Source organism: Miscanthus floridulus, chromosome 11, assembly GCF_019320115.1.
Source record: "Miscanthus floridulus cultivar M001 chromosome 11, ASM1932011v1, whole genome shotgun sequence".
NCBI classification, from domain to species: domain Eukaryota; kingdom Viridiplantae; phylum Streptophyta; class Magnoliopsida; order Poales; family Poaceae; genus Miscanthus; species Miscanthus floridulus.
The window spans coordinates 93247439-93312303 of NC_089590.1; the positions used below are offsets into that span (position 1 = coordinate 93247439).

The 64865-nt window shown below is 45.6% G+C and overlaps 3 protein-coding genes across 4 annotated transcripts in view; 2 read left to right on the top strand and 1 right to left on the bottom strand.

Moving 5' to 3' along the window:
• Positions 1-45815: 45815 nt before the first annotated feature.
• Positions 45816-51175, bottom strand: LOC136493967 (uncharacterized). Its single transcript, XM_066490091.1, has 6 exons — positions 50921-51175; positions 50563-50742; positions 49115-50435; positions 48487-48756; positions 47413-47568; positions 45816-47059 (listed from the first exon to the last, which is right to left on the bottom strand). Exons 2-6 carry the CDS (start codon positions 50571-50573, stop codon positions 46940-46942), a joined length of 1878 nt encoding a protein of 625 aa, XP_066346188.1. The 5' UTR covers positions 50574-50742; positions 50921-51175; the 3' UTR covers positions 45816-46939.
• A 1108-nt stretch (positions 51176-52283) lies between these two features.
• On the top strand, positions 52284-56617 carry LOC136492640 (probable inactive UDP-arabinopyranose mutase 2). 2 transcript variants are annotated; one of them, XM_066488630.1, is made up of 3 exons: positions 52284-52654; positions 55079-55212; positions 55366-56617. In XM_066488630.1, exons 1-3 carry the CDS (start codon positions 52544-52546, stop codon positions 56399-56401), a joined length of 1281 nt encoding a protein of 426 aa, XP_066344727.1. In that variant the 5' UTR covers positions 52284-52543; the 3' UTR covers positions 56402-56617. The 2 variants fall into 2 exon arrangements, with proteins under 2 accessions (XP_066344727.1, XP_066344726.1); XM_066488629.1 differs by having other exon boundaries at positions 52288-52658; positions 55079-55208; positions 55297-56617.
• A 6834-nt stretch (positions 56618-63451) lies between these two features.
• Positions 63452-64865, top strand: part of LOC136492466 (uncharacterized) — a 2287-nt gene continuing 873 nt past the window's right edge. The window contains exon 1 of the mRNA XM_066488474.1: positions 63452-63530. Within this exon, the coding sequence (XP_066344571.1) occupies positions 63452-63530 (79 nt within the window). The remainder of the gene's footprint in view (positions 63531-64865) is intronic.

The window sequence follows — 64865 nt, forward strand, 5'->3', positions numbered from 1 at the left end:
CCTGCCGCGCCTCCTTTCTTGGCTGTCGCCTCTTTGCCATCTCCTTCTTTTGGCCCACCGACCTATCATAGGAAACGTTTGAGGAGCTCGTAGTCCTTATAGAGGTTTTTGATGGGGGTAGGCATGGTTGGTGCATGGGCTATCCATGAGCTTATTGCAGTGGTCAGGCAGGCCCTGCTAGGGCTGCTTGCCCACGCAATCAGTTGTGGTGACCAACGCGGTGTTGTCCGGTCGGCACCGATCCTTTCTGTTCTTCTTACCCCTCTATGTGGAGGGGCCCTCGTCCTGGTTCATGCGCTTGGCATTGCCTTTGTCCTAGCCTCCATTGAAGACCGCTTCGACCGCCTCCTCACTGGAGGCATGGTTAGTGGCGACGTCGAGCAGGTCATGGGTGGTACGGGGCTTCAGGCAGCCAAGCTTGTTGATCAAGGACTCGTAGGTCGTCCTAGAGAGGAATGCGCTGATGATGTTTGTGTCAACGACATCAGGGAGGGAGTTGCATTGTTGGGATAACCTATGGATGTAATCCCATAAGGACTCGCTGGGTTCCTGCTAGCAGCTCTTGAGGTCCTAGGAGTTTCCAGGGCAGACATACGTCCTCTAAAAATTTCTGATGAAGACTCTCTTGAGATCCACCTAGTCACGGATGCTGTCGTGCGAGAGGAATTCAAGCCACGCCCGAACATGTTACCCCACGCAGATGGGGAGATATTAAATGATGAAAAGGTCATCATCCACCCCTTCGGCTCGGTAGGCGAGCCAGAAATCTTCAAGCCAAATACCAGGGTTCATCTCCCCGGTGTACTTGGCGATGTTGGTGGGTGGTCGAAAGCACTATAGGAACATCGCTCTCTAGATACGTCGGCCAAAGGCCTGTGGTCCTAGGCCCTTAGGGCTAGGACTCCAGTCGTTTGGCTGACAATCATGCCTAGGGCGTGTTTCACCGCTCCCCTCGATGGTTCGGCTAGGACCCATGTCGCCTACCCCCATCGCCGCTCGGTGGACGTCATCATCATCCTAGTCCTGATGCCGGTTGTTGATGACGCTGCGAGTGTCTTGGTGCGGACCGAGCCGTTCACGTGCTGGTAGTCGGTGTGGGGCAGGCACCAGGTCAGACCGCAGTGCAGCCACGGCCTCCCAAGCCATGCTTGGCGGCTGTAGCGGTGAGCGGATGGAGCGATCCATCTAGTGTGTCCTCACTCCCCCATTGAGAAGAGAGGGCAGGAGTCAGAGTCGTGATGTGGAGCTTTCCGCCTGTTGACCGATGGTGGCTTCTACCAGTGCCTGGAGGTTCCAGTAGACCGCCTGCTCCTAGGGGTCGATGGGCTCAGGAACACTGCGTAGAAGTATTACCATAGCGATGATGTTCTGGCTAGCCCGAGTGAACTATGGGGGTTCGTTCCCCTCGTTCATGATGTCACGCTGGACCTAGCGAGCACGACCCTGAGCGCCTCTCGCCGGGTCATGTGCATGGGGCACAACGTGCTGCACCGAGCATGCCGGCGTAGGCGGCGGCTGGTTCTACTGTCGTTTTTGTAGCTCCTCGCGTGCCCTTGGGCAAGCGCGAGGGCCCCCGCACATGGGTCCAGAGGCGTGTGAGTCTGCACAGACTCCGCAACCACCAGTAGCTATCCCAGAGCGTCCGCCATAGCACACTCTTAGGACAGACGGTGGCTAGGTGCCATGTCGTCGATGCTAGAGCCATCGCTCTCAATCTCGTCATCTAGGAGTTCGTGGAAAGTGGTGGGAGCGTAGCTCGCTATTTCCACAAACTCGGATGTGAGAGGGGGCGGCGCTAGCATCCTTCGGAGCCCCCGAGCGTACGCGTCCATGGGGGACGCGAGGCCATTAGGGAACTGATTATATAGTGTTTGCGGTGCGAACAATACGGTCCCTCCGGATAATCAGCGGGAGATAGTAAATAGAGAGTAAATAACAGTATGCACATTACTCACAGCGGGGTTTGAGTAGAGAATTTGCTCAGAATAAAGCGCAGGCACCTCATTGTTGAAGTCATCATGCGTCCTGAAGCTGAGAGAGGGCGCTCCTCCGATGGGTGCCAAAACAAGTGCCTCCTCATGGAGGTGTAGTACGTAGAGCCGGTCGGCGATGAAGTCTAGGCTTCCGAAGAGGAAGGCTTGGGATGGCTTGAAGACGGGTGGAACCCACATCCTAACAGGTGGGAGTACAGGAAACTCCAATGAGCCAAAGCAAGTCGTATCGCTTGAGCCCGCCATGGCGAAGGTGGCAGAAAAGTGGGCCATCCACTGACCAAAAAGTGTGAACGTACAACGTCTTCCCTACGGACGGCGCCAACTATTGGTGTAGAAAGTGACCAACACGTAAATATTTGTAGTTTTATTGTATGTTGTGATCGGAGATGGCCTAGCACTCAATGACATAGGGGTTATACTGGTTCAGACAACATGCCCAACGTCCAGTTTGAGTCGGTCGGTGACTTTATTCCTGAGCCCAGGTGCTCGAAGTTTGCTGTGGGGTTATAAACGGAAGGGAGAAAGATGAGGGGTACAAGAGGTCTGGTCAGACTCTGGTCTGAAGGACCGAGAGTGACGGGGCCCCGCTATGTGCTAAGTGTTCGAGCGTATGCTCGGTATAACTTTAGAGTGTCTAAAGTTATAGAGGGTGAATCAATGTAAGTGAACTGATGGATCTATTTGTGGGAAGAGAGCGCATCCCCTTTTATAGATGAAGGGGATGACCTTATAAGTGAGAGGAAGAGAGTACGTATGCTGAGTCTTGTTGCCCACGCGCGGCGGGTACAAGATGATGGTAGGCGGCCATAATACTGTTTAATGTCAGATGCACGTTGGAGGTTGCATCGTCTTCTTCTGGTATGGCAGATGTCGGTGCCTGCCACACTATTGATACCTAGAGGCATGCAAGGAGTTTTACCATGTTCATCTAGTATGGTAAATGCCAGCGCCCACAACACTGTTAATGCCTCAGAGGCATGTGGGGGGAGCCTTACTGTGTTTGTCTGGTATGGGAGTTGATGGCGCCCACAACACTGTAGGGTAAATGTTGGTGGCTACAACACTGCTTGGGTTCTGTCACGCCAGGGAGGTCATAGGGTACTGTCCTGTAGGTGTACAGGATACGGTCCTTGGTATTGTGGTTGACTTGAGTACCCTGCCTTACTTTCTCCATCCATTTCTTGGTCCTTACCGAGCAGGCGTCCCCGGTCGGTTGGTCCTAGTCGGCTCTGATTGCGCTAGTCGAGAGGAGTTATGAGTAGGGGTTCGACGCGTTCCCGGTCGGAGAAGCGGGTTGGAGTCAGAAGTGGTGTTTGGCCAGGCCTTCTAGTCAGAGAGGCCGTCTGGAGGTGGGCCTGTGTCAGAAGCGAGCGCTGTTGCTCCTTTGTGAGGCCTTCCGGTCAGAGAGACAGGCCGGAGTCGGAAGCGGGCGCCGTTCCTCCTCGGACAGGCCTTTCGGTCGGAGATTGGTTTGTCCTTTTGGCCTATCGTTTAGGTGTTTGGGTCGGCCCAAGAGTTGCGTGTTGTTCGCAACGTTGTCTGCTTGACCAGCCTTTGCCGAGAAGCCGGTCCATGAGGGACCCTGGGTTTATGAACCCGACACTAGGTATATCCCAAGCTTTCAAATCTCTTTTTATTGCCTCCCCATGTCAATTTCAATCTTACTCTACCTCTCCTCGTATTATTAGCTTGGCTTAGGACTCCACAATGCACTGGTGCCTCTGGAGGTCTCCTTTGGATATGGCCAAACCACCTCAACCGATGTTGGACATACTTTTCTTCAATTGATGCTACCCCTAGACGATCACGTATATCATCGATGTTGTTCCCAACTCGGTCCATTCTTGTGTGACCACAAATCCATCGCAAACATATGTATTTCTATAACACTCAATTGTTGAACATGTCGAATCTTTGTAGGCCAACATTCTGCTCCATACAACATAGCCGGTCTAATCGTCATTCTATAAAACTTGCCTTTTAGCTTTTGTGGTACCCTCTTATCACAGAGAATGTCAGAAGCTTGTCGTCACTTGATCCACCCTACTTTGATTCTATGGCTAACGTTCGCATCAATTTCTCCATCCATTTGTAGTATCGATCCCAGATACCGAAAGGTATCCTTCTTAGGCACTACTTCTGTGCAGCTCCCTCCTATGCAGCTCCGCTAAAGTCGCATCTCATGTATTTGGTTTTAGTTCCGTTCAATCTAAAACATTTAGACTCAAGGGTCTACTGCCATAACTCTAGTTTCCTATTTACTCCCGTCTGGCTTTCATCTACTAACACTACATCATCAGCAAACAACATACACCAAGGGATATCCCCTTGTATGTTCCTGGTAACCTCATCCATTACTAAGGCAAAGAGATACGAGCTTAAGGTTGACCCTTGATGAAGTCCAATTTTAATCAGGAAGTAATATGTGTTACCATCATTTGTTCGAACAGTAGTTACAATATTATTGTACATGTCCTTGATGAGGGTCACGTACTTTGATGGGACTTTATGTTTGTCCAAAGCCCACCATATAAAATTTCTTGGTATCTTGTCATAAGCCTTCTCTAAGTCGATGAAAACCATGTGGAGGTCCTTCTGCTCTCTAAACCGTTCCATAACTTGTCTTATTAAGAAGATTGCTTCTGTGATTGACCTTCCGGGCATGAAACCAAATTGGTTTGTTGATATTTGCGTCGTTCCACGCAGGCGCTACTCGATGACTCTCCCATAGCTTCATAGTGTGGCTCATCAACTGAATTTCCCGATAATTAGTACAACTTTGGATAGCTCCCTTGTTCTTGTAGATCGGTACCAATATGCTTCTTCTCCACTCCTCAGGTATCTTGTTTGATCAAAAGATATTGTTGAACATCTTGGTTAGCCATACTACAGCTATATGCCTGAGACATCTCCACACCTTGATTAGGATATCATTAGGGTCCATCGCTTTGCCCCCTTTCATTCTTTTCAAGCTTCTCTGATATCCGATTCTTGAATCCTCCGCACAATGCGCCTATTAGTGTCATCAAACGAGTCGTCTAGCTGAACGGTGGTGTTCTCGTCCTCACCATTGAATAATTTATCAAAATACTCTTGCCATCTATGTCTGATCTCGTCCTCCTTCACCAAGAGCTGCTCCCTCTCATCCTTTATGCACTTGACTTGGTTGAAGTCCCTTGTATTCCTATCGCGAGCCCTAGCCATCCTATAAATGTCCTTCTCTCCTTCCTTCGTACTTAAACGTTGGTAAAGGTCCTCATAGCCCCGTCCCTTTGCCTCACTCATCGCTTGTTTTGCAGTCTTCTTTGTCACCTTGTACTTCTCTATGTTGTCTACACACCTGTCATGATACATGCACTTATAGCACTCCTTCTTATCCTTAATAGCCTTTTGCACATCTTCATTCCACCACCAAGTGTCTTTCGAGTAGCATCCGCTCCCTTTGGTCACTCTAAGCACCTCTGAAGCAACATTCCGAACGCATATTGCCATCTTCTCTCACATGCTGTTTGCATCGCCTTCATTCTTCCAAGGGCCTTCTTCAATGATCTTTTTCTTAAAGACCTTTGATGCATCACCTTCTAATTTCCATCACTTCGTTCTAGCAATCCTAGCTTGTTTGTTCCCACGAGCTTGCACCAGAAAGCGGAAACTTAATTCATATAAAAAATATTTATAATATCGAATAGTATAGTTAGAATGGCCATAAATTTACTTTTACAAAAAAAAACTTATTAAATATATAAACATCATACTCCTACAATTTTTTATAAACTTAGTCAAGAAAATTTGACTTGTTATAAACGTAGAACTGCATTGTTTTTGGACTGGAAGGAGAACTCCCTTAACTAATTAAATTCCTACGTGTAATTGCACGTAATAGATGATAGATGATCATACATTCATATTCATATATACCGATAATAATAATAATATGCTAGCAATAATCCTGGTGGTGATCGAAGGCGCAGCGCCGCTCGTAATCATGAACCCCGGCCGCTCCTTTTCCAGTGGCGACGGCAAGCCGGCCGGCGAGCAGAAAAGGATGGATGGATATGATCCGTGTAGTGCAGTAGTGTCTGTTAGCTCCGGTCGATTTGACGCCGACCCGTGATATATTCTTAAAAGTCATATGCGCGATGCGCGCACCTGGCCCGGCCCCTGCCTGCCGTCTATCCCATATATTATTCCACCGTATTAGCTAGTAGTATGTGGACGTACACCATTATTATTAAGCCGCTAACTAGCTAGCTAAGCTTGTTTTTCCATCCATATATATATATATATATATATATATATAGGGTACCTTCTAACGAGAAGCGAACTCAGAACTCAAAATTTGAATTTTAAAATTCTCGAGTTACTATTCACAGCACTATTCAAATTCAGATTTACTATTCAAATTCGCGTTCACTATTTAAATTCGGGATATATATATATATATATATATATATATATATATATATATATATATATATATATAACTACTATCCTGTAGCTGGCTACAGAATAACTTATTCTGTAGCCACTTTGAGTTATGATAATTACTATGTTAATTTACGAGATTATAGTAACTCCTTACTAAGTGGTTTAATATAACGTTATGGTAAATATCCCCATGTGTTATAGTAACCCAACTATCGTAAATATGTATTGACATTATGGTAAATTAGTATATAAAATTATAGTAAATGGAGGTGGCTACAGAATAACTTATTTTGTAGCCGGCTACTGAATAGCCTCTCCCTATATAGGGAGTTACTATAACACATGGGGATATTTACCATAACGTTATATTATATATATATATATATATATATATATATATATATATATATATATATATATATATATATATATATATATATATATATATATATATATATATATATATAGATTAGTTATTGGCTAGGGTGGTTACTTCACTCGCTAGATGGGAGTAAGTATATATATTTACGTACGTACACTGATCGATGCTAGTTATAGCTAGCCTAAATATAACGATGCATTATATTATTAATTATTGCTTGGCCCAACGTCTAAAGCAGTGCCGTACGTCGGCCTCACACGGGAGAGAGTTGAAGGCGATGATGAAGAAGAATCCGATCCTGTGTGACGGTTAGGACATGCTAATCACTGCCGTGCACATCACACACGAACACGGGTTAGACGGAGGCACGGAGCGGAGAAAAAGTCGGATGGGTTAACGTGTGGAAGGACGGGGTCGGTGGTGCACTGTCCCCGCGCCGGCCGCCCGGCTGCCGTGCATGCATGCCGAGCGATAGATCGTGGCCGCTCGCTTGCCCCTAGGTCCTCTCTCCTGATTGTTCACCTGTTCACATCAATGGCTTAAGCTGCTACAGTACAGTACAGTACAGTGTTGTATTGCTTTTGCCTTGTTCGCTGGGCTTATAAGTCGTACTTTTTCAACTAATAAACAGTATTTCTCTCCCACAATAAATCAATTAACTATACTTTTAGCCATGTTTTATCAGCCAAGCGAACATGACATTTACTAGTAGGCCCATGTTGCTCTTCACTTGCACCCATCAGTAGTTGCATGCATGCAAGCAAGGAGAGTACTGTTACTGTGTGTGTTAGCTAGCAGATAATAAACTAGCTAGCCCTGATCCGTTGCTGTTTATTATTGCATCGATAGATGATCATGTGTGTAGCTAGGTGCATGCATATGTGTTAGGCCCGTGCGAAAATTTTTGGCTTTCGGCTACTGTAGCATTTTCGTTTGTATTTGGCAAAAATTATCCAATTATGGACTATTTAGGCTTAAAAGATTCGTCTCGTCAATTACGGATAAACTGTGCAATTAGTTATTTTTTTACCTACATTTAATGCTCCATGCATATACCATAAGATTTGATATGACGGAAAATCTTGAAAAATTTTGGATTTTAGGTAGAATCTAGACAGGGCCTTATTATCTACCATGTAGCGGGGCTACTAGCTAGTAGTAGTATCTAGATGCTATAAACCGCGGCCCGCATCGTATTCGATCTCAAGCCAAAAAGCCACACAAATCATGATACTTTATTAGCTAGCTAGGCCCACTATTTTTCCCTGTCACGGACGCTACACAGAAGAATTCATGGCACTGAAAACTTAGGCCCCGTTTAGATACAAGCCAAAAACCAAAAATTTTCAAGATTCCTCGTCACATCAAATCTTGCGGCATATGCATAGAGTACTAAATATAGATAAAAAAAACTAATTACACAGTTAGCCGAGAAATCGTGAGACGAATCTTTTAAGCCTAAATAGTCCATAATTAGACAATTTTTGCTAAATAAAAGCGAAAATGCTACAGTAGCCCAAAGCCAAAAATTTTCGGAACTAAACGGGGCCTTACTACTATAAGGCCCTGTTTAGATCCAATCCAAAATCCAAAATTTTTCAAGATTTTCCGTCACATCAAATTTTACGGCACATACATGTAGCATTAAATGTAGGTAAAAAGAATAACTAATTGCACAGTTTGCTCATAATTGACGAGACGAATCTTTTAAGCCTAAATAGTCCATAATTAGACAATTTTTACTAAATACAAACAAAAATACTACAGTAGCCAAAAGACAAAAATTTCCGCATGTAAACGGGGCCTAAATCGGCGCCAACATCAGCTGCATCTGCATAAACTATAATCTAGCTGAGGAAGTTGCACTGTATGCATGAATTTAACGACTGTGATGACCACACATATATGAATAATTAATTAATGTTTATTCTTATCTCTCCAAATGTTTTTTTACCCATGTATTTGACACACCTGAATTGATCGAGGCTGAAGCTTGGAGCCAGAACTACTTGTTACATAGTTCCTCGGTCCACAAAATAACGTAATTCTCTCACTTTTTAAGGAATCAAACAGTTTGATTTTTTTACTAAAATTATATAAAAATACCAACATTTTTAATATAAAATTAATATAGTTAGATTAATTATAAAGTATATTTTTATAGTAATTTTTTTTGAAGTCATAAATGTTAATATTATTTATTAAAAACTTAATCAAACTTAAATTAGTTTGACCAGTATAAACACTACAGTTATATTTTTTTGTGGAGAGTTGGAGTATATATAGTATCTCTATCTCTTATAAAGATAAATTCCACTAACAATTTATCTTGCCATGTAAAGTGTTCACATCAGCATCCACTAGAACATCCCACTAACACATTCAACTATCTCGCCATGTAAAGTGTCCATATCAGTATCCACTAACACATCCAACTAACACATGTCATGGTGTCTTCATTCAAACTATTCACATTAGCAAACCACATAATTTACTAACATATATTCAGTTGTCCACCTCAGAATGCTAAAAATCATCCACTAACATGTATTATGATTTTTATTCAATCATATTAGTAAATATAAGTAGTATAATTTTATCAGCGATCCCCACAGCCACGCGCAGGGAGATACTAGTACTGTACTAGCTACCGCCTACCTGTAGGCCATAAACTGAAAAAAAAAACAGGAGCACACCGAACAGAGCAAAATGGCATGGAAAAAAGGCCTTATCCAACAATCATGAGGACCGGACGCTGCCGCGGCGTCCTGCTAGCTTAGCTCTCCTGCCCACCACCTCCTAATTATAAAAGCAAAATTTCGTGTGCATTCGTCCTTCTTCCTCTTAGCTAGCTTGCTAATAAATCCGAGAAGTGGTTATGTGATAATGCATTGGCAACCAAATGTACACACGATTTGTCTGGTACCGATAATCGGTCTATTCGCTGGTTGGTTTCTGGACTGATAAGTCCGGCTGGTGCTGGTTTGTTGTGAGAGAAAATCATTATTGGCTGGCTGATAAGTCATGGCTGAAACCAAGAAGCGAACAGACTTAATGATGCTTAACAGATGACATAAACTAGTGCCCAACCGCTAATGATCCGTGCCGTGCCTCCGGCGTCCATATGGGCCGCCATGCCTGCATGGATCATGTTCTTGGAGCTGTCCTCGGGCATGCAAACCGCAATTATATTCTAGCGCTTGTTTCTGTCCAAATTAAACGTTTGTCGAGATCACACAGCCATGTACGTACTATATGTATCTATCTAAATTCTCGACATATATTCCTTTTCTCGTGAAGGGTAAGTATATATGTGCTCTCATATCAGTATATCTCTATATCTATATATTCAAATACCTTGATACTAAAAATAGAAGTGATTCTTTCAATCATCTTTTTTACTTCCTAAAATACCCTCGCATCCTTATTGTCTCGAATGAGATTTTGGAATCACGACCCGTGCTCATTACAAGTTAAAACAACCCATGTGGTCATTTCTAGTAAAAATAATATGTAGTCCGATTCCAACATTTATTGGGTTTAGTTGCATATATCGCATATGCACATTTGTTAGTATAATTAATTAATACTAAAGACAAAAAGGATTCTTCCGTCCGTCTCTTTTGTTATTTGTCACAATAGCCTCACATCCCTCCCTTCTCGAATATGACGACACGGACTCACTACCTATGCTCATACACGTTAGAACCGTGTGTATACGTGTTTCCAACGTCGGCACTACATAGTCCGATTTCAAAACATATTAATTGAAAAAAATGATGCTATCACTAAATAAATCTTTGAGCTGTAAATCGTCGTTGCAACGCACGGGCATATTTGCTATTATTAGAGCCCGTTGGTGAGGCTCCTCCACACGCAATCCGCAGCTAGAGCCGGAGCACTTCACGTAGAGCTAGTTTTCACAGCTCCGTATCCAACTGTCCGTACGCGAAGACAGCTCCGGCCGCTCTGCCCGCAGAGTTCGAGGAGAAACCGGTGTGGGAGCAGCACCAAATGGGGCGTTAATAGAAGACAAAATCAAAATGAGCTATTATCCAATATTAAGGGAAACACATGACAACAGTCATAAGATCTTTTTTTCATCTATGACATGGTTCTGAAGAAAACTTTCATTGTTCATTCTACGCGAGCATTACTGCACGGTTCTAACAAAAAGTATAATCCTTATGTTTTAAAATAAGGTGTTTTAGTTTTGTTCTTAAGTCAGAACTTCTCTTTCACCAAGTTTCTACAAAAAATACCAACATGTACAACAAACTTGCCACCAAAAAAATGTCGTGTTAGTGCTTTGTATCACTGTTGTAGATTTTAATATACTTTTCTATTTCCTTTGTTAAAGTTAAAAAGTTTGACTTACAGAAAACTAATAAAGCTAGCACCTGCATTTTAGAGTGGAGTGACTAGTCCAGACTTTAATAATTGGAATTATAAGTACACACGATGCATCTTCAAGTCTAGTGATACAATGATTACTTTTGTCTAATTATAAAACATTTCAATTGCAGAAATGTTTAAAAAATCAGATTTACATAAAAAATGTGTCCGGTGATGTATATTTTGCCATCGATTTCATTTGATATATATAATAATGCACATCTAAATGTATTTTTCAGGATGAATTAATGGCAAATGCAAACAGGTCAACTATAAAAAAAGTATTCACTAATGGTTTTTCTGGACAAAATTCTGGAAAATAAAAAGAATCAGGAAATTGCAAATAATTTTGAATTAAGATATATCCAAGAACATCGGTCTCTAGTTTGAAAAGATGGATCTGTGGAGAAATGTAATTGTCAGATGCATACCCCTTACCTTCTAATGTCATTCTCATGCTTAATGTCCAGTCTGTCTTCTTATGTAGTACACGGAAGGGAAAAAATTAAGTTATATATTGTCGGGTTCATAAACCCGGGACCCTCGGGGACCGGCTTCCGCGTCAAAGCTTGGTCCAAGAGTCTAAATACAACAGGGCGGAAGGATGGCCCAGTCGCCGACCTGAAGGTCTGGACCGAAAGGAGCAGCGCCCGCTCGTCGACTCCTTGGGCCCACCACTCCGATCGGAGTACTCGCTTTGGCCTCCAGCCACCTCCGGACGCTCTCTCCGATCGGAAGGCCTGGCCCAAAGCGCTACTTCCGACTCCGACCCCGCGTCCCTCCGCCCGGAGCTCGTAGGAACCCTGCTCACCGCTCTTCTCCGACCGACGCACTCAGAGCCGACTGGAGCCATCCGACCGGGGACGCCCGCTCGGTAGGAACCAGAAGACGTGCGGAAAAAGGCAAGGCAAGGCTCACAAGTCAAAACCACTGTACCAGGGACCATACCCTACACAGAACAGTACTCTACAGCCACCTCACACAAACAGTATTGTAGGCGTCGACATCTCCCTCTACAGTATTGTAGGGCCCGCTAAAACTCCCAAACGGTAAGGCCCTCCACGTGCCTCTGGGCATCGATAGCGGTATGTGCGCCATGATTTATCGTACCGGGTGAACATAGCGAGACTCCTCACATGCCTCTAGGCATCAAACAGTATGTGCAGGTACCGACGTCCACCATCCCTAAAAAAGGCAGCACGACCTCCCGTGTGCATCTGACATTCTACAGCGACAGCAATAGTATTGTAGGTGCCTACCACTATCTTGTACCCGTCGGTGTGGGCAACAAGGCTCGGTAGGTGTGGGCAACAAGGCTTGGCAGCATACGTACCTTCATCCTCTCACTTGTAAAGCCGTCCCCTTCATCTATAAAAGGGGTGCGCTTCCTCCAACAAAGGACACCGATCTAAGCTCAGTTCCTTTAGATTCATTAGTCCAATATCTCACAACCACAGAACCGCCAAGTTCAGACCGCAAGCACACGTTTAAACACTTAGCTCATAGCGGAGTCCCCATCGCTTTCGGCCCTTCCGACCGGAGCCAACCGGGCCTCTTGTACACCACATCTTTCTCCTTCTCGTTTGTAACCTCACTACAAACTTTGAGCACCTAGGCTCAGGAATAAAGTCACCGACCGACCCCGACTGGACGTAGGGCACGTTGCCCGAACCAGTATAAATCCTGTGTCATTGAGTGCTAGGCCACCTCCGATCACAACGTACGACAAAACTACAAATATTCACTAGTTGGTCACTTTCTGCACCGACAGTTGGCGTCGTCCGTGGGGAAGACACTGTGCGTTCAACACTTTTTGGTCATCGGCGGGCTCGAGCGATACAATTCGCTTCGGCTCGCTGGAGTTTCTCGCACTCTCACCCGCTAGGATGCAGGTTCCACCCGTCTTTGAGCCATCCCAGGCCTTCCTCTTCAAAAGCCTGGACTTCGTCGCTGATCGACTCGGTATACTACACCTCCATGAGGAGGCTCGCGACCTGGCACCCATTGGAGGGACGTCCTCCATCGACTCCGGGACGCACAACTTCGATGATGCGGCATCTACGCTTCTTTCCGAGCAAACTCTCTGCTCAAACCCCACTGTGAGTAATATACACACTGTTATTTACTTACTATTCTTTATCTTCCGCCGATTACCCGGCGGAACCCTGTTGTCCCCAACGCAACCGTCGTACGGTCGGTTCCCCTATGGCCTCGTGTCTTCCGTGGATGCATACGCCCGGGGGCTCCAAAGGATACCTGCGTCGCCCCCTCTCGCATCCAAATTTGTGGGAATGGCGAGCTATGCTCCCACCTGTTTCCTCGACCTCATGGATGATGATGGCGATAGTGACGGCTCCAGCATCGGTGACATGGCACCTAGCCACCGTCCGTCCTAGGAGTGCGCCATGGTGGACCCTCCAGGACACCCACCGGTAAAAGCAGAGTCCTCATGGACTCACACCTCTCTGGGCCCTCACACGAAGACCCCCGAGCTCACACTTGAGCATGGGGATGAACTACGACAATGGTGGCTGCATCAGCCACCAACTGCGCCGGCATGCCCGACGCACCACACTGCGCCCCGCGCACATAGACCGACGAGCGGCGCCCGGGGGCGCACCCATCAGGTCCAGCACAACACCATGGACAGGGCCACAGGGGGAACGATCCCTCGCACTTCGCTCGGACGAACTAGAATATCGCCGCCGCGACAATGCTTCTGCGCGCCCTGTCCGAACCGAACGACCCTTGTGAACAGGCGATCCATCGGAACCTTCGAGCACTAGTAGAGACCGCCGCCGTTCAACAAGCGAAGTGCTCCATATCACGACGCCGACTCGCGACCTCGCTCCCCGTCTGGGGAACAGGGACGCAACAGATGGGGCACTACACCCTATCACCACAACAACCATAGAGTGCGGCCCAAGAAGCAACAATAGCACCTCACCTCGACTTGACAACCGCTCCATGCCGACCGCCTATCCACGTGCGGCTTGGGGCGAACCGAGATACTCGCAGCGTCGACCGGAGTCCCAGCCCTGATAGCCTGAGACCATGGACCTTTGTCCAACACCCCCAGCAAGTGTCGTTCCCACCGTGCTTCAATGGAGGCCATGGCAAATGTAAGGCCAAGCGCTAGGATCAAGACGAGGGCCCCTCCATGTAGAGGGGAAAAAAGAACAGAAAGGATCACCATCGACCGGCCAACTTTGTGTTGGTCGCCGTGGCAGATCACGCGGGCACTCAGCCCTAGCAAGACCCTTCGGACCACTTTCACGAGCTCATGAAGAGCCCGTGCACCAACCACGACTATCCCGTCAATCATCTCTACAAGGACTGCTAGCTCCTCAAGCGCCTGCTAAGGTAGACTGGCATGCCAAGGAAAGAAAAAGGCGGAGAGGCAGCAACCGAAGAAGGGGACGCAGCGGGCAAGGATCCAAACGACTGAAGGATGAAGTGATCCGACTAGACGCCTACCAACTGAAGGACAACAACGATGATGCTCTCTCCGAGCACCTTGGAACAACTATGTCATTTTTTTTCTTTTCCTAAGTTTCAGTCTTACCTTTGCTTACTTAGCGAAAGCTCCTGTAAAAGCACCCCAACCCGAACACTTTTTGGCTCAGGGCGCTCGGGGGCTCCACTAAGGGGCTCTACTACCTCTTTGTTTTGTTTTTGCTTTGAGTATTCTTTTACTTTCATATGGAGAAACTCCTCCCTACCCGAACAAAAGGGCAGTTCATTCCTTTGATTTACCTTACGTAACTTTGCTTTAAAACATTCCGACTGATCGCACCTTGCCTTTTCCTACGGTTGCGAGCGGCTGAGCCTCGCGGGCCACGCCCTAGGCTCACAAGGTTGCAGCCTATAGGACAAATGGGCAGGTATGAGAAAGAAAGAAATAAAAAATAAAATTATGCTAAGGAAAAACTAAGGAACGAAAGGGAACAAGCTCCCCCGAACGAAAGGGAACCAATGCCAAATTAGAGAGCGCAATTACTTAGCTACACAAACTAAGTAATGTGACTAACAAGGTTACACAAACCAAATTAGCCACGTAAGGGAGCTACTTCTATGCTACACAAGCAAGAAGATAACTAGCAAGCTACACAAGCTAACTAATTATAAAATTAACAACACAAGCTCAATATATATGAAAGTAATTGCAAGCTTGTATAACGGGGATGCAAACCAACGGGAAGAACAATGTTGACATGATAATTTTTCTCTCAAGGTTCACGTGTTTGCCAACACACTAGTCCCCGTTGTGTCGACCACTCACTTGGTGGTTCGGCGGCTAATTAGCATCACCCGCTAAGCCCGCATGTTGGGCGCCGCAAGAACCTACCCCTTGAGTGAGGGTAGCTCAATGACACGCTTTACTAAAGTTGCTCTTCACGACTCCCGTGGGGCGAGTACAAGTGCCCCTCACAAGCACTTCTCTGGAGCGCCGCACAAGCTTCTTGTGGGCTTCGACGGAGACCACCACCAAGCTATCTAGGAGGTGGCAACCTTCAAGAGTAACAAGCACCACCAGCTTGCAACTCGATCACCTAGTGCCACTTGATGCAACCTCATGATGCAATCGCACTAGAATCGCTCACTCACACATTCGGATGATTGCTATCAAGTATGTGTGAGATGGAGGGCTCCCAAGCACTACTACACAAGCCACTAAGGCTCTAGTGTGCTCAGCTACCGGCCCAAGGCCAACCATGGCTTCTATTTATAATCCCACGAACAAATAGAGCCGTTACCCCTTCACTGGGCGTTTTTCGGGCCGACCGGACGCAACACCGAACGCTGCACCGGACGCACCGATCGTGCATACCAGACGTGTCCGGTCGCTATACCGGACGTGTCTGGTAGCTGCCTGACTGCCATGTGTCCGACCGTTGCCTCCAACGGCTCTCTGACACGACGACCGGACGCTCAGCACAAAATGACCGGACGCTACACCGCTGCGTCCGGTCGAGTCCAGTAAGCCACAAAGGGCTGACCGGACGCGATAGTTAGAAACCGACCGGACGCTGAGCCTCAGTGTCTGGTCGAGTACAGTAAGCACCCACCGACGACCGGACGCGTCCGGTTACACCGGATCGGATGCTGCCAGCGTTCGATCGACTGCACTGCCAAACACCGCCTTTTCTGATTCACACCGAACGCGTCCGATGTGGCGACCAGACGCATCCGATCACACTGTGCAGTTCAGTCCTGAGCCACATACCGGACGTGTCCGGTCTCTATACCGGACGCGTCCGATCACACTATGACTAGCGCAACTAACTCCACTTCGACTCTAACTTCTTCACCCTTGCTCAAATATGCCAACCACCAAGTGTATCACCTTATGCACATGTGTTAGCATATTTTCACAAACATTTTCAAGGGTGTTAGCTACTCAACTTGCCACGCCACTCGATCCTAGCGACGATGCAAAGTTAGATCACTCGAGTGGCACTAGATGACCAATATGTAAATAAGTTTGCCCCTCTTGATAGTATGGCTATCTATCCTAAACCCGGTCATAAACTCCTCTACACACCTATAACCAGTGAAATGAAATGCCCTAGGTTATACCTTTGCCTTGCGCATTCTATTCCATCTCCTTCAATGTCGATGCAACACATGCACCAACATGATCAACAATGATATGATACACTTCATATCATCACATGATCATATTGGTTCATCGATCTTGACTTCACTTGCTCTTCACCGTTGCCATCGTCCATCGGCGTCAAGTCTTGCTCTAGCTTCACCGCCACATGGTCCATCACTCCAAAGCCTCCGACTTGCTCTTCATGCTTGCAACCGGTCCATCAAGCCAAGTCTTGTCTTGATCTTCTCCACCTTGATCACATGACTCAATGTCATATCTCATGTGCATTTAAGCTCCTTCATCATCACATGTGTGAGCTTTGTAACATCTCCAAGCCATTTTCACCTTCATGGCATATGTTGCTCACACACATGTACCTATGGACTAATTACCTGTGTATCTCACATAAACACAATTAATCCACCTAGGTTGTCACTCAATTACCAAAACCACACAAGGACCTTTTAATCTCCCCCTTTTTGGTAATTGATGACAACTCTACAAAGATATGGAAATTAAGCTCTTTTGGATTCATGTTGCTTGCCCAAGCAATTTTACCATGTGAAAATGATTCTGGAGAAGTACCACAAACCCAAAATGGTAGTATTAACTCCCCCTACATATGTGCTAGAGTATTTAATTTGAAGCTTGCACATATGCATAGATTAAAATTGTGGGAGAGTAATTACTACAAAATGATGCTAAGGTGTATAGAATAAACCTTTGAAGCATATACCAATCGGAGTTGCACCTTTAAGTTCATCCTTAGCACTATGGTTAGCTAGATATCACTTGGCAATAAAAACACTAGATACCTTGTGAGATCAACATTAAAAGCAAGGTACTAGCATTACTTTGAAAAGCATACCAAGTGTCTAGCTATTATCCTATGCATGCTAGTTATCAAATCATTATTCAAGTTCTACAACTAGCATACACCACACAAGCATGCATATTGAATTTAAAAATTTATGCAATGCAAGCAAGCACATGAATATGCATATATCAAATGCAATCAATCAAAGTTCATGAGCTTGCTCCCCCTACTTGTGTGCTTCTTTTGTCCAAGAATTTTGATCCATCTTTTTTCTTCAATGTTGCTCCCTCTTTGTCCATGTTCATGTCCAACCTCTATTTCTTTTATATCTCATCTCTCCCCTTGTACAATCTTGATCTCTCCCCCATTCAATCAAGCTTTCATATCTTTGTACAATCTCTCCTCCTTTGTCATCAATTTCCATAAAAGGTAAGCTTCTTATTGATGCAAAGGTATATGTTTGGGGTAGATGGTTGAGGCTTGAGTCTTGTATTTTTGATGGACATCACTTGATTGTTGGAATGACATCATTTGTAGATACCACTTGTAACTTGTGTAGGGCTTCTTGAGATACCACACTTAGATTCTTTGATCTTGTTATCAATTTGTGTGACAACTCCCATTTGTGATAGCATGGGTCATCCAATTGATACACTTGAGCTATTGTAGTTAAGGGATGCATTCTTCATTTGATGATCACTTAAAGTTGAGGATCACTTGTGGAACCATCGTCTTGCATGATTGATACTATGTATAGATACCACTTGTAGGAAGTGAATACCATTTGAAAGAATCTTCTAGTATGGAACCACTTGTTGGATTTTTTCAATAAAAACCATTTCTTGAACATTTGCTATCTTCATGAGTACCATTTATAGGATATCACTTATGAGTTGATCTAGTCATTATTTGTAGATTCTTGATGAAATACTTGAGTCTATATACCATTTGAAACATACAAACTAGATATCCATTTGCATTATTGTCTTGTGCTTGTACTCTTATCACTATCATGAGCTTCTATGATTGACTTGAACTAAATTGATTTGCCTAAGCTTCCAAGTCCGGTTGAACCAATGACAAGCTTCTTCACACCTCTTGCAAGGGTTATCTTGCTAATGTTGTACTTGTCACTTGTTAGCGATCCAAATTAGGTCAAGTACTTGGGATCACTAGGTCATGAACAAATTCATGTACTAACCACTAGATCAAGTAATCATTCAAACAATAGTGGTAGGCTATGAATTTAAACATTTCATTTGTTATGCATGATCCTATGAAGCATGTACTATATGCACTAACCGCATACTAGTAAGGGATGAAATGATCATGCACATTACAATGATACCTTTGCTATGTTGGAGTAGAGGATAGTTACATAGATTCCAATTTATTACTCCAATAGCAATGTGAAGTCCAATTATAAGCTTGGTGAAGACTAATAGATATCATGTTGAATTTCATTCTTCACCCATATGAAATGAAAACCACTTATGATCAAGTGCACTTTCTTGTTGTGGTTGACTTGCTTTATTTTTATATCTTTGCTTGCATGAGAGTATCAATTTGAGAATACCACTTGAAATATCATGATTAGCTCTCTTTTTGGGTGTTGCTTGCTTTTCTTGATCAACCCTTTTGATTGCTTCAACTAAGCATCTCAAATGTTCCTCGGATTACCACTTCCATGTTAGCCTTCCAAGTACCACACTTGGTTTACCTATACATAGGCGGCAAGCCCCTACACTAGGGAGAAGTAACCTCTCTCCAAGAACCATTCTTGACACTCACTTGAAATAACTTGATTGATTGTTCCAAGTGATGAACTTAACTTGATGAGTAACCTTGATTCCTTATTTAAGTCATTTTCTTTCTTCTTGTTTAAGTTCTTTTCTTTCTACCAAATGATTTTCAATAGTCACTAGAACTTAACCTTCAACTTTATCTTGAGTTTGATCTTGATATTACACTTTGAGTACCAAATGTATGCAAAGTACACTCCACAATCAAATAGCCTTGTACTCTTTGCTTGTCATGCTTCTAGATCATCTCAAAAACAAACTTAGGTACCTCAAACACTTGTAAATATGTTTCCAACTTGAGGACCTTTCAATCAAAGTGACTCTAGATCAATCCAACATTTGTCACTTTTCTGACAGATTTTGTACCCTTCAAAGAAATGAGCATATCTCCCAAAGTACAAATCCAAATACCACAAAATTTGGTGGAGGTGTGCAATACTAAGTTATCTAGCAGCAGTAAAAATTTGAGCTTCATTTCACTTCTAGATTACTGCCATATTTCAATTCTTCTACCACAGCTATATGCTGAAAACTGCTGCACTATAGCTGACAAGATCCACTCCAAAACTGAAGCATTTCTTATCCAATTCTCATGAAAATTTTACAGCATCTTATACCATAAGTCTGGAGCATGTATACCAATTTTCATGCCAATCCAATAAGTTTTGATCACTCAAACATGGCTAAGATCACAGCTAGCTCAGATTTTACAATATAGGATAGATTTCAATAATTGAGCTATACTTCATCAAATATGAATCAAACTTGATACTAACTTATTTGAATACTTCCATAAGATATATATCCATTCAAACCACTTACTAAATATCATCTTATGAGCTTATCCAACACAAATCAATCCAAACTTGACTACTAATCAATTATCCATTCAATCATCTCATAGCAAACAACATTGCATATTTATCCAATTTAATTAACTCGTATGCACCCAAATGAAATGATCAACAAGAGATATACCTTGGTTAGCTCATGATCATCCAACTAGCAAGCTTCAACTCAATTATTTACAAGTCATTAAATATATCTAATGAACCTTGAAATTTACACTTGTATGTTGTAGCACATTTAGACTTCATTCAATTTGTCGTGGCATTGGGATAATGGTCATCACTTAGCAATACTTGGCTCAACTACATGATCAACAAGATGAATATCATTTGAACCAAGCCTCCAATGCCGATGGTACCTACAATCAATCATCCACTTTTTGATGGTATCCAAACAAGTTTGGGTCCTCTCAAGTTAGGAGCAACATACTTAGGCAACGCCTTAGTATGAGTAGCGGGATGTTTTGCAATAGCAACCATAGAGATACCATTACCATCCTTTCTAAGCATATTATTATCAACAATTAAAATAGGCTTAGAAATATCACTTAGGGGACATGAATATGCCATATGTCCCCTTTCCTAGCATGAGTAGCACTTTCTCTTTGCTTGAGCCTTCTCTTCTTTGCTCATGTGGTGCTCCTCATTGCCTTGCCTCTCATGAATTGCTTGAGCCTTCTTCTCAAGCTTGGTAGGACACTTAGAGGCAAAGTGTCCCATACTTCTACACTTGAAGCACTTGATGTGAGCATAATCTTTCTTCTCATCTTCATTCTTGCTAATCATCTTGGCATCTTGAGTTTGCATTGGATGCTTTGCCTTTCCATCCCTTCTTGTTTTCTTCTTCTTTATCATTAAATCACTAGCATCTTCATGGTTGATCTTGATTTGAACTTGGGGTGTCTTCTCTTGCTCAACTTATGGCTTTGGTTGAGGCTTCACTTGTTGCTTCACCAATTGCTTGGTTGGGTACATTGAGGTAAGATGACCCCAAGTGCGGCACTTGAAGCACTTGACATGCTTGAGCTTCTCATCTTCTTTCTTTAACTTGAGCTTTTCTTCATTGGGGCAACCATTTGCAAGATGTCCCACTTCATGGCACTTGAAGCACATGAAATGAGAGAGCTTTCTTTGTTGTAGCTTCTTCATCATTCTTTCTCTCTTTCTTCCGCCCTTTGTCATTTTCTTCTTGAAGCCAAGGCCACACTTGTCACCATAGTTTCTTTGAGTCTTCAACATGTGCTCAAAGGTGACTTTTGAGTTGTAGCACCTCTCTAGCTTGTTGCTCAATTTCTTTACTTCATTTTTGAGCTCATTGTTCTCCTTCAAAAGGTTAGTCTCATAAGACATTGAAGTAGAACAAGCATCTAATTGTGAAGAGCATGGCATATCTAATAAATCATCACAAGAGGTGGATACATGCTTCTTTTCTATATCACAAGGGTTAGCAACATTTTGCTATTGATCATTTGATCCATGTGATGAGCTCTCATTATTTTTAAGTTTCTTTATAAACACTTTAATGAGAGAAGCATGTTGTTCTAATAATTTATCATGAGATGCAAGTAGTGTCTCATGATTCAATTTTAGCTCATCAAGTAAAGATTTATAGGTATTATGTAATTTCTTATGTTCTTCACAAGTGTTCTTTAGAAATGAGTTTTCATTTTCTAATTTTAATGTTTTAGCTTTCTCATTTTCTAAAGACATGGTCATGCTAGCAAGTCTACTAACAAGCTCATCATATGAATCAATATGATCAATCACATTATCATTTGATACCTTAGTGTCACCTTGTGACATAAGACAATGTGGTGTGGTGGATGGGCTTGTAGTAGCATCATCATGGCTTGAGCATGAACCATCATCACCATCAAGTGTGCATGGGGTAGCATCATTACTTGCAACACTTGTGGTATCATCATCAACCTTGTCAAGTGAACTTGTAGTAGATCGATCATCATCATCATCACTTGACCGTGAGGTGGAGCAATCTTTCATAATCACCAAATTGTGATCATGCTCGACACACTCATGCATCTCCTTCTTGAATTTGCCATCATCCCATATGGAAGAATCACCGAAGGTTTCCTTGATGGACTCCCATATCTTACGAGCGGTTCCCTTGTAGTTTACTTGCTTCATCAAATCAAAATGTAAAGCATCCAATAGAAAACAACAAGCATGTGCATCAAATTCATAGAGGACTCTTTGAGCTTTGGTTAGAGTTCTATGATCCAAGACATGGGTGAGACCACTAGTAACAACCCACCAAAATTTAGGTCCCTTTGCACGAAAATGATCAAGCATGTGATTTTCCAAAGTGCAAAGTTTGTGCTATAAAAAATGTGTGCCTCACAAACATCTATCCCATTAGACGCCATCCTCTCGGGTCGGTGAAGACCACAAATGAGAGACCAGGCTCTGATACCACTTGAAAGGGTCGATATGGCGACTAGAGGGGGGGTGAATAGTCTTTTCTAAAATTAATCGCATCGGCTAACCGAAACAAGTGTAGAATTAAGACGATCGGTCTAGCCAAGACTACACCCCTCTATCTATGTTCACTAGCACCTTTCAAAGATACTAATTAATCAACAAAGGTGCCGGGCTAGCTATAGCTCACCTAACCAATTCTAGGAATAAGGTCACACAAAACTATGCCACTAGTACTTTAAGCAACATGGGAGCTCCTACACATGCTAGTAAACAAAAGCACAAAGCCAACTAAGCTCACTAGCAATGCTAAATAACAAGGCAACCAATGCCAAATTAGAGAGTGTAATTACTTAGCTACACAAACTAAGTAATGTGACTAACAAGGTTACACAAACCAAATTAACCACGCAAGGGAGCTACTTCTATGCTACACAAGCAAGAAGATAACTAGCAAGCTACACAAGCTAACTAATTACAAAAGCAACAATACAAGCTCAATATATATGAAAGTAATTGCAAGCTTTTGTAATGGGGATGCAAACCAATGGGAAGAATAATGTTGACACGATGATTTTTCTCCCGAGGTTCACGTGTTTGCCAACACGCTAGTCCCCGTTGTGTTGACTGCTCACTTGGTGGTTCGGCGGCTAATTAGCATCACCCGCTAAGCCCGCACGTCGGGCGCTGCAAGAACCTACCCCTTGAGTGAGGGTAGCTCAATGACACGCTTTACTAAAGTTGCTCTTCATGACTCCCGCGGGGCGAGCACAAGTGCCCCTCACAAGCATTTCTCCAGAGCTCCGCACAAGTTTCTTGTGGGCTTCGACGGAGACCACCACCAAGCCGTCTAGGAGGTGGCAACCTCCAAGAGTAACAAGCACCACCGACTTGCAACTCGATCACCTAGTGCCACTTGATGCAACCTCATGATGCAATCGCACTAGAATCGCTTACTCACATATTCGGATGATCGCTATCAAGTATGTGTGAGATGGAGGGCTCCAAAGCACTACTACACAAGCCACCAAGGCTCTAGTGTGCTCAGCTACCAGCCCAAGGCCGACCATGGCTTCTATTTATAACCCCACGAACAAATAGAGCTGTTACCCCTTCACTAGGCATTTTTTGGGCTGACCGGACGTAGCACCGGACGCACCGATTGTGCATACCATACGTGTCCGGTCGCTATACCGGACGTGTCCGGTAGCTGCCTGATCGCCACATGTCCGATCGTTGCCTCCAACGGCTCTCTGACACGACGATCGGACGCTCAGCATGAAACGACCGAACGCTACACCGCTACGTCCGGTCGAGTCCAGTAAGCCACCAAGGCCGACCAGACACGATAGTTAGAAACTGACCGGACGCTGAGCCTCAACGTCCAGTCGAGTACAATAAGCACCAACCGACGACCGAATGCGTCCGGTCACACCGGACCGGACGCTGCCAGCGTCCGATCGACTGCACTACCGAACACCGCCTTTTCTGATTCACACCGGACGCGTCTGGTGTGGCGACCGAACGCGTCCGGTCGCACCGTGCAGTTCAGTCCTGAGCCACATACCAAACGTGTCCGATCACACTGTGACCAGCGCGACTAACTCCACTTCGACTCTAACTTCTTCACCCTTGCTCAAATGTGCCAACCACCAAGTGTATCACCTTGTGCACATGTGTTAGCATATTTTCACAAACATTTTCAAGGGTGTTAGCCACTCAACTTGCCACGCCACTTGATCCTAGCGACAATACAAAGTTAGATCACTCGAGTGGCACTAGATGACCGATATGCAAACAAGTTTGCCCCTCTTGATAGTACGGCCATCTATCCTAAACCCGATCATAAACTCCTCTACACATCTATGACCGGTGAAATGAAATGCCCTAGGTTATACCTTTGCCTTGCGCATTCCATTCCATCTCCTTCAATGTCGATGCAATACATGCACCAACATGATCAATAATGATATGATCCACTTCATATCATCACGTGATCATATTGGTTCATCGATCTTGACTTCACTTGCTCTTTACCGTTGCCATCGTCCTTCGACGCCAAGTCTTGCTCAAGCTTCACCGCCACGCGGTCCATCACTCCAAAGCCTCTGACTTGCCCTTCACGCTTGCAACCGGTCCATCAAGCCAAGTCTTGTCTTGATCTTCTCCACCTTGATCACATGACTCAATGTCATGTCTCATGTGCATTTAAGCTCCTTCATCATCACATGTGTGAGCTTTGCAACATCTCCAAGTCATTTTCACCTTCATGGCATATGTTGCTCACACACATGTACCTGTAGACTAATTACCCGTGTATCTCACATAAACACAATTAGTCCACCTAGGTTGTCACTTAATTACCAAAACCACACAAGGACCTTTCACCCCATGAACTTAAACTTTTTATATTTACTAACTACTTATATTCTGCAAGCTATTAAACCAGCTTGGCAGCATCTGCTGATGTCCTCATGGTGGATGACCTCCAGTCCGACATTAGCGCAGCGGTAGATGAAGAACAGGCAAAAGAAGGGAACGAAAACCCTCTCCCTTCTCCTACTTAAGGAAAAGGGAACAACGGTTAGGGAAGGACGTGCCGATCGGGGAAGCCAGAACGACGGAGTGACAACCTCTCTCTTTTCCATTTAATGCAGATAAGACGTGCCCTGACCAATAAGACGCGCTCTGCTCGACGGAATGACTCCTGATCGAAAGGGACATGGCCTGGCCATGGCCCACCACTACCACACGATCAACCACTACCACACGATGGGCACAGGAACCGAAGCGCCACCGCACACGGGTGGCTCCCCACTTCCCCAGGATAGACTTGGGGAGACCAAAAACAAAATCTTTGTCGAGAAACCATCCGACCCCCTGAGTCAATCAAATCACTCAGGGTAGACACCAAGAGACAGGCGAGGAAGCAGCGACCAAAGAAGGGGGCGCAACAAGCGAGGATCCAGATGACTGAAGGTTGAAGTGATCCGACCGGACGCCTATCGATTGAAGGACGACAACGACGCCCATCTCTCCGAACTACTGGAACAGCTATGTTGTTTTTCCTAAGCTTCAATCTTACCATTGTTTACTTAGTATATGCTCCTACAAAAGCGCCCCGATCCAAACACTTTTTTGCCCGGGGCGCTCGGGGGCTCCGCTAGGATACACTACTATCAGTATGCTTAATGACTACCTCCCTGTTTTGTTTACCTATGGTGGAATTCCTTCCTACCCAACCAATGGGATAGTTTGTTCCTTAGTTTTGCTTTACGTAGCTTTTCTTTAAAAACATTCCAACTGATCGCACCCCGCCTTTCCCTATGGTTACAAGCAACCGAGCCTCGCGGGCCACGCCCTGGGCTCCCAAGGTTGCGGCCTACGGGACAAATGGGTAGGTACGAGAAAGAAAGAATAAAAAACAAAATTATGCTAAGGGAAAACTAAGGAACGAAAGGGAACAGGCTCCTCCAAACGGAGCAATTCCATCACAGAAAACAAAACCGACGGTAGTCATTAAACACACAGTAATATTTACACGGGGCTCCCCCACAAACTTAACTTTTACATTTTCTACTACTACAAATATTACTGCGACTGCAAGGGATCCGCTCGGTTTCACTCCCTCGGCTTCGTCAAGCGCAACGGGTAGGAAGCAAAGGGACACCCCATGTAGGCCATGCCAACTCTATCATGAACGATGAGCGCGGGTCCCAGTCGGACATTTCTGACTGAAGCTCTCCAAACCCTGTCACTCAGGTCATCAAGGTCCTGGTCGGACATTTCCAACTGAAGCTCTCCGAACCCCATCACTCAGGTCATCAAGGTGAGCATGCATTCATTAATACAAAAACTATTCACACAAGGGCTCACCCACGATTGACGAGCGTAGGTCCCGGTCGGACATTTCCGACTGAAGCTTTCCAAACCCTATCACTTAAGCCATCAAAGTGAGCACTACCAACCCCCTCTATTTCCTTACAATTATTTCATACATCCATACGCGTATTCATTCCATATGCCCGTGCCTCCCAGATGATTCGGGCCCTGAATCGCCCGGGGCTCAGGAACTAAGCATCGCACGTGCAGCGAAATGGATCAGAACACTCCGTGTTGCGTCATGAAGTGGCGGTTGCCTCATTTGACATGAGCAACCAATAGAGACAGGGGAGAAAACCATAGATGAGCACCGTGTGGCCCTCGCCTGGCCTAGTAGACCGGGTCATCTCAGCCTTCTCGTTCGATCCTAAATCTCTCGCCAGGCCCACAGAATCTCCATCAAGGGGAGGCCATTAGGCCACCCGGGTCGGTCTCTAGAACGACCTAGGCATCTGCCAGGTTGTAGGTAAAGGAGTAGTGGAATATCACAAGACGGCTATGCCGACCCTGTCATGAACGACGGATCCGGATTTCGCTCGATCACACCCGTTAGCGAACTCACCGAGCTAGTCTTCGAGCCTGAGCGATCGGGACAAGCGACGAAATTCAGCCCCTCCGGTTTGTGAGGAACCGGATGGGGTAATGCACACAACTCACATCGACCCCCATAAAGGAATGACAGGGCTCGGGGGCTCAAGACAAACGCCAAGGAAGCGACCTCGAACTCGCCAGATCCATGACTATGACTCGCTCGGTCCCATGGCGCGCACCGACGCCAGGATCCACGAGCACCGCCTCATCCGATCTTTAACTAACTAACTATGCTTCGTCTGCGCTCCAAAAAATCCAGGGACCGTGACCCCAAACTCGCGTTGATAGGATCTACGACATCCGGCTACGGCTTGGGACCATGACTCTGAACTCATGTAACGGCTTCACTTCTGACTGCGCTCCAAAAATCCTAGGACCGCGACCTCGAACTCGCGTCGACAGGATCTATGACATCCGGCTGCGACTTAGGACCACGACTCCGAACTCGCGTAACGGCTTCACTTCCGACTGTGCTCAAAAAATCCAGGGATCGCGACTCCGAACTCGCGTGAAAACTAACTAAACTAACTACCTCGGCCTCCCAGGCTGCGCCGAGGCCAGGATCCACGACTCTGACCCGCTCGGTCCCACGGCGCGCACCGACGCTAGGACCCACAGTCTCGGTCTCGTCCAACCCCTAAACTAACTATTTAGAAACCACGTCACACACCGATGCCAAGGTTTGTCTAAACTAACTCCCTCACCCGATCCCACGGTATGCATCGACGCCAGGATTAGTGAGCTCTCTCACGACTGAACTAACTCCCTCACTCGATCCCACGGCGTGCATCGACGCCAGCATCAGCGAGCTCTGGCTCATCCAAAACGCGACTCTGACTCGCTCGATCCCACAGTGCGCATCAATGCCAGCATCAGTGAGCTCTGTCTCAACACAAACTCCTTCACTCGATCCCACGGCGTGCATCGACGCCAGGATCAGTGAGCTCTATCTCGTTCGAAACTAACTGCCTCACCCGATCCCACGGCGCGCATCAACGCCAGCATCAGCGAGCTCTGTCTCAACACGGACTCCCTCACTCGATCCCATGGCGCGCATCAACACCTGGATCAGTGAGCTCTGTCTCGTCGAAAACTAACTGCCTCAACCGATCCCATGGAGCGCATCGATGCCAGGATCAGTGAGCTCTGTCTCGTCTGAAACTAACTGCCTCACCCAATCCCACGGTGCGCATCGACGCTAGGATCAGTGAGCTCTCTCATGACCGAACTAACTCCCTCACTTGATTCCATGGCACGCATCGATGCTAGGATCAGTGAGCTCTGTCTCGTCCAAAACTAACTGCCTTACCCGATCCCATGGCGTGCATTGATGCTAGGATCAGTGAGCTCTGTCTTGTCCGAAACTAACTGCCACACCCGATCCCACGGCGTGCATCGACGCTAGGATCAGTGAGCTCTATCTCATCCAAAACCCTTGACTGACTCCCTCGCTCGATCCCACGGCGCGCACCGACGTTGGGATCCACAAGCTCCCTCTCACCCAATCTCTCAAAACAAACTAAAAAACCGCCTCAGCTGCACAACGACGCCTCGGGCGATAAAATTCCGTCTCAGACTAAAAACACGCACACACACCCACCAGAACAACACTCCCCAGACGGTTCTACCCAAACCACCCGGGGGCTCAGGGGCTACACCCGTGGGTGCGCTCACGCGCACCCGTCGGCAGGACAAAAATCCCCCGAATGATTCGACCCGAATTGCCCGGGGGCTCGAGGGCTTCTGTCGGGTTCATAAACTCGGGGTCCCTCGGGGACCGGCTTCCGCGCCAAGGCTCGGCCCAAGAGTCTAAATACAACAGGATGGAAAGACGGTCCAGTCGCCGACCTGAAGGTCTATACCAAAAGGAGCGGTGCCCGCTCGTCGACCCCTTGGGCCCACCACTTCGATCGAAGCACTCGCTTTGGCCTCTAGCCGCCTCCAGACGCCCTCTCTGATCAGAAGGCCTGGCCCAAAGTGCCACTTCCGACTCTGACCCCGCGTCCCTCTGATCGGGGCTCGTAGGAACCCTGCTCACCGCTCTTCTCCGACCAGCGCACTCAGAGCCGTCTGGAGCCATCCGACCGGGGATGCCCGCTCGGTAGGAACCAAAAGATGTGCGGAGAAAGGCAAGGCAAGGCTCACAAGTCAAAACCACTGTACCAGGGACTATACCCTGCATGAAATAGTACTCTGCAGCCACCTCACACAAACAATATTATAGACACCGACATCGCCGTCTATAGTATTGTAGGGGCCGCTAAAACTCCCATATGGTAAGGCCCTCCACGTGCCTCTGAGCATCGATAGTGGTATGGGCGTCAGGATTTACTGTACCGGGTGAACATAGCGAGACTCCTCACATGCCTCTAGGCATCAAACAGTATATGCAGGTACCGACGTCCATCGTCCCTGAAAAAGGCAGCACGACCTCCCGTGTGCATCTGACATTCTACAGTGACAACAACAGTGTTGTAGGCGCCTACCACTATCTTGTACCCACCGGTGTGGGCAATAAGGCTCGGTAGGCGTGGGCAACAAGGCTTGGCAGCATACGTACCCTCACCCTCTCACTTGTAAAGCCGTCCCCTTTATCTATAAAAGGAGGTGCGCTTCCTCCAACAAAGGAGACCGATCCAAGCTTAGTTCCTTTAGATTTATTAGTCCAATAGCTCACAACCACAGAACCGCCAAGTTTAGACCACAAGCATACGCTTGAACACTTAGCTCATAGCGGAGTCCCCGTCACTTTTGGCCCTTTCGACCGGAGCCAACCGGGCCTCTTGTACACCTCATATTTCTCCTTCTCGTTTGAACACTGCAAACTTCGAGCACCTAGGCTCAGGAATAAAGTCACCGACCGACCCTGACTGGACGTAGGGCACGTTGCCCGAACCAGTATAAATCCTGTGTCATTGAGTGCTAGGCCACCTCCGATCACAACGTACGACAAAACTACAAATATTCACTAGTTGGTCACTTTCTGCACCGACATATATGTTATCCGAAAAACTATGAAAACAACGAAAGAAGTAAATTCCAGTTGTTTTCAATTAATTAAGTATATATATAGACACAAGGCAGCGCTATTCTATACCCCAGGTGTTTAGCCAGAACTGACCAGAAAAAATACTAAGTACTGCTGAACCGCATTCAGTATCGGTCAGTACTACGAACGAGACCACGAAATATTGAATAATACTGAAACGCGAGTGCTAGAATATATATATATATATATATATATATATATATAATAAAAAAACTGAGATTAATGCGTATGCACTTCCCCGAAAAAAAATCGTTATGCATTTATTAGGTACGGAGTACCTTACAAAACCTGAGCGCCTATTTAGTTGGAGTAAGTTGGAATTTGAGGTTATTGTAGTACTTTCGTTTTTATTTGATAATTAGTGTTCAATCATGGATTAATTAAGCTCAAAACGTTCGTCTCGTAATTTCCCACCAAACTATGCAATTAGTTTTTTTTTTGTCTACATTTAATACTTCATACATAGACCGCAAACATTCGATGCGATAGGTACTGTAGCACTTTTTAAAAATTTAGAGTGGAACTAAACAAGACCTGAGTATTACAACACTAGCTTAGAACTGTGTGTAAAGAACAAATCTGTCAGGGTAGCTTTTCAACATCAACAGTGGGCCTAGCCGCTAGCCAGTATCTAGCTAGCTAGGATAACAGAGGCACTCCATAGCTTCTAAAAAATATTTCTTGTTTAGATTGCTTCAAAATTCTAAATTTTTTGACTTTCTCTTTATCACATTAATTTTTAGATGCATGTATGGAACATTAAATGTAGGTAAAAAAAATAACTAATTACACAGTTTGGTTGTAAATCATGAGACGAATCTTTTGAGCCTAGTTAGTCTATGATCAGACAAAGTTTGTCAAATAAAAACGAAACTTGCTACAATATTCAGATTGCAAAAATTTATAATCTAAACCAGGCCTCAGAAAATTCTTGCTAGAAAGTAGAATAGTGGTTAGAACAATTAGTGTTAAAAAAACAAAGTACCCCTAGCAGCCTTCTTGCTGGTTACGACATTCTTTTGTGGATCCGTAAAAAAGTCGGTGTACTTTTTTTTCTCACATGGAAGTGTGCACACATGTATATTCAAATAAGGAAATTTATCGCTAGCTCTGTTTGGGTCTAGCATTATGTCTCTGTCACATATAGCTGTAACTTCTTTTTGTGTTTCTTTGACATTAGATAAATACTAGTAATGCGATATGGATGCGGTACCAAATTGATCGATTTGATTTAATAACTGTAGTAACTGATAGAAGAGGTGCATACGTATAGAAGGAAAATAAAGGTTAATGCTACGTACGCGGCATGCATGATGCAAGCTAACTTCACTCCTACCGCAATTTATGAAGAAAAAAAAGAACTTTTAGTAGCAGATATATACAAAAGCTAATGAAAATCAGCAATTTGTAAGCAAGATAGGCGTGCTTGTCGATAGCGAGCTGAGGCGACCATGGTGACTTCGTTAATCTTAAAATTTATCAATTCAGCCAATGAGTCCTTTAGAAATGCTCATAGAGTAGTGTGTGTGCGTGTGTATGTTCATAGAGCTAAGTGTACATGCAAACATCTAGACCGCGTTTCAGAAGTTCAAATAATATGATTGGAATGTGCTAATATATGTATGCCGGCCGGCCTTATATATCTTAGCACAATTGACAGGTGAACAGATTGCCTGCTTTTGTTTATGGTCCTGAAGCCGGCCGTTAGCAGTAGACTATTAGTTAGAAGGTTCCAAGAAGCAGGAATAAAGGGTTGGGTGGCGAGTACAATAGGTCACACTACAGTAGGTCACACTTGTTTGTTCACATCTCATGCACTATTCTCACTGATTTGGTCCCCTAAAGGGGCCTTAGCGCACATGCATGCACACGGTGCAAATAATAAAGCAGTGTAGACGATTGATCAATCGACGAGAACATGGAAAAATAAAGCCATATACGGAGAGGGCGCACAAGAGGGCAATATATCTTTTATTTAGTCCTTTTCGGCTAGTTAGTCTCAATACCATGAGACACATGGATGGATGTTTGATGTTTCGATTATTTGTCAATTTGAAAGTAAAAGGGTAATCAAACGCCCATAACATGCATGGACTTTTTGCCAAGGTAGTAGCTAATTAATTATTGATTGATCGGGGGCAATCATGATGAAACGCTCATGTTCGATACTTATATTATATACATATACCTTTATCCATAACCAAGCAAAGCAAACCCTAGATATATATATAGCATGGATGTTACACCTGGTCATCAGTAGCTTTGCGGCTTTGCCACCGTGTATATATTTATATTAATATAAAACCGCGTGATGCTGCCAACAAGACACTTCACCCCTTATATATATGTCTTTGAATTAAACTCTGCACTAATTATGCTGAACACGCGCAATTCTGACATGTATGGGCACGGGTTCTAAGTTTGGGTCGCAGGTGGGACAGTAAACCAATCGAAACTTACCTCTAATTCATCACATACTAAAACCAGACTCTATGCTTGGTGGAGTGGATGGACAAACGGAAATCTAGAGGAAGGAGTGTGGAGGGACAAGTTGACGTCAGTGGAACGTCTCTATTTTCACTAGTTTTTCGCACTATATAGCGGTTGTAAAAATACCTGTAAAAGCAAAAAAGAAAAAATGTGTCGCTTGTTGAAACTCTTTCTGTACTGGTGTGTTTTTAGCGCGATGGCCTGGGTGTGCCGGCTCATTAGCTGCTAGCTAGCTGGGTAGCATATTCAACCGCCAATCAGGAGAGAACCGAGCGTAGCTCGGGTGGCAAGGCCCGGTTGTTGTTGGGAGTTTGCTGGCCGGAGTTCGAATCCCTTGGCTGCGAATTTTCGGTCTCTCACCGGGGTTTGCCCCCAATAAATTCCATTGCCTCTCACGCGTGGAGTCACAGAGGAAATGCGACATGCCCGTCGTCTATGAAGCCATGGTTGTTCCTGATGATCTCACAAAGGACACGATCTTGTGATCTAGGTGTAGTTGTAGGTTTGTTTGTGTATGTGTGGTGTGAGTGTGGTGTGCGTGTGTGGGGTTGGTGTGAGTCTGTACATGAACAGATGGTACAACTGTATCCAGATGAGAGGCGTAAAAAAAAACGCCAATCAGGAGATCAGGGGGGACCAATGCAACAGGTAACTGTTTCTTGCGCTCCGTCCTCATTTGGCAGCAGGGCAGACACTTGAAGGGAGATGAGTGTCATGGTCATGGAGCTGTAGCCAGCGAAGAGCCGATCGAAGCCGTCGTCTTGCAGGACGTACGTTTTATTTAAGGATTGGATTGGACGATGTCTGCTGCTGTAGGAAGAGAGGTAGCGGCTATCTCATGTTGTGTCGACTGTTGCATCCACTAGCTTGCGTGGCCAGTGTACAGCAGAGCTAGCTGAATATCTAGCTAGCTAGCTAGGGTCCTCTAATTAGGTCAATAGTGCTTGTCATTATGCTTGCTAATAAGTTGGCATAAAGATAATGCTGGCACGAATTGATCGGTGCAGCATCCGTGAGCTTTTGCTACAAATGCCGGTGCACGTCTCTCCTGCGACTGCTGTGCATGCAACGCATCACGCATTGTTGTGTGTGACGTAGCTCTGCAACCGCCGCGAACGCAAACCATGGGCCATGGCTATAGCTTAGCAGTAATGGAGCTGATCATGCGAGTTTAATTAGGAGTAGCATTTTAATTAGCATGAAAACGGTATGTAAGCGATCTGAATGACCGAGCACTAAAAAAAATGATCCATAACTAACAATCCCAACTAATGATCGCCTGGGCCAGCCCAACACAAGGGGTGAGGCAGTAGAGAACAAATGTATGTTACTGGGGCCGGGGACGACGCCGTACGCTTTCTCAGTTTCTTTTCCGCGCCGAGGCGCGAGGGATGGAGCAGTTGAGAGCTCGAGCAGAGCATGCAAGCAATCTGGGCGGAGAGCGAGGGGCGCGCCTGCGCCTGCGAGCGCACGGCGCTGGCAAGGTGCATGCGCGCGATCGTTTTCCAGACGGCGACGCGGCACACCGGGCGCCAGGGCGGCCCCAGTGCGCGCCGGGCGTCCGTCCCCCGCGGTCGGCGGCATGCATGTGGCTGACACACCTCCCGCGCGACACGGCGCCAACCCCACCACTGCGGGGCACAGGGCACTAGCGCCCGAGCGAGGGGAGCCTGCGGCGCGCCGCGCACTACTAGTAGGCCGCTGTCATTCATCATCATGGCCATCGACCCATATCATGCATCCCGGTGCCCTACGATCAACTACGACGTCGACGACCCCATCCCATCCCTCCTGTACTCATGCGCATGCGCCAGCGCCAGTAGGATACTTGTTTTTCGTATCGGGCGGGCGGGTGCGGGCACAATAATTGGTACGTACTCCTAGCTACAGGGAGGTGGTCATAGACTCATATATAGTGTGGCCTCACAGTGGTGGTACATGCACCGCGCACCATCCGGTGCCGGGCCGCGATTCCGTCCCCATGCGTGGTGGTTGAGACGTTGTGGCTGCACAGAGAGCACCGCCACGACGCCACCTCACCTCGCTCTCCATCCGACAGGTAGCTAGGAGACGCATATATATAGGAGAGACCGAGAGCCGGTGAGGCCATGCGTTTTCCAACAGACTTGGGTGGTGACGTCGGTCGTGCACTCGTGCGAGCGATGGATCGCGCAGCAGCAGCAGCCTCTTTTCAACCCAACCCAAGGCTACCTTTTCCCTTTTCAAGTACACGGGCGAGGTGACGCGTCCATGATTGGTCGGGTCAGGCCGGGGCCGGGCGCCCCCATGTCAATGCAAATTGCAAACGGCTCTCGCTAGACGCCCAATTAAACATAGCTTTACCCTTCAAACATCGGCCGCGACGGGCGGGCGGCTGGCGACTGACCTGCCGACCGAGCACTAGCAGCACGAGAACGTGGTGGGGGCCGGCAGCCCGCCTCGAGCGACCTACCGACGGATAGCGGGTGCGTGCGCGGAACGGAGGAGCACCGCGACGGCCCCAGCTACTCTCTCGCCCGTGCACACACACGAGTACGGCGACATGCCACCTGCGCCCGGATCTGTGTCCCCAGCCTAGCTCCTCGGCTTTTGACTACTCCATCCCCCAGCTCCACCAGGCACCGCCCACCCTATCCCTGGACGGATTTGCCGCTGCTCTCATCAGACTCCTCGTCTGCAGCTAGCTGCAAATCCCATGCCATGATGATGCAACTGGAACGCCTGGTCAGGCTCGCCCAGCGACGACGGTAACCGGAAAGCTACAGGGAGCTTGTGGCATGTTCCAGCTCCTAGGGATCACACACGGATGGTGTGGCCTCCTGGCTGCTGCTGTATTGCCTCGCCATGATTCCGAAGGGGACGGATGGGGTTGACATGCGTGCACTGCATTTGCATGGCCAGCTTGCCAATGACGTGCTACAACTTGGTCAAGGCGGCCAGCCAGGGAGCGAGAGAGGGAGGGGTCGCAGGGCCCAATTTTTTTTTTCAATTTGGCCCTTTTTCACAAAATTTACGTTTGACCCTCCAGGTCACGTAAATTGATATTTGGACCCTGGGAGTCGGCACCAGAACACGTGGCTCCGAGGTAACACATCTCGGCTTCACTACCTATGGCGCCGAGGTGCCTGGCCGCGCACGTCATGGCAACCGAAGTGGCGCTTACGTGGCCGGTAGGTCAGAGCCATAGATCTTGGCGCCGACCTCGGAGCCAAGATATGTGGCGCCGACATATTAAACCTACACAGGCAGAAGCCCCTCTATCTCTCCCTCTCTCTCTCTCGCACACTTTCTCTCCCTCTCTCCTCATCGCCAGCTTGCCCGCTGCTGCCATCAAGCCGCCCACGCCTCCTCCGCCGGCCGCGCCACCGCAGCAGGCCCCCGTCCGCTGTTCCCCGCGCGCCTGTCTGCTCCCTCGCGCCCCCGCCCGCTCCCTCGGCCGCCCTCGTTGCCCCATCGTCATCCTCAGCGCGCACCAGTGGTGAGGGCGGCCCCCGCTTCTCCCCGGCATCCCCGCCGGCCGACGGGCCACCGACAGTCCGCTAGCGGCGCCGCTGCCCTTCCCCCCACCGGCCTTCCTGTGAGGCCACCCCCTCCACCCTCGGCCAGCCGTTATCCAAGTGCCATCTCAGGTATTTTTTTTTAATTTCATTTTTTAATTTCGTTTGTTTAGATAATGTAGTTATTTATTTTATATATAGTTATGTAGTGAGATAATTTAGTTAGCTTTTTTAGTTATTTACTGATGCAAATTAGTTAGCTAATTTAGGTAGATAGTGAGACAATTGAATTATGTAGGTAGTTAGTTTATTTATTTAGCTAATTTAGATTAGTAGTTAGATAGTTAGGTAATTTAGTTATATAGGTAGTACTTGTAGTCAATGTAGTTAGTAAATTTACTTATATAGTTTGATAGATAGTTAGGTAGTTTAGATACTTATTTATTTAGGTAGAGACTTGGATACTTATTTATGTATGTAATTTAGTTATACCTGTAATAACTTTGGTGTTGTGCATATCAACTGGATGAACAACGTAGTCACCCTTTTATCATGGAGGAAGCGTGGAGAAAGATAAGTTTAGGAATGTCAGTTTTGTTGGAATGCAAAGAGTGCCTGGAGGAAGTGTTGAGGCAGGAGTGACCCGTGAAGCCGTTCACGACGTCAATAGACTTGCATAAGTAAGCAACATTGAAATATGCACAGGAACCATTTTTCCAATGTCTGGTAGAGCTGCATGTCCCGTAGAAATTTCCTTGCATTCCACCTCACCTTTTCTCTTTTAACCTGCATGTCTAGGAAGAACAAATTACAGATTACTGGAACAACACTGCAAACTCTATAGCTTAAAATCTCAATAGTTATGAACATCCAGCTATATCCAATCGGCCTTGCGTTAATGCCGCATAGTCTAATTCAGATGTAGTAGTTAGTATTAAAACATATCTAGGGGGTCAGTTTGTAACTTCACATGTGAAAACAGTACAATCAGACCTTTAAGCCAGTAGTGCAATCAAAACTCATAATGTGTGGACAGAAACAGGAAGTACCACTCTCGTGCAACATGTCAGTCAACCTTGCCCGAGTGTCAGAATGCATGCATGATGAGAACTGCTTAGTCTAGATGTTCACCGAGGGGATCGACGGAGGTCGTCGCTTCTTCAAGTGTCCGTGAGCATGGGTAATTGCTAGTACTATTTGTTTGTTAAATATGTTTCTTGAATACCCTTACAACTCACAGGACATACTTATTGCAGTCTTCCGAGTCCGAAGAAAACTATGGGTTCACTAGGTGGGTCAATCCTCGACTAATTTATCCGTATCAGCAGTACATCTACTACCTGCAGGACCATATCTTCGATCTAGAAAGAGAAGTTAGCAGCGGTTACCAGGAAGACGAAGATGACGACAACAACAATGGTGCAGGTTCACAGAGGCACTCTGCAATGATCCATATTACACCTGCCCTAATCATAAAAACAAGTGGCCTCCACCGCCACCCCCACCGCCAACAACAATGGAAGGCTACCGTGGAGAAGGTGCCCCACAATTTGCTATGTGGCCACGTTACTAGGACGAACATATCTTATTCACATGCCACATCCATGTGTTTGTTGTTTGATTTAATTACCTAAGGCATGTTAGGTTTAGTCGAAGGAACTATGTACCCTTGTCTGGTACATGTTCTCACATGCCATTTTGTGTGCTTGTTGAATTATGCAATGCACTACTTTGCTAGGTTTCATTTGCAGTACGTGAACTCGTTTCACTAGCTCTGCAATATTAAACTAAATATTATGATCACAAATAATGAAAACAATAACACAATGGAATGATCAATAATAGGGCATATTAAATAGCACATTACCAATAGAAGTATATGCCGACAAACTAAATTACGCAGTACATGGTCTAAGTACGTCCATACTTAAAGTGCATTACATGACAACACAATGCAAAGTCCAAGACTAAAAAACATTGTTCATGAATAAACCATAGAACTAGCAAGTCATGCAGACTACTGAGTGCAATGAGGCTACTTTCCCTTCCTCAGGGTATTAGGATTCTCCTCCATCGCTGCTTGCACTCTGCGCGCACGCTCAAGCTTATTGTCCCTCTCCTCCCTATACGTAGCAACACACCTCCTTTCCTCCTCTTCCTTGTGCTCCTTTTCTGCAGCCTTCTCTCTGCGTCTCTTCTCCATCATCTCCTTGTCCTCTGCCTCCCACCGTAACAGTTCTGCGTCCACTCCTTGTCTTCCGGCTTGATCTTAGTGTCGATTCACTGCTCAAAATCACAGAGCGGTACAGGGGTCTACATTACATGCAATTGTTACACAATAAATAAATCATGCATGATTTCATATGACATAAAATAATTTATACACAACATCAATTTCTCACCATGTTGTTAATGCGGCGCTGACGAAGTGTAGGCTGAAACGTAAAATTGGTACACATCCAATATCTCTGTCTATACGAGTCCTCTTCATCGGACTTGGCTACCTTGCAAGGATCACCGCAAAAGCACATGGGCATTGGAACACCACTAGGCAGAGACAATGGGTCGAAGGCATTTTTGATCATCCGGCCATAAGTACAATTGAACCAATTTTGTTCTAAGAACCGAAAGCAATGAACATTAAACCCTCAACCTAGGGTTTTTCATTTATTGCACACATATGAAACCATAATATAACATGATATAAGAGATTACCTTGGCTTACTAACTTTACCACACCTTGGTATCCTACCGTTACATAATACGAAAAATAAAAATCACTTCAAACACTAAGTAATAACGTATCTAGGGTTGCAAAATAGACGTAATATATACCAAATCAATGCGTAAAAATGATGAGGGAAGAGAGAATACCTTGCTCGCGAAGATCAATGGATCAAATCCAAGTTTTCAAGGTCAAATTCATCGATTCAAGAGATTGGACGGGTTGGGGAGAGCAAAAACCCAAGAGAGAGGAGGAACAAATGAAAGCAGCCTCAGCCAGGGAAACTTTGGCCGTGGTTTTTGAATCCATGCTCGGCGCCAAGCTCCATGGCTCTAAGCTCGGCGCCATAGATCTTGGCTCCGAGCTCCATGCCAAGATCTATGGCTTCGAGGTACCTGCCATGTCAGCACCACCTCGGTTGCTATGTTGTGCGTGGCCAGACACCTCAGCGCCATAGGTAGTGGCGCTGAGACGTGTTACCTCGGAGCCATGTGTTCTGGCGCCGACCTCAGGGTCCAAGGATCAGTTTATGTCACCCAGGGGGCAAACATAAATTTTCTTCAAAAAAGGGGGCTAAATTGAAAAAAGAGTAAAGTGCATGGCCGGTCCCTAAACTTGTTGGACTGTGTCAAGCCGGTCCATAAACTCTCAAAACGACCACTTAAGTCCCTAATTTATGTTTTGATTTCATTTAAGTCCATAAATGGTACTAACCAAATGTTCTCGTCGTTATATTTGCAGATGCCCCCCTCAGATTGGTACAGAGTAAAATATCCCCATTCGCTCTCGCACTTGCCCACCGCCACATCTTGGCCGCCACCGCCGTATCTCCGTCGGGTCGCTGCTGCTGCCAATCACGAGGATGAGGCCTCTGTGGTGAGCCTGAGGATGAGGTTGTCGTGGCGAGCACGAGGCTAAGGCAGCCGCGGCTGTAGCCGTCGCCATCGCCGTGGCTCAGGCCACGTCTAGGAGGCACGTCGTCGGGTCCGTGTCCAGGAGGCATGCCGTCAGGGGCCGTGGCTAGGAGGCACGTCGTTGGGGCCATGGCTGCTGCTTCCTATACGGGCTGGTGAAGGAGCTGCCGCTGGATGTACGGGCAGACAGGAGCAATTGCCGAGCACAAAAACTGAGCTAATGCTGCTGTAGCCCCTTCACCAGCTGTTGTATCTCATCCAGGAGCAATTGCCGCTGCTTTTTTTAGGAATTGGTTCATAGATGATACTTCTGTTGAAGCGTTTTGTTCTTCTGTATGTGAATTCTGTATGTGAATCATGTTTCACTAGGATGTAGTAATGGTACATGTAAGTGACCTCAGAATTTGATGAATAAATTTTGGTTGAAATCTGAGTGTCAGTTGCCTGTGAAAAAAAATGACTGGCATCTCATAACACTGACAAAGCCACTTCACTAGCATTTCCTAACATTGACAAAAAAAATCCAGCACTATTATGGACGGAAAGAGATGGCATTTCACAACACTGACAAAAGGTGTAACATCCAGCAATTGTTTTGACAAAAGGTGCAGCATCCAGCAAGGTAAAAAGGTCTAAACAAGCTAACAGTAAGCATGAACTGATTTCATGCTTACAAGCAATGGCAATACATATTGTGCTCAAACTGATTTCATAACCTGGAATGACATGTTTTGAAGCTCACAAGCTTGACATAAACTGCATGTTAACAGTTTTGATGTTAACTGGGTTTGATGCTTACAAACCATGACATAATTGCATCTTACTGGGTTTGATGCTTACAAAATTCAGACTCCCAAAAGATGAATGAAACATTGCAATAATTAGAGCAGTGGTCTGGTGTTTCCTATTTACACACAAAAGATGACTTAGACAGTGCACTAATTAGACCATGTCTCGTTGATTGACTACACCAGTGCCATCTTCTCCCTTGTCTCCACCATCAGCAGCCAATTGTTTCTTGTTTGCTCCAGCTCTGCCCCTCCTTGGTGTAGATGTCGATGCCTTTCTCTTCTTTACTGTGGCTGCCTTGCCAGCCTTGGTGCAAGTGGTCAATGTAATAGGCCTTTGCACATGTTGGTTTGTCATGATGAACTCATTATCTAGGAGTGGACCAACATTAGTAGAAATAGTCGATGTTTGAGTTTTCTGTACCACACAAATTATGTCACATTAGATAATTAGTTGCAGCATGACATATTGTTTAGTGGTTGCAGCAAACATACCTGTGATAGCATTTGACTGAGCAAGGTTGTACTGGCCTATGTTTGAGGTCCACCTGGTATTTCTTGGTATATGGCTTGGTTGATAGGATCATTAGATTCCTCTGGTACTAGAATCGTAGAAGCATTTTGAGAAGCCTGTTGTGCTGCTTGTTCAGCCTCTGCTTGCAACTACGCCTGTGTATTTGCAACCAGTGCTTTGGCTTCCGCAGGAGTAAATCTCATTTTCTTGAGCTTGCATCCAACACTATTATGATTAGCCTTTGTACAGTAAGTGCAGTGGACTGTAACTCCATGCTTAAAAAATTTGGGCCCATTCTTGCCTTGAATTTCATGTGGTTGCTTCTTCCTGGATTTTGGAGGCCTGCCAACTTTTTTCTCATACAAAGGTGGCTGCACCTTGAAAGGTCCTAATATGGCTAGAGGGGGGGGGGGTGAATAGCCTGTTTAAAAATCTACAAATCAACTAGAGCAATTTGATTAGTATGATAAATAGCGTAATGCAAACTTGCTCTAGCTCTACAAGGGTTGCAAGCCACCTATCCAATAATTCTAGTTGCAATAATTACTTAGGCACACAAACTTGCTATGTAATTACTCACTAAGAGCTCTCAACCTTGCTACTCTAAAGAGCTCAACTAGATAAATATAAATAATAAAGTAAGCTCTCAATTCTAATTACACTAAAGAGCTTGTGTCAACTAGTTTGCAAGAATGTAAATAAGTGAGTAGAGTGATTATACCGACGTGTAGGGGATGAACCAATCACAAGATGAATATATAGCCAATCACTGGGAGAATGCCAAAGACAAGAGACAATCGATTTTCTCCCGAGGTTCACGTGCTTGCCAACACGCTACGTCCCCGTTGTGTCGACCAACACTTGGTGGTTCGGCGGCTAAGAGGTGTTTCACAAACCTCGTCCACACGATTGGACACCGCAAGAACCGACCCACAAGTGAGGTAACTCAATGACACGAGCAATTTACTAGAGTTACCTTTCGGCGCTCCGCCGGGGAAGGTACAACTCCTCTCACAATCACCGAAGGCGGCCACGAACAATCACCAACTCGTGCCGATTCTTCACCGCTGCTCCAACCGTCTAGGTGGTGGCAACCACCAAGAGAAACAAGCGAAATCCGCAGCGCAACACGAATACCAAGTGCCTCTAGATGCAATCACTCAAGCAATGCACTTGGATTCTCTCCCAATCTCACAATGATGATGGATCAATGATGGAGATGAGTGGGAGGACTTTGGCTAAGCTCACAAGGTTGCTATGTCAATGAAAATGTGCAAGAGTTATCCCTTGAGCCGGCCATGGGGCTATAAATAAAGCCCCCATCAAATAGAGCCGTTGTACCCCTTCACTGGGCAAAACACGCTCTGACCGGACGCTCCGGTCATACCGACCGGACGCTGGCCCTCAGCATCCGGTCGCTCGATGGACGCCACGCGTCACCAGCTTCAAACGCTGTTCGTCAGATTTCAACAGCTACAAAGCTGACCGGACGCTTCGGTCAAAACTGACCGGATGCTGAAGCCCCAGCGTCCGGTCGTTTCCAGTAAGCTCCCCGAGGCATGTTTTTTCGACCGGACGCGTCCGGTCCACCTTGACCGGACGCAGACCAGCGTCCGGTGCTCAACCCTAGCGACTGTGCCGTCTGATAGCTCGACCGGACGCAGCCTTTCAGCGTCCAATCGCTGAGTGACCCAGCGTCCGGTCAGTAGACCGACGCCAGCATCATTTCAACCAACTCCATTTCAACTCTAACTTCTTCACCCTTACTCAAATGTGCCAACCACCAAGAATTTTATATCCGGCGCAATAGAAAATAGACATTTCATTTTCCCGAAAGCGCCGAAAGAGGGACCCAAACCCATCTCAACCCTACAAACACCTTGTGCACATGTGTTAGCATATTTTCACAAATATTATCAAGGGTGTTAGCACTCCACTAGATCCTAAATGCATATGCAATGAGTTAGAGCATCTAGTGGCACTTTGATAACCGCATTCCGATACGAGTTTTACTCCTCTTAATAGTACGGCTATCTATCCTAAATGTGATCACACTCACTAAGTGTCTTGATCACTAAAACAAAATGGCTCCTACATTTTATACCTTTGCCTTGAGCCTTTTGTTTTTCTCTTTCTTCTTTTCCAAGTTCAAGCATTTGATCATCACCATGCTATCACCATTGTCATGATCTTCGTCATTGCTTCATCACTTGGAGTAGTGCTACCTATCTCATAATCACTTTGATAAACTAGGTTAGCACTTAGGGTTTCATCAATTAACCAAAACCAAACTAGAGCTTTCACCTGTGGACCATTAACCTTTTCCCACTGCCTCTGATCTCTGCAAGGCCATATGTTGAATCCATATGCAGTATTGAATGTCTGCATTGAGTAGCATCCTGGCAACACAGATTCAGGTTTTATCCTCTCATGCCTCAAACAAGCAATAGCATGGCTACAAGGAACTCCAGTTAATTGCCACCTCCTGCAATCACATGTTTTTGAATTGATATCTACTATGTGGTTGTAATTCCTCAGCTTTACTTGGAACACTCCTTGACCAGAAGGTATAGCAAAACACATATTTGCCCACTCTGCATTCTTTGACAGCTTCTTTCTTATCTTTGGACAGAAGGTTCATTCTATTTGATTTGCTAATTTTTTCTGTTTGTTGTAATGTCTAACTCTTCTTCTTCAGTGTCTTCATCATCAGGGACAGCTGCCACAACTATCTCCACCCCCTTCAGCTGGCTTCCTCTTGCCTTTTTATTACTTTTCTTCTTATCCACAATACTGTACACTAAATCCTCAAATAATTATTCATCACCTTCCAAAACCTCATTATCACTATCTATGAAGTCCTCATCTTCAGATGTTGATTCAGATGTTCCCTTACCTCCACTCTGCCTAACTACTTCTTTATCCAGATCAGTATAAAACACAGGCAACTTCTCACCAGGTTTTGGGTCCTGATAATTAATCTTCCTTGGGTTCAAGACTTTAGGTAGTTCTGCCACTCGTCATCCCATGTATTGTCTTCAAATCCATCTTGATCAAGATAAACTATCAAAGTCTTGAACCTATCCACCATATTGGCCATCACAATAGTATCACGATCAGATTCTATCAGCCTTAGTCCATCAAGCATCAGCTAACTAAAAGGGTGGTTTTTTTAGGGAAAAATTGCATCAGGCGAGGAAAGAAGAGCGAGATGCAGCTCAACAGTGCTTGAAAGTAATCAGGGTCCGTGCTCTGCTGAAGCAAGAACCTCATGATCGTAAGAGTCATTCTTTTACTATCACTGCTGCATCAGGGCCGCTCTACCTCCTCGCAAGTATTAAAGAAGATAAAATCAAGCAAATAGAAATATCAGAAAAATACTCCTATTTCAAATTGAGCAAGCTCAATGAAACAGATCATCGAAGAAGACACGCACCCCTTCAAATCACAAAAGAATTCATACAAATAAAGGGAGAGAGATTCAAGATCCGAGACAGATTCCTCTGGTCTCAGACAAATACTCGTCATTGATTGGTGTCTCTCAGATCGAATCGAGAGGATCAAGTTCGCAACGGAAAGAGGAGGGCGCAAGCGGAGCGCGTGTCGCGGCAGCGGTCCAGGGTGACCCACCCACGGAGACGCAAACATCCTATGAACCCATACACCAACAACCGATGAACCCTACAATCTACACAACGGAGGTCGGCGATCAACTAACCATACTCCGGCGCGGCCTCCTCTTTCTGCTGCAACTTAGCCACCATGGTTCACCAACTCGACGATGGAGTGGTCCACTGCCGTATCCTATCCGCTGCGGCCTCCGCACGGTGGATCGCCGTCGTGGTCTCCGCTTCACCTCCGCTCGATCGCCCAAGGCCGTCGCCGTCGACCTCGTCGACTGCAGTGATGGAGAAAGGGAGGCGGACGCACCTGAGTCGCGACTCAGGACGAGAGTGGCCCCAGGCCCTTCTAATGGCCCTCACGTTTTATTGGGGTTTTTTTTAAGATTACAGCACGACTCGACTCCTGGTTGGACTAAAACGAGACGATAGCAGTGTTTAGGCACCTAAATGACCGTTTTGTAACTTTAGGGACCGGGATGACACAGCGGCGCAAGTTTAGGGACCGCTGGTGCATTTTACTCTTGAAAAAAAATTGGATCGCAGGATGTTCCGTTCCGACGTTGCGTGCTCTCGTGTTCGTCTGTCAGGCAGGGAAGCTTGTTCGTTTGGCTGTGGCTTGTCGTAAACGATCGTAAATTTCTAGCCGGAACAGTATTTTTCTCTCACATAAACCAACCAGCAGTACTTCTTCATGAACCAGCCAATCGAACAGGCTTTGCTTGCTAGCCAACCGAACAGGCTGATAATTGCTTGCTTGACGCTGAAGCGCTGCGGCTACAGCAGGTGGTGTGTCACGGTTCCATCCAGCCCCGACCTGAGGAATCAGGAATGTGTGTGTGCGTGTGGCTTTCTCCTCCTGCATTATCTATCTGCTCGTTAGTTGACCAGGGCACCGGGCCTAAAATCCGGAGGCTACTGGGACCAGATAGCTAGAGCTGTTGTCTCTGTCACCTCGTGCAGCCGCTAGCAGTGCAGTGCAGGGGTTAGAATCAGCGACAGATACCCAGACTTGAATACGCACACACGAAGCAGAAGCGTCACTGTGAAGGGCAGACCATTAAGGAGTGCACGCTTCGTGTTACAAGTTTATGACCTATTAACATATAAGAGCAACCATAATGTTGTTCCAAGTTTATGACCTATATAAACGTAAAGAGCAACCACAATGTTGTTCAAAAAAGCAGTCCATAGAAATTAAAATAATCTCCAACTAGCTTAAACATTGTGAGATCCGTCCATAGTAAAAGATATCCATAAGCTTATTCACTACCAGCAAGCCAAGTGCTTGGTCTTTGGTAACAAGAGAACAAGTCAACTCAAATGCAAAACTGCCCGTAAACGAAGTCCAATATAGTTCCCTACCAGCAAATCAGGCACTTGGCCTTTGGTAACAGGATAACATGTCAACTCAAATGCAAAACTGACTGTAAACGAAGTCCAATATAGTTCCCTACCAGCAAACTCATTCAAATTTCAGGCATTCTGCGTTGCTAATACATGTAAAACAAGAAAAATTGGGAGCCTCTTTATGGACGTTAATCCTGGGAATTGTCAATTAAGTAGGTTTCTTCGAGCGATTAACAGTATCTCTGTGTGTACATAAGCAACTCTCTTGTTCACTTATACAATCTCTCCAGTTACAAAAAGATCATCAGAACAAAACGCCTTTTGCTACATCATCTAAGAGCTATTGTCAAAGGTGTTGGGAGGAGGAAAAAGGACCTAATCCTTTGGCCCATTAAGAACATATAAGAAGATAGTCCAGGGCAATGCACTCTACAGCATAGTACTCTGGTAAAAAAGGGCGTACCCAGTACAGAGAAGCTCCCGCTCTGTGCGGGGTCTAGGGAAGGGTGTCAGTGGCAAGCCTTACCCTCGCCTGTGCAATGCGAGGAGACCGCGACTCGAACCCGGGACCTTCCGGTCACTGGCGGTAAGACTCTACCGCTTGCACCAGGCCTACCCTTCAGCATAGTACTCTGATAGCTTCTGAAAATTTGCTGCTATTATTACTTTATCATCAAGGCTGCTTTAGCAGCACAAGGCTAGGACGGGTACAGAGAACTGTGTAATCTAAGAGCAAATAAAGTAGAAAAGAAAAGAAACGTGATGGTGAGAGCAGAGGATCCTCCAGCTGAACACAAACCAGATCAAAACAGACCCTAAGGCGCCATGAGCCCTTGGATCGTGTATTGAAGAGACTTTGCCCAGTCTTCCTTGAAAAGTAAGGTTTGTAGTGTCTTCATAACATTATAATCTGGATCCAACTTGCGTTGCCAGCCCTGTGATAAAAGTGAACAGAATTGAAGAATCGCAAATGGAAAAGGAATGCCTACCAAAGGTATTCTTGCAATTAAAGAGAGAAAGGTGTAATACACAAATAGACAATTACATAAAGCAGTTTACAGAGCCACATTGTGGAATCCTATCTGCTTACGAATGAACACGTCATCTTAGCTGGAAATTAGACAAATAAAAGAACTACAGGAGTAGCAAGATGTGTAGAGTCAAAATTGCAAAAACAATGCAGAGTTTATAACAAAAACATGGCTAAGTTGGCTTAAAGCTCTCCAAATAAAAAAAGAGTAATCTGAGAGTAAAATTCAGTGAAGTAAAAACAAGTCATGTAAGTTACCTCAAGAACTAATGTAGTCACCATGACAGTACAAACATTGCCATCGATATTCACTTTGTGACGACGAACTTGCTCAAGCAGCTGGTGCATACACTCAGCTGGGTGGACAGCATCACCTTCAGCAGTGCCCCAAAAAGATAATGATCGTTCAACTTCCTGTAGCATAAATTAAGTTAAGAATTTTCAACAACTGCACTCATAAAAATAAATTAACACAACTATCATTTGCAATTGCCATTTTCATCAAAAGAGAAGAGTTACTGGTCACTGATGACATTGCAGAAAAATACATAGGAAATAGTATCCAACATTGAGTTCTGGCACATTATAGTGCATCTAGGGTGTCACTTTTTACCATCAAATTTGTCCATCCAAATATGATATTTTACTGACAAACTTTAAGGGTAGAATATAATTTCTGTGGCAGCATAAGGCCACATACCAGACCAAATGTGCATGCATCAGAGACTACCGCATGTCCACACAGCATCAGAAATCAATGAATCAGCTTCGATTTTTTTTTTAATTATTTTCCTAGAACCTCAGGCTTTGTGACACCACCTCTGATAATACTCCCTCTTTTGTAATGAGACCATTCCCATTGCAGGAACAGATTACAGATCAAGGAGACAACAAATAGGCAAATATACAACACAGCTAATGAGATTGGACCAAATGATCGCCCATTAATGACTCCGACCGCTGAACCTCTTTCATAGCATCAATCAAGGAGTTTGAGTGTGGACAAAATTGGAGTTAAATTGAGAACAACAGTACTATCCAATCCAAGAAATAAACATACGTAACAAAACAGAGGAAGCACCAAATTGGCACTCTCCTGACCCTAAACCAAGTTGTAGCAACCTATAAATTAAAAGAAAATTTGTCATCTCCAGTTTCTGCTGGTAATCTATATTGTGCAGATACATTTTGTGAAATTGAAGATAAATGCTACAGGCCACCCATTACAGTAGCAGCCTGCTTTATCATGGAAAAGGAGAGAGAATCCTCGCCAATAAAATCTGAGTTTCTATCACCAACGAAAAGACTAGTTGTAAGGTAGCAATAAATTACCTCAATAAAAGCTCTTGGATTTGGGCAATTCTGTTGTTTTGACAACTTTAGAGTACTTTCTGCAGCTGTACGACCATCTCGGCGAGCAACAGCCTTGAAGAACTCGAGTAAATTCACACGGTCATTACTTGAAAGTTCAGCAGTCATTCCTACATCCAGGAAGACTACATGTGGCCTTGACTTTATAAGGGTGCTATTTGAGTTCTTTGGTTGTACAACACGGACTAAAATATTTCCTGGGTGCATATCTGCATGGACGAAATTATCAACCTGTAAAAGGACACAAAATGACCAAAAATGTTAGCTGTAAATACAAGCTCTAAAAAAGTAAAAAAAATATACCTATGAATAACTATGCTGAAAAGCCTGCAATAGATATGTTTGCTTCAGAAATTTTATCGGTGGGCTCACAATCTTGGATCCAGAATTAGTAATCTCTTATAGCAATTATTTTCCAGAACAAAGCAGCAAAAAGTGTCATTTCGATGCGTAAATAAAATATTGAAGTCTCTTTGATCTTTACAACATATAATCCAGATTTCGCATAGTACTAATTTCTTCAGTTGTTCAAATTAGGTAGTCATATATACTGAATGAGGATGCTACGATATGTCTAAAAATACATTACCAGTAGCATTTTCAAGAGCGCGTGAGTGCCAATATGGGCCAGAGCACTTTTAATTCGATCATGTCCCTCAAGGTCATCAACATAGTGTGATACACTCTCCCCATGCTCGTAAGTCTCGACCAAAACAGCAGGATGAACAAGTGGATAAAGAGGTTTTGGGAAAGATACATCCTTCCACCTTCGGAAGTTGTAGATAAACCGGCTCAGGTGAGCAGCTTCCCTTGCAAGGTCAACTTGAGACATCATGAAGACAGCAAACTGTTGTACACTCTCATCCAAGCGCAACCAATTCAGCGTGGGGATATATCTAGAAATTTTTGCTACTGCATTGATGATATTGAAATCCCTTCTTATCGAGTCTCCTACACCAGGATGTCTTACTTTTACTGCAACTGTTACACGCTTTGTCTGCTGATTGGGATACCGGAATCGTAAAACAGCCCGATGCACTTGAGCAACACTTCCAGATGCAACAGGGTTCTCTTCAAAATTCTCAAAAATGTCTGATAGCTTTCGACCAAAAGCTTTCTCAACAGTTTTCTTGGTATACTTAAAGCTGTGAGCTGGTGCTTTTGTGTGCAGCTTTGACAATTCAGTACAAAGGTCACTTGGAAACAGATCAGGGCGTGTTGCAGCCCATTGGCCCCATTTGATAAACGCAGGACCGGCAAGCTCCAAAGTACGATGGACAAGCCGAAGCCATGTTTTCCTATACTTACTGCCAAGAGTCTCTGCAAATGGGGCCATCAGTATACTCGGAGTGAACAACAATGCCAAATATATTGATCTGAAGATTATAATAACCAGCTCTACTGCCGAATATATTAGAGAGGTAACGTAAATACGGCCATCCTGAGCTCGCTCATGTATTGGGTAGTATTCGCCATCTGCAGATGTCTTCTGAGCTAGCATTACCTCTCCCGCAATGAAAGCAACGAGGTAAGGAGCTATATTAGACCTACTCACAGCCAAGCCAATGGCACAAGCAACCCTACTCAAAAATGGAGATGCTTTTGGTGCACGAGAACCCATTGCTACAAGTCGCTTCCAAGCAAGTTGACTCTGAAATGCATTCTGGCTACAAGACGAAAGAATTGAGAACTTCCTCACACCAGTGCTCCAGTGTAAGCCATCATTTGCTCTTCCCAGCATGTAGGAGGTGCTTGGACCATTATGAACCCTCCCATGCAAAAAGGCCCTGCTGGAATAACCCAAACCAAATGCAAAGCTTGAGGTAATGTTTTGGCCAGTAGCAGTGTTGGGTTTTGAGGAGACCAAAAGGGCTTGAGCAAGTTTTCTGCTCTTCCCTAAGTGGGCAAACCTGGAAGTCACAGGGGAGCAATTTACACTTCAGCATTGGTAAAAACAGCAACAGGGCATCACACTAACTAGCATAGAAATATAGAATGTAATAAACTCTATAGGATAATAACAGCCGAAGATCTGACCTTGACATCATGGCGTTTCTACTGAGGATGATGCGTCACGGCGGGATCACAGGGGTGGGCTTAGCGAGGAGGGGCATGGGGGTTCAACTTCTGCGAGAAGAAGCTGCACCAGCACCTTAGAATCCCAAGTTCTCTATGGCTTCGACTTGACTGGGCTCGATCGTGCGTAGGAGGAAGGGCCTAATCAAAGCATCGATGGATGGATTAGATAAGCGCTGCACTACGCACCAGCAAAATCCCCTATTAACTGATGCTGACAAGGGAATATTTTGATTCGAATGGCCAGAGCATTTGAAACACATCGCGGAATCGAATTCGCACTCAGATGAATCCACCCAAGCAAGCTAGGGTTCCTTACCAACCAGAGATCAATCCAAGCCGTCGCGGATCTCCGCTCCACCCTCAATTCAATGCCGGAAGGGACGGGGGAGGGAGGCCACGGCGGCTACGACCAAGAAGGAGGGGTTCCTCCGGTGCCGCCGTGTCGGGGTGTGGCTGGTTGGCGTGCTCCGGTGTGCCCGGAGGCTGGGGGAGGCGGCGGGTTCGGCGGCGCGCGGCTCGGGCGCTTCAGAAGCAGAGGACGACGCTGTGAGGTCGAAACAGAGCTATGCGCCTGCCCCTGCCTTGAGGTCTACCGCGGGCCAGGCCAGACCTGGGCTGATGCACTTGGCGTGGCCCGTTCGCGGCCTGACATCAATCGCCCATACCGCCGCGCGTCGACCGTTCGAGTGAGTGGGCACCAATCGGCCGCGTTGCATGTAGCGCCCGAAGTGGACTACAAAATGGGCCCATATAGGCCCATCCCAGTTTATCTCACACGGAAAAAGCTAATCCACGCGACAAAGGCCTTGTTTAAGATCACCTCTAAATTCTAAGTTTTTTCACTCTCTCTCCATCACATTAATTTTTAGACGCATGCATACAGCATTAAATGTAGATAAAAAAATAACTAATTGCACAGTTTGGTTGTAAATCACGAGACGAATCTTTTGAGCCTAGTTAGTCTATGATCGGACAAAGTTTGTCAAATACAAACGAAACGTGCTACAGTGTCCAGATTGCAAAAATTTGCAATCTAAACAAGGCCAAAGTCTATGTTTCCTAAAAAAAAAAGCAAAAGCGTCTATGTAACTCGTATCACCATTAGACAATATACGGGTAACCTACTTAACAGGAAGGGTGCAAGGGTAATTTAGTAGGAAGTAAAAAAAACAAGACCCCAATATGTCTTGGAATCGAACTCTATCAGTCTATTCGCTGGTTGGTTTTTGGGCTGATAAGCCCGGCTGGTGTTGATTTATTGTGAGAAAAAAATACTATACCATGGCTGATAAGCCCTGACTGAAACCAACCAACGAACATGCTGTATATATGCGAGTTACTCTAACTCATAAATCTATAAACAAGTGGTCTAAAGTGTTGTTTAAAATTTAACCAATCTTAACTCTTAAGAAAATATTAATTCACAAATGTGCTAAAGTGATCTAGAGTTTAGCAACTAACTAGTCTAGATACAAATAGAACCTTACCATCATCATATAAAACATGTAATTTAAGCAATCATATCACTCGAGAAATACACTCAAATCACATGAAATTGATGTTATTTGAGCCGCCAATCACGCAAAGTGACCACTCTTCGGATCACGAAGGCAAAGCGTACCGACAAGGGGAAGGCAGAAAACCGTGGAAAAACGAGGGGGAGACGGGGAAAACGCCGTGAAAAGTCGCCGATAGGTGCGCGGGTCGCGGTCGTCGCCCCCTCGGCCTCCCTGGCCTTCGGCTCGGCCGGCTCTACTCCTGCGCTGCCCTGCCCTGCCCTGCCCTGCCGGCAAACGGAACACGAAGCGGGCGTGGGGAGCGGTGCGGGGGGCGAGGATCGAGGGCAGCAACGTGGCGTGGCACGGCCGCGAGGGGGAGGCGCCTTTGCTTCGAGGGGAGAGTTGCTATAAAAAGGCGCTCGAGATCCAGATCTGGGCCGATGCGACCGCCCTCGCTGCTCTCCCTCACCCTCGACTCCGCGCTCCTCCGCATCGCCCACATCGCCGACCTCTCCCACCTCCCCGACCACCTCGTCATCGACCTCTTCCGTGTAGGTACCCCGCCGCACCCTCCGCCCCTCTCGAATCTGTCCCCACTACTGGTTTATCCTGTTCCTGTACTGGTGCCAAGGCTACGCGTCCGCGTGCGTGGTTTCGGTTTGGGCACATTTTGCGATGTGGAATTAGTAGTTTCGGATTGATCATGGTGGGCAGGGCTGAGCTTGTCCGCTCTCTCAGCAGTTATGCTGTCTGATCCGTTCGTTACATGCTGTGCCGCGTGCACGTTTGATAGAACTTGTGGAATTGTAGGAGGGGGCGAGGGTTCCGATCAGTTGTTATGGGATCTCACGCTTTGCTAAAATTTGTCAAATGTGGTGATGTGTCAAACGTCTTCGTATACGTCTGCAGCTGGGCCCAGGCTGTGTCCATACGTATTCAGTGGCATTTTTGTGGGAAACGAAGAATTGTAATGACATGTTTCCAAATAGGCGAATAGTAATGGCGTTCTTCAGAAACGAAGAAATTATAATGGCATAGATCTAATTAACCCTTGATTTAATTGATCTTGTTATATGCTACCTAAAAAGAATTGGGTTTATGGTAAATCAGTCATGATCGAGTTGACAAGGTGTGGTGGGGAACCAGTAGGGGATGAGTTAATGATGGTCATGATGAGGCACTCCAGAAGCCCACGGCTTTGCAAGCAGTAGTGTCACAATTCGGTTTCTGAACCCACACATTTGGAATTTGTTTATCATTTTCTAGTTATGATGATGTAGGTGAAAAGGATGAAAGGAGGTAAGGTGATGGGACCGGATGGTATCCCAATCGAAGTGTGGAGATGCCTCGGGGACATAGCTGTAGTATGGTTAACCAAGCTGTTCAACCATATTTTTCGATCGAACAAGATGCCTGATGAGTGGAGGAGAAGTATATTGGTACCGATCTACAAGAATAAAGGGGATATTCAAAGTTGTACAAATTACCGGGGAATTAAGTTGATGAGCCATACTATGAAGCTATGGGAGAGAGTTATCGAGCATCGCTTGAGAGCAATAACGCGGGTCTCTATGAACCAATTTGGTTTCATGCCCGGAAGGTCAACCATGGAAGCCATTTTCTTAATAAGACAAGTTATGGAGCGGTATAGGGAGAAGAAGAAGGACCTACACATGGTTTTTATTGATTTGGAGAAGGCTTATGATAAAATACCAAGGAATGTTATGTGGTGGGCTTTGGACAAACATAAAGTCCCAACGAAGTACGTTGGGCTCATTAAGGACATGTACAGCAATGTTGTGACTAGAGTTCGAACAAGTATGGAGACACGGATGACTTCCCGATTAGGATATGACTACATCAAGGGTCAGCTTTGAGCCCTTATTTGTTTGCTTTAGTGATGGATGAGGTCACAAGGGACATACAAGGGGACATTCCTTGGTGTATGCTTTTCGCGGACGATGTAGTGCTAGTTGATGAAAGCCGGACAGGAGTGAATCAGAAACTGGAGTTATGGCGGGAGACTTTGGAGTACAAAGGTTTTAGACTTAGTAGAACTAAAACTGAGTATATGAGATGTGACTTCGGCACTACTACTCGGGAGGAGGAAGATGTTAGTTTGGAAGGTCAAGTAGTGCCTAGGAAGGATACCTTTCAATATTTAGGATCAATGCTACAGAGGGACGGGGATATTGATGAAGATGTTAGCCATAGAATCAAAGCAGGGTGGATGAAGTGGCGGCAAGCGTCTGGTGTCCTATGTGACAAAAGGGTACCACAGAAGCTAAAAGGCAAGTTTTATAGGACGGCGATTAGACCTGCTATGTTGTATGGTGCAGAATGTTGGCCTACGAAAAGACGACATATTCAACAGCTAAGTGTCGTGGAAATGCGTATGTTGCGTTGGATTTGCGGTCATATAAGAAGGGATCGAGTTCGGAACGATGATATACGTGAGAGATTAGGGGTAGCGCCAATTGAAGAAAAGCTTGTCCAACACCGGTTGAGATGGTTTGGACATGTGCAACGGAGACCTCTAGATGCACCGGTGCGTAGTGGAATCCTAAGTCAGGATAGTAACGTGAAGAGAGGCAGAGGAAGACCGAAGTTGACTTGGGTAGAGGCAATAAAAGGAGACTTGAAAGGATGGAATATACCCAAAGACTTAGCCTTAGATAGGAGTGCTTGGAAGACAGCTATTCACGTGCCTGAACCTTGATTGCTTCTGTTGGGTTTCAACTCTAGCCTACCCCAACTTGTTTGGGACTTAAAGGCTTTGTTGTTGTTGTTGTTGTTGATGATGATGTAGGTGAAATCATATCACACCCTCGCAGGAGTGTGGACTGATGTCCTCTTATGTTGCGAGTGATTCAATATTTACACATAGAATGTCCTCTTATGTTGCAAGCGATTCAATATTTACACATAGATATATAGAATGTGTTTTGTAATGTGCTCTTGCATTTTGATTGCAGAGAACCCTCAGTGCTGGTAAACTGACAGAGAAAGTTCTCAAGTTGTTTCTAGCAACAGGCTGTGAGGAAATCATCTTGGCTGTTCAGTTGCTCAACATTAAGCAGCCAATCGTACCAGTCCTTCCCACAAGTATGTATACACCATATTACCCTTTTGCTCATTCAGTTATTATGCTCACATCAGCTTTTGTGTTGACATGGCATCTGCTTGTCTGCAGGGTGCTCTGAGAGGTTCTAGACCTGCTGCTGCTTACATCATTTTGATTACCTGAGAAGATGCCTTTGGAAATTCAAGATAGTGAGGTTGACATTGTGATTGCGGCTCTCCAGCCCAACCTGACCACTTTCTTTGAGGCATGGCGGCCATTTTTCTCTCGTTTCCACATCATTGTTGTCAAAGATCCAGACATGGCAGAGAATCTTCAAATCCCTACAGGTTTTGATCTCAAGGTTTACACCAAGTCAGATATTAATGGGGTGCTTGGTGCCTCATCCATAAACTTCTCTGGTCACTCATGTCGTTACTTTGGGTATCTTGTCTCACGCAAGAAGTATGTGATTTCAATTGATGACAATTGCCTCCCAGTGAAGGACACTGCTGGGTCGACTGTTGATGTTGTTGCACAGCACATGGCCAATCTGAAAACACCTGCTACACCTTTCTTTTTCAACACACTCTATGATCCATACAGGAAAGGTGTTGACTTTGTCCGTGGTTACCCATTCAGCCTGCGTGAGGGGGTTGAGTGCATGCTCTCATGTGGTTTGTGGATGCATAATGCTGACTATGACCCAATGACTCATGTTGTGAAGAGAAATCAACGAAACACAACCTATGTGGATGCTGTGATGACAGTTCCGCTTGGTGCGATGCTGCCTGTGAGTGGGATAAATGTTGCATTCAACCGTGATGTGCTGGGGCCTGCTATGTTCCCAGGTCTGCGTCTCCGAAATGAAGGGAAGCACAGATGGGATTCCCTTGAAGACATATGGAATGGCTTGTGTGCTAAAGTAGTTTGCGACAGCTTGGGATATGGTGTGAAGACTGGACTACCTTATGTGATGAGAAGTGATGCAGAAGCAGGTAAAGCTCTGGAGAGCTTGAAAGATTGGGAAGGCGTAAAAGTCATGGATGATGTTCTTCCATTCTTCCAGTCGCTCAAGCTATCAAGGACTGCAGTTACTGTTGACGATTGTGTTAAGGAGCTAGCTGGAATTGTACGTGAGAAACTAGGATCCAAGAATGCAATCTTCACCAAAGCAGCCGATGCCATGGTGGAATGGAACAACCTCTGGAAAGCACATGGAGCAAAGAATGCATAGATTGGAGTTTGCGTGTTACCTACAGAGCATCTATAATTGTTTGCAATACTTGTTTTTCAGTTTTAAAATTTCCTTGTGGAACTCATGAAGCTGAAATAAACAAACAACAGTCCTGTTTGCCGTGAATTTGGCACGAGTAGTTAGCATCTCAGTGTATACGCTTAAGAATTATGTAATGTAATGCATCAAAAGAACCTGTGATGTTTTCTTGCATCTTGTTAAACGGGACTCTGCTAAGAGGTTGGACACCAGCTCAGCTCAACGCAACCTCTGGGCAGCCGCTATCAAAATATGTGCTTTGTGGATCCTTCTTGCATCTTGTTAAACGGGACTCTGCTAAGCGGTTGGACACCAGCTCAGCTCTGTTGTGAAATGACGCCGGTACACTGACAGGTGTCCTATAGATGATCTCATCCGTCCGTACGGATTAGTACGGCGTTTGTACAAACAGTTAGGATTAGAGATTAAATTAGTAGTTAACTGTGTCACCAAAGGAGCATGTCTCTCGGTGATGAGATGTAACTTCTCCCATCGATTGTGTCCTTTGAACACACCCCTTCACATGTATATATTCTATGAGATCAATGAAACACATGAGTTGTTCCCAAATCTTTGTTCATTCCATTCACTTTACAATACGTGCCAACTACGAGTGGACGCAACTTCGCTTACAGGATTTCAAAACTGTGAGTGATTACAACCATGCTGTTCATAGAATTTGCTCAAAGTTACAATTCTGCGAGAAAGAACATACAAATATGGATAAAATAGAAAAGACTCTGTCTACTATGCTTCCCTCTGAAAGGATTCTTCAACAACAATATCGTGAAAGACGTTTCCAGGTTTATTATGAGCTTATACAAACTTGACTTGAGGCCGAAAAACATTCTGAACTTATGGTTTGGAATAATCAGTAGCGCCCCGTAGGGTCTGCTCCATTGCCTGAAGTACATGTCTACACTCAAAATAAACCCAAATTTGATGGTGGACTTTCTAAGACCCATCCTCAGGGAAATTCCAAGAAAGGTAAAAAAAAAAAAACAACGCAGACGCAATAAGAAATCCTAAACTCGTGTTTCCAACAATGCTAAGAACATTTTCAAACACAGGAATAACAAACCTGTGTGTCAGAAGTGTGGTTGTTATAGCCATACTACAAAAAAATGTTGTACTCCAAGTCATCTTGTTGATCTCTACTTAAAGTCTGTGGGTCGCGGACGTGCTGCACCAGGACAGAAGTATGAAGCCCACTTCAACATTCGACCTGACACCACCAGGAATGAGGCTGGTTGTTCAGAACAAGTTCCAATGGAACCAAGCAACGACAACATACGAGGAGGCGAGGATCTTGCTGATACGGGAAATATGATCACGGAATATGCATCCAACGTCATATTTAGAGACTTTGAATAGGCTCCTAATCCCTTAGATTCTAATGTCTTATGTCCTAGTGATTATAATAGTTAAAATAATTTATGTCCTATGTGTTGTAAGTATTTAATAATATCATCACTATTTAGTTTGAATACCCAATAAATGTATTGTACACATTTGATGTATTGTACACATTTGATATTCAATAAATAAAGTATATATTCTATATATCATCAAAGAGTTTCATATCAAATTCTTTATTTATATATAGTTTCTATGGGGTCAATCTGATGGAGGAGAAATTATGCCTAGTGGATAGTGGTATCACTAATTCTATACTTAGAGAAACAAAGTATTTCTAAACTCTGACAAAAAGACAAGGAAATGTCAAAACAATCATTGGGCGCGATGCTACAATAGTTGGCTCTGGTCGTGCCACTATTGTACTCTCCATGGGTACCTAAATTATAATTGAGGATGCATTATTGTATCTCGATTCAAAGTATACCTTGTTAAGTTATAGAGATATCCGTCAAAATGGTTTTCATATAGAAACCCGTGATGACAATAATGAGGAAATTCTCCTTGTTACTAAAAATAGCGGACATGGCAAATGAATTGTTGAGAAAATTCTCTTTTTCCGTCTAGATTGTACTACACATACATCAAACCCGTACTGCATGTTGCGTACAAGGTAATTTTTCAAAATGTTGACACATTCAAAACTTGGCATGAATGCCTTGGCCATCCTGGTATAGGGATGATGCAAAAAAATTATCAGCAATTCTAATGGTTATGAGTTAAATACTGCTAAATTCTCCAAATCTTTAGATTTTATGTGCACTTCATGTGCTACGGAAAAATTGATCGTACGGCCATCGTCCGTTAAAATCCAAAATGAGCCACTAAAATTTCTTGAACGCATTCAAGAAGATATTTGTGGCCCCATACAACCACCGTTTGGAAAGTTCAGGTACTTCAAGGTTCTCATAGATGCATCTACTAGATGGTCTCATGTGTGTCTTTTGTCCACACGTAACCATGCATTTGCAAAAATTATTGCTCAAGTTATTAGACTTAGAGCACATAATCCTGAGCATCAAATTCAATCAATTCGAATGGACAATGCTGCTGAATTTTTCTCAAAGGCTTTCAACGATTATTGTATGGCTTTGGGAATTCAAGTTCAGCACTCTGTCCCATATGTCCATACACAAAATAATTTAGCAGAATATCTTATTAAGATAATTAAACTCATTGCAAGACCGTTATTACAAAATTGCAACCTGCCAACTTCATGTTGGGGTCATGCAGTTTTACACGCTGCTGACCTAATTCAATTGCGACCAACTGCATATCACGTAGTCTCTCCATTGCAATTAGTACGTGAGAATATGCCAAATATTTCTCATCTGTGAAAATTCGGTTACGCTGTATACGTACCAATCTCACTGCCTAAGCATACCTCTATGGGCCCACATAGGAAACTTGGTATCTATGTGGGATATCAATCTCCATCAATTATCAAATACCTCGAGCCTCTTACAGGGGACTTATTCACGGCCCGATACGCTAACTGCATATTTAATGAGGACTATTTCCTGGCATTAGAGGGAGACTTCAAGTACTAAAACGAATGCTAGGAAATCATTTGGAATGCCCAAGGCATTCCCCCCTCAGATCCACGTACTCTAGAGATTGAACAACCAGTTTTGAAAATCATAAACTTGCAACATATTGCAAATAACCTGCCAGAAGCATTTACAGATTATAAGGGTGTCACTAAATCCTCTTATCCTACTCGCAATGCGTCCGAAAGAGTGGAGGCACCAATAAAAACCATTCAACTCCCACTTCCAAAGAAGAGGGGGGAGAAGTATGGCCGCTCCTAAGGATAATGCTCCAAGTAAGCGTCTGAGGATATCGAGGGCTAAATCCTCCAAATCAGTAAATCCAAGCCAACCTCAAGTTGGTAGACACCCAATAGTGGATAAAAATTCACAACCTAGATCAACGGTGCATCCAAATTCTGATCCTATGATATCGAAACACCCTGACTCCATAGTTTTGGGAAATGTTGAGTCAAATAATGGGGTGAAAGAAATTTCCATCAGTTACATAGACTGGAGAATCATACGATCGTAAGACTACTGTTGTCGACATGTACTTCTCCAAAGCAATTGTAGAAGTCTTTCTCAATGATCCAGATCCCAAGACCATGGCAGAGTGCAAAAAGTGCTCAGACTGGGCTCAATGAAAAGAAGAAATTCAAGCTGAAATAGCCTCACTCACTAGAAGAGGGGTATTCATATCTGTAATACCTACACCTTCCAAAGCCTTTCCTGTAGGCTTTAAATGGGTTTTCGTCCGAAAATGGAATGAGAACAATGTGGTGGTGAGATATAAAGCGAGGCTAGTAGCACAAGGGTTGAAAGTGCATCTAGCCCTTTAGTAGGTTTTGGATGATTGAATGACAACGTGATTAAAGGTCTAACCCGTTTGCTAAGTGTGGATAGATAATAGGTTATCTCACAGGTATTTAATGAAAGCCAAAATGATGTGTTGTTGTATAAATAATCTAGTTCAAGTATAAGACAACAATGCAAATGTAATTCATACAAAGGCTTATTTATTGTGTTATTTCTATATACTATGTGAAAGCAAGCTCGTAAGAATTAATTAATGAGACATGAGGTATTGCATATGGAATGGTCTCATATTTGAAGCTTGCTAAATTAAAATGAAAAAGATGACAATACAAATGAATTGATGATTCAACACAAGATGTGACTTGATGACTTGAGATGGTGAAGATAGCAAGGAAAGGCTTCGAGGTACTAAGCAAGGGTGAAGGGCAAGCGATGGCTTGGTGGCCGAAGAGCCTAGCTAGGGTGAAGAAGAAAGTACTTGCATTTAGTTGAGGTACTAATTAAGCTATGATGGTCATGTTAATGTAGAGGATCAAATCACTATTGAAGTGTTTGATAGAAGTGACTTAATATATTTGGGATTATTCAAATTTGATGAATGGAATCAAGTCACGTGCTCAAGATGGCTATGCTCAAGTGAAAAGATCAGTATCAACATGTTGGCACCCTCACTTGATGAAGATTGGAATACACAGTTTTGGTTGAAAGAGATCAACTCAAAAGGTTTAAATTTGTTATACTTTTGAATTTGAGTTAATAGGAATGTTGTACTATTAAGAGGCATGCATCATGTTGATTGATAATCATTCATAAGTGCTCATGCCAACCCATGTGAGTTTTGAGTGTTTGAGAGACAAAAGAGCTAACTGATTTTTTGCTGGTTTGGCGTATTGATATTGGACGTGTCCGGTATGTGCCCAGCCACGATAAAATTCTTATTAGTCTCGGGTTGGTTCATCGGGAGTTCCAACGTAAGTCAGGAGTTCCGGCATAGGTCGGGAGTTCCGACGTTTCACGCTTAACTGACTTAGAGTGTTCGTTGTCCTCGTCATACCAGATGTGTCTGGTATGGACGGCCAGTGGCCAACGGCTAGTTTTCAAATGCCTTGTGTCGGGGACCTAACATCGGGGTACCCTAGGAGGTGGAACCGATAGCCATCTAACGTTAAAAACTTCTGGACGGACAAGGGCACCATTGCGTTTCTTGCCCGAGTGATGGGAGTTTGGTTCCGCCTCGCCCGACGCCTTTAGGCCAGCTCCACCTCGCCCGAGGGTTTAGGGATAGATTCCGCCTTGCCCAACCCCCGAGGGCTAGGCTCGGTCTCACCCAAGGGATAAGGGCCAGCTCCGCCTCGCCCAAGAGCTTAGGGATTGACTCTGCCTCGCTCAACCCCCGAGGGATGGGCTCGGTCTCGCCCGAGGGATAAGGGCCAGCTCCACCTCGCCCGAGAGCTTAGGGATTGACTCCGCCTCGCTCGACCCCCGAGGGATGGGCTTGGTCTCGCCCAAGGGATAAGGACTAGACTCTGCCTCGCTCAATGTCCAAAGACGAACCTTGCCTCACTCAATGTCCAAGGACTAGTTTCGTCTTGCCTAACAACCTCTCCCTGTTCCCTCACGATGATAGGTGCAGGGTAGGACAAGACGTTCGGGTCAACCGTGGCTTCAAGGACCATACCCTGTGCCTCGGTAGGAAAAGTACTGCCAAGGAATGACGTGATGGGTGCTCTAGACCCTCCTAGACGTAATAGAGTATGAAAAGTGTTGCGGGTGCATGTTCTTTGCCCTGTAGAGTTATAGGCGCCGCCTTTAGCTCTAGGACACGGAACCCGACGTAGATATGCGACAACCACTACGGTTCAGGAGAGGACTCGCGTCCTCCACAAATGATGGATGCGTGGTCACCATGTTATGATCACAGGGGAGCGACATCCGCTTCTCGACCCCTCGGGTCCACCAGATCAAAGAGCTCGCTTCAACCTCCGGACGCCCTCTCCAATCGGAAGACCTTGCCCACAGCGCTACTCTAGACCCCGACCCCGCGTCCCTCCGACAGAGACTCATAGGAACCAGAAGGCATGCGGAGCAAGGTTAGGCAAGGCTCATAAGTCAAAACCACTATACCAGAGTCCATACCCTATGTGGGGCAGTACTCTGTATCCATCCTGACATTCTACAGTGGCATCGATAGTATTGTAGGCGCTTATCATCCTTTTGCACCCACCGAAATGGACAACAAGGCTTGGTAGATGTGAACAACAAGGCTAGGTAACATACACACCCTAGACCTCTCACTTGTAAAGCCATCCCCTTCATCTATAAAAGAGGATGCGCTTCCTCCAACAAAGGGACCGACTTTTGACAGCACAACACACAACACACACAGTCAAGCTGCTACTAAGCTCTTGGCATCCTTTCGACCCTTCCATTAGAGACTTAGGACCAGTCCCTCTCTTGATCATTTGAACCCCCTACTATGAACTATTTTTCGGTGCTAATAACACAAGTAGCAACAGACTAGACGTAGGGACATTCAGCCCGAACCAGTATAAATCTTGTGTCCTTTAGCGCACCATCCGGGCCTAACGCGCATTACTATAAATTTACTTGCCGGTGCTTATACGAAACATCGACAGTTGGCATGCTAGGTAGGGGCCTTTGCGCATTCCAAATCAGGCCTCGGATGGCCACCCATGCAATCAGCTAGATTCTGGGCGCACACGTGCGTTTCGGTGACCTAGATTTCATCGTTACACTAGGAGGAGGGCTGGTGCTGGCCCACACGGTCGTGCAGTCTCTCTCTTCCATTAGCCTCAGCTACCGGAGGCTTGAGGGCTAGTTAGACGACTCCCTTAGACCCTAGTTATCCAGGGAGGCCCTACGCTGCACACCCTCTCTCCAGAAGGCCCCGTGTAGAGCACCCCAACAGCGTTTCTGTTCAGTCTCCGCAACGCCGCGGCAACCGCTGGCCACCTTCTAGCACAACGCATGGTTCAGCCACCCACGGATAGCGAGTTCATGGGGACAATTGAAAATGATAGAGACTCTCCATAGGCTCCTCGTGAAGGAGCCAGGATCGTCCTCTAGCTCTGACTCCAGTAGGGGGAGCCACCACCCTTCCCAGGAATGCTTCACGGCGTAGACCCCCGAGGGGCACGTCAAAAGTGTCTCCAAGGAAGAGGCCACCCCGATAAGCAACCCTGGCGGTAGGTCCAGGGAGGAGATGGTGGCCCCATCTCGCCTAAGGATGGAGCAGCTGAGGGCCCGCAAGCTAGAGATCGATGAGGCCGGGCAAGGGCTTGTCCAAGAGTATGGGGACATCAATCGTGAGATTGAACGCTGCGAAAGCGGTGGGCGTGCCTGTGCCACGGCCCGCACCATACACCAAAGGATCCTCGCTGATGACGGGATCCTTCCTCATTTCGCTCGGGCGAGCCAAAACATCGCCACAGTGACGACCTTGCTGCACAGCCTTCTAGAGGCCGCGACGTCCGAGGATCGCCACACCCGCCGAGAAATTCGCATGTTGCTCAAGCGTGCGGCGGCGCAGCAGGCAGAAAGCTCGTTGACCCGACAACACGAGCCCGATGCTAGCCAGCGCATGCCCTTGGTGCGCCCCACCAAGGACGCATCCGTTCACCAGACACCACCAGGCGGCAGGCAGCCCTCCGCCGTCCTAGTACATCAACGTCTTGGCCATGACCACGATGTACGCAGCACCATCGACGCCCACAGGCGTGCCCATGGCGACACAGGAGAGGCAGCCCACCGCGGCTACCATCCTCGATGCGACGGACGCTACGACAGCGACGAGGACCGAAGCTCGAGCCTTGGCCTGCCAGGCCCTCCGGCTTTCGGCCGACACATCCTCAATGCTATATTCCTTCTAAGGTACCGACCACCAACCAACATCCCTAAATATTCTAGGGAAACAAACCCTAGGCTTTGGCTCGAAGACTATCGGCTTGCATGTCAAGGCGATGGTGTGAGTGATGATGATTTCATTATTCACAATCTCCCACTGTTCTTGGCTGATTCAGTGCGAGCATGGTTAGAGCACCTACCATCCAACGCCATTCAAAGTTGGGCGGATCTGACAGAGATCTTCGTGGGGAACTTCCAGGGCACGTACAAATGCCCTGGAAACCCATAGGACCTCAAGAACTGCCGCTGGAAGGCGATGAAACCCTCCGTGGGTACATCTGGTGCTTTTCCGGTAGTGCAACGAGCTCCCTAATGTCGCTGACGCCGACGTGATAGGAGCCTTCCTATCCGGGACAACCTGTGAGTCTTTGGTTCACAAGCTAGAGCATAGGGGTCCGTGGACCACCAAGGAGCTCTTGGACATCGCCACCAGGCATGCCTTAGGGGAGGAGGCGGTTGGAGCCATCTTGGACCGCTCCAATGGCAAGGCGAGGTGGGATGAGGACATCGACGAGGGTGCCTCCAACCGTCCCGCTAAAAGAAAAAACAAGAAGCAACGGCTTGATAGCTCGCTCGTGGCCACCACCGACCGCAAGGGTGGTCGGAAGCCCATGGAGGGTGCTTCGAACCACTTTGAGAAAATGCTCGAGGAGCCATGCCCGAACCATGCTTTCCCGGCCAAGTATCTATACAAGGATTGCGGCCTCATGCGCAAATACTTGTCCGGGGGCCTCAAC

Excerpts from the sequence above, each read along its gene's own strand:
- LOC136493967 (XM_066490091.1), bottom strand. Across the intron at positions 48,757-49,114 it reads CGCTCTTGAAAATGCTACTG|GTTGATAATTTCGTCCATGC; the intron begins GTAATGTATTTT and ends GTCCTTTTACAG. Across the intron at positions 47,060-47,412 it reads TGACTACATTAGTTCTTGAG|GGCTGGCAACGCAAGTTGGA; the intron begins GTAACTTACATG and ends CTTTTATCACAG.
- LOC136492640 (XM_066488630.1), top strand. The coding sequence starts at position 52,544 with ATGCGACCGCCCTCGCTGCTCTCCCTCACCCTCGACTCCGCGCTCCTC. Across the intron at positions 52,655-55,078 it reads TCGTCATCGACCTCTTCCGT|AGAACCCTCAGTGCTGGTAA; the intron begins GTAGGTACCCCG and ends TTTTGATTGCAG. Across the intron at positions 55,213-55,365 it reads CCAGTCCTTCCCACAAGTAT|AATTCAAGATAGTGAGGTTG; the intron begins GTATACACCATA and ends GATGCCTTTGGA.